The sequence below is a fragment of the Camellia sinensis genome, chromosome 7 (genome assembly GCF_055761805.1).
Source record: "Camellia sinensis isolate YWXY chromosome 7, ASM5576180v1, whole genome shotgun sequence".
Classification (NCBI taxonomy): Eukaryota; Viridiplantae; Streptophyta; class Magnoliopsida; order Ericales; family Theaceae; genus Camellia; species Camellia sinensis.
Window position 1 is genome coordinate 176,615,065 of NC_138967.1, and position 72,089 is coordinate 176,687,153.

The 72,089-nt window shown below is 36.0% G+C and overlaps 2 protein-coding genes, 1 long non-coding RNA gene and 1 other non-coding gene across 4 annotated transcripts; 2 read left to right on the forward strand and 2 right to left on the reverse strand.

Moving 5' to 3' along the window:
- Positions 1–16,163: 16,163 nt before the first annotated feature.
- On the reverse strand, positions 16,164–23,554 carry LOC145796308 (lysM domain-containing GPI-anchored protein 2-like). The gene is made up of 4 exons (XM_082881396.1): positions 23,534–23,554; positions 22,617–23,429; positions 16,346–16,465; positions 16,164–16,250 (listed from the first exon to the last, which is right to left on the reverse strand). Exons 1-4 carry the CDS (start codon positions 23,552–23,554, stop codon positions 16,164–16,166), a joined length of 1,041 nt encoding a protein of 346 aa, XP_082737522.1.
- Positions 23,555–25,969: 2,415 nt separating this feature from the next.
- LOC114260092 (uncharacterized) lies at positions 25,970–27,311 on the forward strand. The gene is made up of 2 exons (XR_014336465.1): positions 25,970–26,014; positions 26,996–27,311. It is a non-coding gene; the product is annotated as an uncharacterized LOC114260092 (transcript).
- A 7,754-nt stretch (positions 27,312–35,065) lies between these two features.
- Positions 35,066–39,097, forward strand: LOC114260091 (NAC domain-containing protein JA2L). The gene is made up of 3 exons (XM_028200147.2): positions 35,066–35,592; positions 36,542–36,810; positions 38,194–39,097. The coding sequence occupies exons 1-3, from the start codon at positions 35,412–35,414 to the stop codon at positions 38,737–38,739; spliced, it is 996 nt and encodes a 331-aa protein (XP_028055948.2). The 5' UTR covers positions 35,066–35,411; the 3' UTR covers positions 38,740–39,097.
- Positions 39,098–57,189: 18,092 nt separating this feature from the next.
- Positions 57,190–58,236, reverse strand: LOC145795471 (uncharacterized). The gene is made up of 2 exons (XR_014336464.1): positions 57,708–58,236; positions 57,190–57,441 (listed from the first exon to the last, which is right to left on the reverse strand). It is a non-coding gene; the product is annotated as an uncharacterized LOC145795471 (long non-coding RNA).
- Positions 58,237–72,089: the final 13,853 nt, after the last annotated feature.

Consider the following 72,089-nt stretch of genomic DNA (forward strand, 5'->3'; position numbering starts at 1 on the left):
CTTAGTAAGTTAAGTTGCTTTGTTTGTTGCGTCAGTTCACTACTTGACTTGGCAATTTTCAAATGCACAATTCCATTCAATCTCATTTTGTGCAAAATGATGCGATGCGACGCAAGAACATAAAATGCAACACTTTTTGAACAAAAACTGTTTCATTCCAACATGCTTCCTTTGTCACAACATTTTACAACAGGGGTACAAGTTTTACAGAAAATAAAACTGCCTAATAATGTGCAATGTGCTACAACTACTAGTAAAAAAGGCAAATAAAGTAGGAGCATCTGTGCTCTCAAGCGCGAGAAAAAGAGGCCCTCTTCGTCCTATTCTGCGGAACCGCCCATGCGTCATCCCTATCAGCACCACTATCTGAATCGGAGTGGTTGTCTTCGGAACCCTCCTCGGCATCACCTCCGCCCTCGGAATCGGACTCAAAGTCATCCTCTCTGTCGGCGGATGTCTCTGACTGAGGATGCGCGAACTCCTCCTCCTCGCTGGACCCCTTCTCCTCGCTGGACCCCTCCTCGATGATATGTGCTCTGCGTCCACCTCGTCTGCGAGACGACTCCCCTCTCCCAGCTCCTCGAGAAGGCTTAGATGGCCCAGCTCCTCGGAAAGGCCCAGATGGCCCGGCCTGTGGCTCAGTATATAGCGGAGGCATCTGAAAAGAAATAGTGCAATTCGAATGCATCAGCCAAAATATGTATATCAGATGCACAGATAAAAAAGCTACATGGAGTGGATGTATGCTGATATAGTACATGAATGTGGTGTGTGTCAGATATGCTCTACATATACAGTCATTCAATGCAGTGAAATGATCAAGTTCAGTATGTCATCAGAATTATGATAAAATACAAGAAAACTAAAGAGTACCGAGACACCCATGATGGACAGCTGCGCCTCTCTCCGCAAGACCATACCCTCGAGTGAGGCCACCAATCCGAGCATCCCCTCCATGTACTCTCTGGGTGGCTGCAGATACAAGCTCAAATCATCAATGAATAAATGAGTGTCTAAGTATCTGAGTGATAAATGAAAAGCAATGAAGCATACCGGTGGTGAGTCAGGATCACTGACATATCGATGATCAGGCATAGAAGGCTCTATCGGAATTGGGTAGGAAGTCTCGTATCGCCAACCCGTCAACTCAGTCAGAATGTCTGGCCATCCGACATGATGATAAGTCGGGGGAATCGGGAGGACCAGTCCAGCCCCACCCCTAGATGTACCAGCCCTACTGGTCGAAGGAATGTCTCTAGCTCAGGTGCGACTCGAGGATGGCATGCTAGTAGACCTCCTCGTGGGAGTACGGACACCTGCCAATGGAGGAATCAAATATGTATGACAGTAGGTCGCGTACTCCCCGTCCTCCAAGTGTAGCAATACATCGGTGCCCAACCTGGCGCCAGTGAAACCCTGGGAAGTGAGCCTATCAGCGGACCGCATGTCGACCGGAGGTGCTGCAGGGACACTCTGCTCGGGGTAGCCCATAGTTTGGCGAAAGAAGCGTTCCCCCAGGAACTAGGCCCTACCAACCGGCCCCTCGAACAAGATCCTATACTGGGAGGCGGCCCATCCTCCGGCAAACTGGAATCGGAGATCTCCACTCAAAGGCGTCCAGGGCTGCCATAAGATCTGCGGATAACCAATGCATAAGCCGATTAGAGATCGTAAATGTGCAAGATGAATCAAAGATGAACACATGAAGAATTGAGAGTTCTGGAATACCTCGGTCGCCCGCACAGTGTCGAAGAACTGCCGTAGGTAAGGGAGAGTCTCTCGGGCCCGCGGCCGGTACTGGCCCTCGAAAATGAGCGAGTAAGGGGTCATGAGAGGGGCCTCCACCTCGAGCTCTGGGGCTAGCGTTGGAAAGTACGCAAAAACCCATAACTGTGGAAAACAGGGCAAAAGCCATCAGAATACAGAATGCTGAGTGCAGAATCTAAATACAGAATGCTGAGTGCAGAATCTGAATACAGAATGCTGAGTGCAGAATATGAGTACAGAATGTAAAGTGTGTCGTGCGTGCAATGTACAGATAATGAAAAGTAGAAATATAAATCAAGAGGGCAGAAGGTACCTCCCAGGATCTCCAGTAGCCGCCGACTATGTTCCCCCATCCGCGGGAGGTCGCGCTCATGTAGCAATAGAGGGTAGCCAAGCTGGCGCCACCCCAGTCATACTGACTAACCTGCGAGAGCACTCAGTAGATATAGCCCAACGGTGTTCCCCCTATCGGCGAACAGAGTGGTCCCGAAGAGGAACATCAAAAACCCTTGGGGTACTGTGCAATCTGCTCAGGAGTCTCGGGCTCAGTATACCTGAACTATGTAGAAAACCAAGCGTATCGGACCCGGCCCGAAGATCAGTCGACCGGTAGGCGAGCTCCAAATAGATAAATCCAGGCAGCCTCCCACTCACCCATGTCCTCATCGTAGGGGATCGCCCAGCCTCCCATGTCGAGGCTTGTCAACACGGTGAAGTCAAATGAGGTCATAGTCATATCCCCGGCAGATAAGAAATGAAAGGAGTTGGTGGTGTCCCACCACCTCTCCACCAGGGCACCCATCAACGTCCTGCTAGCTGGATAGCGAGATATCCTGGTACAAAAGGGCCCGAACCCTACTAGATCAACCCAATCGCGGACGACCTCCGAGAGCTCCGCATACCAATCTCTCGCAGTAATGGAGCCATATCCCCGTGTAACGTAGGAGGACATCTGCATTCATAATGAACACATGTATTCAGTTTCAGAATGAAATGAATAAGCTGCGTGCAAATGAAAGATATGAGCTGTGTGCAAATCAAATCAAATTCAACAAATGTGGGCTACGTGTTCACAATTAAATTTGGGCTGTGTGTTCAGATTTTAGAAATTTAAAGTTTGGGCTGTGTGTTCAACTTTCAACAAATGTGGGCTGCGTGTTCACAATTAAATTTGGGCTGTGTGTTCAGATTTCAGAAATTTAAAGTTTGGTCTGCGTGTTCAACTTTCAACAAATGTGGGCTGCGTGTTCACAATTAAATTTGGGTTGTGTGTTCAAATTTCAGAAATTTAAAGTTTGGGCTGCGTGTTCAATTTTCAACAAATATGGGCTACGTGTTCACAATTAAAATTTGGGCTGTGTGTTCAGATTCCATAAATTAAAATTTGGGCTGCGTGTTCAACTTTCAACAAATGTGGGCTACGTGTTCACAATTAAATTTGGGCTGTGTGTTCAGATTTCAGAAATTTAAAGTTTGGGCTGCGTGTTCAACTTTCAACAAATGTGGGCTGCGTGTTCACAATTAAATTTGGACTGTGTGTTCAGATTTCAGAAATTTAAAGTTTGGGCTGCGTGTTCAACTTTCAACAAATCTGGGTTGCGTGTTCACAATTAAAATTTGGGCTGTGTGTTCAGATTTTAGAAATTCAAAGTTTAGGCTGCGTGTCCAACTTACAATCAAATATGAGCTGCGTGTTCAGAAATTTAAAGTTTGGGCTGCGTGTTCAACTTTCAACAAATGTGGGCTGCGTGCTCACAATTAAATTTGGGCTGTGTGTTCAGATTTCAGAAATTCAAAGTTTGGGCTGCGTGTCCAACTTTCAACAAATATGAGCTGCGTGTTCAGAAATTTAAAGTTTGGACTGCGTATTCAACTTTCAACAAATGTAGGCTGCGTGTTCAAAATGAGTTAAGGCAAGAAATGCGAATGTGTTCAGAACGAGCAATAAGCATACATAGCATGAAATGCACGGAAAATGTAGAATTAAGGCAAGAAATGTAAAAAAAGTGAAGTACGTACCTTTCGTGCCTGATGAGAGAGATGGGACTCCAGCTCCCGCAGTAGCAGGTCCACAGGAGCTCGAGGATCGAAGTCGGTAAAGTGATAAAAAACTGTCTGAGGAAGGACGTGTGCCGGAGGGTCATACCTCTCGAGAATGAATGGCCGAATCCTCGGCGGCAGAGACATGATATCTGGATTGCCTCCGGCATCTGGAGAACCTCCGCCATGGGGAAATTGACCTGCCATCTCAGGGAATCTGCAAAAATGAGCGAAATGAGCCAAAATTGGAAAAAGTCAACAAAAGTCAACTCTCGGGAAATGAAAAAGTCAACAAACGTCAACTCCCAAGAAAATCTTCCAAATATTGAGACAAACGTACCTGAAGTGGTGAAAATGAGAAAAGAAGCTCTGAAATCAAAATTTAATCGGTTCAAAGTGAAGAGAACTGAAAGTTTTCGCGAAATAACTTGGCGTGGGGCGTTGGAAAACGCGTATAGAGCGTAGATCTGAGAAAAAGAATGGTCTAGGAAGGAGGAGGAGGCAATTTCGGATCTGAAGTTGTGAGCAAAAAGTGTTTGGCTTTGTATATTTAAAGAGATGAAGGTGAAAAGTCAAAACTGCCCCTGATTTGGGCTAGGTGGTCGGCCGGCCACCTTTTCTGGTAGGCCGACCACCCCCTACACTCAAACCTGGTCGGTGGCCTCCAGTGGACTCCAAACCTAGTCGGTGGTGTTCCCAAGAGGGTCTCCAAGGTCTCTACAAATTTTGGTAGTCATCGGAGTCCCCGGCACCCGAGAAAGTACAAGAAAAGTGCACTTTTCGTCGCAAAATCCCTCCGCGGGAACTTCAACTCCAACTTTCGATGCGTGTTTCATCGTCACTTGTCAAGAGAAAAATGTATCATTTTTGAGCACGTTGTGACCCTTCCGGGAGGTAAACCGAAGGTCCCGATTGTGTCGCATTCGTCGAAACTTGCATTTCTTTGCTCGTTGTTTCGCATCAAACACGCATTCGAATTTGCACTTATCCTGCATTGTTATGCACGTCACTTGCATTCTCATGCATACCACTTGCATTGTTGTGCACGTTTCATCGATATTGTCATACCTCCATGCTTAACTTGCGTTGTCACGCGCGTGTCTCTCGCATTGCGATGCACTTTCCCATCGGCACCCTGTTTGTCTGCATTCGATGTAGCGTTGAACATGTGTTGCTAACTATGTTATGCTTGTTAAGTTTCTCTCTTTTGCAGGCACGATATTGTATGTATGGTTTATTTGAAGCTGGTGCAACCAGACGAATCGCACAGGTATTGTATCTTCTCCGTGTAAGACGTGGCGAGAATTGAATAATTCTCCGTATTCTTAAACTGCATGAAATGTAGTTGTTGCTTTGCATTCTTGCTTAAAACTGTTGCGTGTGTGCTTTATTACAGCTTGCTGCTTTGCATGATCATGAGTTACGTCCAGCTTTGTGCATATCATTTTGCATCTTGCCCCTTGCCCCTTGCCTGCGGGCACATCTGTGTTATCTTGCATGTTTGTCTAAGTCTTTGGCCTTGTCAAAAATGGGTTGTCTTTGGGCTTTGACATTCACTCCCGTCACGTATGACTTCCGAGTTCTGTCAAAGAGGGGCAACTGTAGATACCCCATTTTTGACCGACCTTAAGACTCAGACGTCACCAGTTGAGCGCTCGGTGATGTTGAATATTGTGCTCGTTCTGAGGTTTCAGAGTCTCGGCTGCGAACCTTGCCTCCGGACTTTGGGGCTCTTTTGTGCTTTGTCTTAGTTGCGAACCAGGTCCTGTTTTCTCTGTTTTCTCTTCCCGAAGGGAGGGAGGGTTCCCGTAGACCATCTCTCAATGGCCGTAGGCTACGTTTCGTGGTCGTAGGCCATTTTTCCCGTTTGGAGGCCAATTTTCGATTTTTGGAGCCGTCGGCCGTGCGCCTCGGTTCGGGATCGCTTAATTACCTCTGATTACTCCGGTTTTTGGCACACACCTTATTTCCTCCCTTTAGAGGGACACTGTGGCCCGGGAGACCACCTTCGTGGTCATACGCCATTTCCGGTGCCTAACAGCCTGTTTTCGGGGTCCTAGACTGCGCATTTTGGCCCCCGAACCCTCGTGTTGCATCCGTCTTGGTCCATTTTTGGTAGGGACCCTATTTTCATTGTTAGGGAGGTAGTAGTATGGTGGGAGGCCACATTTTTCCCTAAAAAACCAGTTTTCTCTTTTTCTCTCTCCAAAAGCCTATTTTTCTGACAGAAAGCTGGTTTTTCTCACTTTTGACCCACAATTTCTGGCTTTTCATACCACCATTGTGTTGTGCTCATCTGGGAGGCCACCAATATGGGTAGGCCGACCAGTAATTCATCTTGACATCCTTTTGAACCTTGCTAAAAAGCTGATTTTTCTCTCTCTTGGGTCACATTTTCTGGTTTTTCACTATACAGCTGTGTTGCACTCATCTGGAAGGCCACCTTTTTGGGGTGGCTGGCCAGAAATTCTTCTTGAACCTTTTGACCCCTGGTCGGCCGACCAGGGGGAGTGGCCGCCCGGCCATTTGAACTGGCTGGCCTGCTTCTTGCTTTTTGCCCTCTCTGAATGCATCACAGCTGTGCCAGCTGTGAGACAATTGGACCATCCTCCATACACATGTATGGAGGATATGTGAAGCCCTTTTGGGATATTTTAGAGCCTCTCCTCTATAAAGGGGAGGCTGATCTTCTATGGCAAGGGTTGAACAACTTTCAAGACTTACAACTCTCTCTCTCTCTCTCTCTCTCTCTCTCTCTACACTTGAGCCTCCAAACCCTAGTTTTCTTGGACCATTTGCACTACAACCCTTAGCACCACACCTCCTCCATCCATTCCAGCACTTTGGGACTGATTTGAAAGGGTTGAAGGTTCACCAACTTGGTCCAAAAGCTCCAGCTTTGCTGCTCTTCAAGGGTAATCACCTATTTCCCTTAAACTTGTATTTTTTTGCTCCATTGATTAGCCTTACTTTCAAGTATTTATGGGCTTTGTCATAAACTAGAAAGTGTCATATTTTGAGCTCCTCTTGAATATTGATTCAGGACACTTTTCTGTTTGAGGTCTCCTACACCCTTGTATGCTTTGTCCCTCTTTGTAGGGTTATTTTGCATCATATCATAGCCCTACTTGTGAGCATTTTCGAGATTTGTCATAAAATTGAAAAAGTTTCCTTTGGAGCTTATAAACATGTTTATTTAAGATACTTTCTCTGTTTGGGGTCATCTACCCCTTTTCATGCCATATTTCCTCATGTTTTGAGCTATGCATGTGAACACTTGCATTGGCCTTGATTTGGCCTTTTAGCCACTGAAATTCAGTGGATTTTCAGTGGCTTAGATGTGCCTTTGAGCTTCAAAATCATAGAGGGGTGACCCTCTCACCCCTCATTCTCTTTACTAGCTTTGTTGGCCTCCCAAAGGGACCCTCACTTGCATGTTGTGAAGTCACTTTTTGGGCTCAATTTGGTGAGTTTCAAGGCCTGCCTTAGCTCTGTCCGGAGCCTTTTTGGTCTTATTTTGTGTTCGTAATGCATGTGTAGAGCAATTCCATTCAAGGCCTTTTGAGGGGGCCTTTCATTATATACTTCATTGACCCATTTTAGGGCCAATTTGGTGAGTTTTAGGCTTGTCATATTTGATTTCTAGAGTTGGTTTTTCCATGCTAAATGTCCTTGTTGTATGTGTTGAGTAACCCCTTGCATGGCTCTCCAAAGAAGCTCATCATTTTTGCATGCATTTGATGCATTTCAGTGGTTATTTGGGGTTTATTTGGCATGAAATACTTCTATTTTTGGCTGGTTGGATGATCCCTCATATGCTTTATATAGCTGTAGAACAACTCATGGTTCACTAGCCTATGTTGCATGTTATTTTGGCCCTTCATGTTGGCACCTTTTGGCCATGCCTTGAACTGATAATGTGCTCATTTTGGACTACCCTAGCTCTGTTTTTGGGTCTTGTGGTTGAATGATGTTAGTTTTGCATGCTTGTAGTTCAATGCACTTGCCTATCTTCGAGTTTTAAGGTTCGTTGCATGCATGTACTGAGATATTTCCATGATTTGAGCCTATCATTCATCACATTTCAGAGCTTGTTTGAATTCCATGTTGCCATGTTTTCATCTCTTTAAATGCGTTTGAGAGTCGGGCTTGTATGCCTCATTTACCGACCATTGAATGAGCTCCATTCTGTTGTATTCCGAGCCATCATTTTAGGCCATTTCCCCACTGTTTCAGATCTGCCTAGGACCTATTTAGGGTTGGTTTTGCCTTTGGTGCATTGCTTTGGGTACCTCTAGTGTAACGCACTTCACTAGTTTCGGTACCCGGCCCCCCTAGCTTGCATTGTGTGCCATATTTGTATGTTTCGGGACCATATTTCATATTGTTTTAGAGCTATAATATAGGCTATTCCATGTCATGTTTCATCTTTGCCTTGCTTTGGTACAGTGGCATTTTATACCTTAGGTTCGGTCCTTGGTATTCGTGCATTTGTGCACGCATTTCGATTGTCTCATTTCCATCTAATGGCCACTGATGCGAGTATGGCTGAGGTCCACTCATGTTGGTATAAGTCTATCGTGCATTGTGTATGCCATTTCGGTCCATAGCATTGTGTATGTTGAGTTACATGCTAGAGCATTGTGTATGACATGTTACATCGAGCATTGTGTATGCCATTTCATAGCATTGCATATGTTAGGTTGTATGTTAGTCGCATTGTGTATGCCATCTCATTTGCATTGTGTTTGGGATAGGAGTTAGCCCAAGCACGGGAAACGAGGGACGTTTCGTACTCCGAGTGACGGAACGTGTCTCAATTCCCGGTCGCCGACACTCTGGATTACCCATGATGGAGTTTAGGTCTTGTTGTGTTTATATGTGCATTCATTTCACATCGAGTCGTGCAATTCGACTCCTCGGCCATCATGCATCGAGATGCGTGATTGGTGGCACGAGGATCGAGGACTACACTCCCTGAAGAGTAGTCATGCATACATATGTGAAAATACTTTGCTATGCCCCTTTCTTGCTCTCTGTTGCAGCAAATCAGAAATCAGCAGCTTTCTAAAGCCTTGCACAGCATTCCGGCATTAATTGCAAACAGAGGCGAATCGAGGCATCGCGATGGATTTCCGCACCAGGCAACTCAAGTATGCATCTTTCATCATTCGGAACAGAGCTGAGACGGTCCATAAGCTTGCATGCTAGTTTATCCGTTTTCCTAGTTAATTTGTTAATTAATTAGGGTTTTGTAATATTTAATTATTTATTCGGACTGTATTATTTATTCGGACCCTCCGAGCGAGAGCACAATTGTAATAAGTGTGCGTGCGTGTGATGTATGTCTTCCAACCCCACGTCTTTCTCCCTTTTATTTACCAGCGTATGATGGTTAGATTAGGGCATGTTTCAATTAGCATACTTATGCTTGCATGTTTGCATCATTCATCTGTCTTGCATGCACTGGGCTCGGCGCATCATACTAACTGCATTTGTATTTCAATTCTAAATTGAATACGTGTTAGTTGTACCATCATCACATGCCATCTTTAGAATAGCCAAGCCTATTGTAATTGCATTCCTGCATGTGTTGCATTAGGCATTTCTGTATAGTTAGGATCATGCATGGATTTCTAACATAGCTTCTGTTTTGGCTTTGAGTACTCCGTAAGTGTTTATGCTTTAGCATCCTTGCATGTATGTGAGTGACTGCCATGATAGTATGCTTACCATGAGGCTACGTGCTTATGTAGTATACCTGCCTGAATGCCTGTGGGTGAAGGTTGGGTTATTTGGATTGGAACAATTCATCAATTGTGAGTTTTAAGCCCACTTGAGAGTGGCAAATCATCTTGTTTTCTAAGCCCACCCGAGGGTGGAAAAATCTGTATTTTAAGCCTACTTACGAGTAGCAAACCATTTTCAAAACAAACATGAGATATGTTGTTCCAATTCAGACGATCCGGTCTATATTTGTATGCTGTGCGCATCACATAGTAAATCTAAGCTAATAACCGGAATAAGAACGTATAATGTTTTCAAAATTAGATATCATGGTCAGTAGAGGCCGATCTTTAATCGGGCGAGTGGGGGTACTCACGAAGTGACCTTCCCTAATCGTACCCAAGTTCCCGAGCCGAGGCAACTTTAGTGATGACGGACACGTTGCCTTAGGCAACGAGTCAGGGTTTCCTAAATTTTCCAAAATAAAATATTTAGGTGGCGACTCTGTATCTAGCAAAGCAGTTCATGTTTGGCACTTCTTTCAAAAAATCTGTTTTCAAAAATGATTTGTCGGATTTGGACTCTTTGATGATTCATCGGTCTTGCATTGCACTCCACAAGATTAGATACAGGACCGTGACTTTTGAGTCCGAACTGTAGTGAGGCCCAAGGGCGCGTCTACACTACCATTCTAAACTTGACAAATGGAACACTTTAGGAAACTATTATTACCTGAAGTATGAATTTTTCCAGTGCTCAGGTGCCAAGTCCTTGAAAAATTTATGTGCTCATTGTTTACCCTCCTCTTTTAATTTTGCAAGCTTTTCATGGAACCCTACCACAGTTGGCTCGTAAGCACAGTCACCCAAACTACTTACTAAGTGATCCCTGAATCCATTATCAATTCCTTTCATTCGGTCTCTTAAATTGCTCTTCAAGTGTTGTAAGTAATAACCGTGATGAGCTGATGGGAATACCTTTGGCATAGTTTCTAACAAACCAAGATTACGATCCGAAATAAAAGTAATCTGGCGCTTACCATCAACAACCTTCCCAAGTTCATGCAAGAACCACGACCAATTGGTCGTGGTCTCTGAATCAACAATCGCAAATGCAACAGGAAACAGACCTACAACACAACACCAATATACAACTATTCGCAATATTCGAAAGTGAATAGAAAATAATATAAACGAAACAGGTCATGTGAATGTTCATATCTACATTGCCCTATTACTATTGTTATTTTTGGATTCCAGTTCATAAACATCAATGACCTGAACATTCACATTAACAACCATTAATAATTCATTGTTAATTGTTGAGTCATTGATAATGTGAACATTCACAGTATTGTTCATTAATGGATCAACTGACAATAGTATACATTGATGTGAACATTCACATCAATGTATATTATGTGAATGTTCACATTACTGCCATTAGTAGACACAGATGTGAACATTCACATCAGTGCATACTAATGTCAATGTTCACATTATTTATAATTTGTCAATCACTTATTTGTCCAGACTATGCTGCTCAATGTGAATATTGACATGAATAGACAGCTAAAAAAAATACTAACCATTATTTCCGTCTTTCGCCGTTGCCGCAAGTAGCTGACCTTTGTACTTTCCTTTGAGGAATGTTCCATCCAGGAATAGTAAAGGCCGACAAGAATTGAACCCAGGAATACACGCAGCGAATGACACAAAGAAACGACAAAACTGTTGACTACTCGTATCATAGTCAATATTGACATAACTCCCCGGATTGTACCGCATCACAGCATCCGAATTCCACCGCAGCTGGTCAAACGATAATGAGTGATCTCCATAAATACCAGCCTTTGCTTTCTCCACACCCAACCATACGACATGGTAACTCACATCTAGCCCATAATCCCTCTTCAAAATAGTCACCACATCACACGGCCGAGTCAACTTGTCCCTCACAATTTCAGATATGGTACTCGACACCAAATCCGAACTAACTCGCGGATTCTTCGATGTTCGGACATCCGTACCACAACTATACACATCACTAAACCTCTTGATGTAGAACAAACCATTTGCTCGTTGTGCTCTACAATGTATAGCCCACAAGCAGCCTCTCTCCTCCCGCAGCGCACACATAGCAGTAACTCTTGTTGTCTCGTTCTTGACGTACGTAAACTGAAACCCACATTGGATGGCATACTTACATAAAACCTCACAAAATTCTTGTGCATCTCCAACAAACCGTTGTCCCACATGCGTAATACCATTTGCCCACGGGGCTGACAACAACACCTTCTCTTTATGGTGGCAAAATCTACGTAGTGCATCAATTTCTTCCTCAACCCCCACACGCAGCGATCCCGAGCTACTTGACTGCCCAATATCACTTTTCAACTCAACCACAACTTCTACATATTGTACCCCCTTTGATTTAGCAAGCAGTAACATGTTCTGAAATTCTTCCTCATTGTCCAAATCACACCTATTAATCACAGATAGTTTACAGAACAATGAAATAGAACCAGCAGACAACTCATCCCACTTTTCACACAAACACTCCACCAAACGAGAATAACACAATGCGCAGGCAACATTTATTACAGTTGTACTGCAACCATATGTACACACCAACATCATAAAGGTATCCATCTCCTGTAAAAACACAAAACCACAACAACGAACAGTAATCAAAATCGATATGAGCATTTACATTGCGCAGAAAATAGATGACTATGTGTACAGTTCAAGTGCTAATTCCATAATTCACATTAAGAGATGTGAACATTCACATTGATACATATACATATTCTTCGAATTATATCACCCGCGCAGAACCTCATAAAACAAACATCAAAGTAAAATGACACCATCAACAATCTTCACACAATATTAACAAGATGTCAACATTTACATTGACACATATACTCTGAATTATATCACACACACAGAGCCTCATTAAGCAAACATCAATTTAAAATGAGAACATCCACATTCTTCACATATTCTACATTAACAAAATATAAACATTCACATTGATACATATACTCTCAATTATATCATCCAAACAGAGTCTCATTATGGATACATCAAAGTAAAATGAGAACTAAATATTATTCACATAATCTGAATGAACTCCCCTCCACTGGACCACGTAAAATGCATATAATTGAAAAAATAGAGCATCCGATCCATATCAATCCAAAAACAGAGCATCTGATCCATCATACGAATGAACATGTATTCATAACCAAATTGATACTAACCTTAATCACGCAATCCTACAATCGTCCAGAAACTGGAAAAAAACTGATTTGAACTAGTTACAGTCCAGCAAATGTGACAACCGAACACCTTCCTCTTCATCGTCTTCACTAGAAAATCACAGAAGCAGCCTACAACAGCAAGAATGAAACCCTAGCACATCCAAGCCTTGGAACAAGTATGCAAAATAGAAACGTATCCCTTTGAAATGGAATGGTGATGAAAAACATAAAATAGAAACTGCCAAACTGAATCAGCGTGGAAACAGGCACGTAATATGTATTAACATTGTACATATATATATGGGGGCAAAATAGTCCAAGTAAACATAGTAAATTAGAAAAATAGACTTAATGGAATAAAAAGAAAAGTTTATGGGACTAATCAAGTTATAATATTCCTTTGTGGACCTAATGGATTACAACAACTCTAAAATAAATTTATCAATAAAAATTTCATTTGAAAATAATGAATTTTTTTTTTTGATATAAATAAAAAGATATTTAGTACTAGTGACCACCACCATTGTCCAAGTTAGGGGCAGAGGCACTAAGGGTCGGGGGGTCACGTGACCCACCTGACATTTCAATATATATATATTTTTTTTAAGTTTTAACTAAACTCTAACACATAGTCCCAAATTAAACATTAACATCTCACATCCTGACTTTTCAAAAAGAAAATTGGGGGTCCTAAACTCACTGCTGGAAATTAAGCTTTTAGCGGCGTTTAAAAAACACCGCTATAAGTATCAAAAACGTCGCTAATTCTTTTTGTGACGTTTAGTACCAAACGCCGACGACGCAGCCGTCGCTATAAGTTTATGGCGTTTGGAAAACGTCGCTGTATTATTATAGGCGGCGTTTTTAAAAACGCCGCCAAATGTCCTGCCCTAAAATACTGTCACGTCACCATGATTTTAGCGACGTTTTTAAAACGCCTTCATAGGCTTTTTTAATTTTAAAAATTCCAACCGTTATAGTGGCATTTTAAAAACGCCGTCTTATCTTTCTTTCTTTTTTCTTTTTTTTTTGGTTTTGAAATTGTGCTAATTTTATGTGATTGAACTAAAAGAACATTAATAATAAAACTAAATAACACTAATATGAAATAATAACACTCCCATTCAAATAACAAATATAGCATTAATTCACTTTCCCATTCAATTTAATATAGCATTAATTTCCCCTAAAATAACATATATAGCATTAATTTTCCCACAAAATAACATATCCAAAAATTGAATTCACAATTCTCAATCAAAAAATTACTACCTTATATACAAAGCCACAAAATAACATTACCCTCCTCTCTCTCTCACCACTCCCCCATTTAATACAAACAATAAGAAGTGAACCAAAACACCCACTGTCAGATCCAAGGAAAAAAAGAAAAAAATAAGAGAAATAAAAAAACCAAAGGATTTTAACACAAAAAATCCTGAAAAAATTGCTGGCCCTTTGGCAACTAATTCAGAAGTTGTGGTTGGATCCGATGACAATTTGGTAAACAACTTCTTCACTTGCTCAACAAGGTCCTCATGCTTCACAGCTCCAGAAGCAACAATTACCTAGAATATGACTTTTGGAGAGACAGAAGAAAAAATATCATTTTCTCAAATGTCGATCCTACTAATCAATTTACAAATCACTGGTCAGAATAGAGCACTATAGACCTAAATTTTAAATGAACCTCAAACAAACAAGAAGAAAGGAACATACAGTCTGCGGGCACATAATTGATAGTTTTTACCAAGAATGAATATCAACCTATGAAGTAAAATCATAGAATGGTTTATTTCATTCAAACAAGTGTCGAGAAGGAAAGATAGAATAAAATCAGTCAATCACTGTCACTAGCATTCAATATGAGCTATTGATGGCATTCAGTTAAAAGATTTTCTTTAGCAGTCACAATATTAATTCTTCAAATCTGTAGAGAGGGCAAGGTGGTAGCTGAGACGTCTCTTTGTAAATTGCTCCACTGGTGTAGTATAAAATATGTGCTATTTTTAGCAGACCATATTCTACATTGTCGGAGTGTTTTACGTTGTGTTGTGCTTCTTTAGTACTGCTACACCTAAATACTACATCAATGAAGTTGCTCTAATGTTCTTGTCATGCATCAACATGTCTTCTATGACCCTCAATCAAAGAAAAAAGGAAAAGTAACAGAAGGAACTCATGTAGTACCTTTAAGGCGTAACCACCCACACATTAACTCATGAGCAAGAATCGCACCTGTCAGTAATCTGTATAAAACGAAGATGTGTCCATAAGAGTTCATAACATTAACCAAGGTTTGCCACTTACAAGAGTGAAAAATGGAGAGAATTCATTTGTTACATTTTTCTCGCCTACAATAGCTTCATTAAGGGCTTGTCTTTTGACCAGAAGCATCGGAATTTGCTGGTCTAGTTGCATGTTCATTCCTTCATAGTAGTCTCTAATGGCATGGTAGAGTGGTTGGCAATCACCAGTATCCATGATAGAAGATTCCATGCACTCTAAACATGGACTCCGTCCATCTCCTAGAGATACGTATCTTACATTCCAAGACTTCAGAAGGGGAAGAAGTGGGGAACCAACATCAACAATAAAAATAAAAATAAAAATCATCATTTTGAAAAATAAAATAAAATAAAAAACAAATGCTAGCTTAGATTAGTACCTCCAAACGCTCACAACTGCAGCATCGGGCCGTGTTATCATACTCATGTGAAGGGCAATATTTCTGGGACCAAAATGGGTGGCACCTGTACTCTATCAAACCAGCTCCATTTGTTGCGATCTGAGAATATGTGAAAGTAAGATTATAAACATCAATATGAAGATTGCTAGCAGTTATGATCGACAGCAATACACAGTTGATAGTTTCAAGATAGATGGTCTAAACTAGATCTGTGTGATATGCATATTAACAATTTGTATATTCATTTTTTTCTCAAGTATTCCATAAAAGAAAACTTATGTGGTTTTGCAGGAGATACTAATTTGTAAGCTATCTTACCTCAAGTATTCCATGTCCAAAACTACTCTCCCTAAATGCACTCCACTCTGGTTGTCTGTCCCAACAAAATTTGCCTTTTGCAGGGCCAGGCGAGAAATTCAAATGGCATACCCCTCCAATTTCTGGTAAGTATTCTGTGGTGGACATTTGTCATCTGCATGATCAACATCAGTTGTTTCTATGTTTCCGCCATCTCCAACTGTTATGTAAATAGGACCACATGGGTCAAGTGTATAATTGTAGACTCTATTCAAACCAACCCAAGGCATGAGAATATGAAAAGAAATATGTGCACTGACCTGCCATATATGTATTGGGCCAAGAAAGCTGAGTCTAACAGGACACAACTTATGAATTTCAAGATCCAACAAGACCCTTGTAACGAGCATAGGAAATGATAAGTACAAAAATGATGGCACAAAATGCCCCTGCACAGATGACCACCTGGTGCCATCAAGGAAATGAGCATTTAAGTCAAAATTAAAACTAGCAGTTAACAAATATATTGCCAAATTTAACAGGTGAAATTCCAGGCATACCCATTTGAACATGTAGCCGTAATGATCATTCCATGTATATGGAATATTCATGCCAAATATTCCGGCCACCAAAGAATAGATGGATAAAGAAACAGTTCCTGAACTTAGAAAAAGCTCTAGCTGCAGCCATACAGTAAAAATATGAAAAATTTCTATTAGAATTCTTAGAAAAAGCTCAGCACGGTAACAAGCATAAAAAACAAATTACACGACAACACTTATTAACAAGCATAAAAATATGAAAAATTTCTATTAGAATTCTTAGAAAAAGTTCTTTATTCTTTTAATTTATTGACAGTACTTATTAAGTGTTTCCGTATTTTCTTTGTCTCGCTTTGTTGTTTTGTAATTTACCGACTCGCGATTCACTAGATTGGGATCACACAACACAGACTTAGGACCACACTACAATATTTGTGTCTTCTTTTCATTGTTTGCAGGTAACTTTATTTATTATTTTTACTTTTAAATAAAAATTATGAGTATTAATTTATAGTTATTTGTTAAGTTTTGATTTTGCAAAAGCAGAAAAAATTATTTGTTATTATTTATGATAGAATAAGAGATTTTGAAGTGCTAAAATTATGAATTTTGATTGGTGGTGATTTATGTTAAAATTAAGAATTTTGGTTTGTTGTTGTTTGTGTAAAAATTAGGGATTTAATTTGTGCTAAAATTAAAAATATTAATTTGTGCTAATATTAATTTTTTGTGTTCAATATTAGCTCGAAAAATTATTATTATATTATTGTTATTGGTTAAAAAAAAATTAAATTATAATTAATAAGTGTCCCTATATTAAATTTCTGATTACTGGTCCAAGTACATTTCTATTAGCCAGTACACATACAAGCCCCACAACACCGTGTGGCGAAAATAAGACTTGTTTGGCTGGGGAAGTTTCCTTCAATTTGTGGGCGGGGACGAAACAAGATAGGGTGGGGGAGGGGGAGCATGGTGTATACATTAAAAAAAATATTTAATTTTAATACATTACTGATAAAAGATAATTTCTTAGGTAAGATTTGTGAAAAAATAATAATTTAGGGCAAAAATAAATCTAACAAATTTATTTTTCGTATAAATTCTTTTCTAAAGTTTTGAATTATTAATAAAACTATTTTGTTTGTAGACAATATATAGTACATAAAAAGTATACATTTGTCTTTGATATTTTTTTTTAAACAAAAAAACTAAAAAATTGGTGGGATACACCTCTTCTGTTGATAAAAATGACTAAATTATATTAATGCTATGAAATAGCATGAGAGAGTTGAAAATTACATCACTATACATTATGAAAAATTAATGAAATAGATAGTCAATAAACAAAAATGCTTCCGACCTCCATTTTAGTGACCCCCACGGACCGCTAGCTGACGTGGATGGGGTCATGTGAATGAAAGTCCACACAACCATCTCATCCTTCATCTCTCTTTTTTCTTTCTCATCTAGGGTTGAGCAAGGAATCCGTGAAATCCGTAATTCGATCCAGTCCAGTCCAATCCAATAGGTTTGGATTAGTTTTTTGAATCCGTGGTTTGGTTCCGGATTGAAAAATTAAAAATCCGTAGTTCACGGATTGGTTCTGGATTGAACCCCACAGTTCCGGATTGGAACCGATCCGGACCGTATACAAATAGTGTATATTTTTATTATACACCATCCTGCATAGTATCTTCTCTTATTTCATACAAAATTTAAATCCAAGCCTAAACTTGCATAGTATCTTCTTTTATTATTTTTGTTTGCTAGTTTTTAGTGTTAATTTGTAATGGTCTAAATATTTATGGTGGAACTAATTTTCTTATGATTGTTTAAATTCTAAAACAGTTTGTCGCTATTATGAAGGCTCCGTTTGGCAAGAGCTAAACGGGGCTTTTTTGGCTATTTTAGCCACAAAAGACAAAATAGGCTATTTTAGCCACAAAAAACAAAATATCACATCCAACCCATAATCATTACATTCTTCTCTCACAAAAAAAGTCAAAAAAGCCAAAAAGCCAAAAAGCCCTTCCCAAACCAAACTTTTTAGCCCAGGCTAAAATAGCCAAAAAAGCCAAAAAGCCAAAAAGCCAATCCACTTTCCAAACGGAGGCGAAAAGATATGTTGCTATTGTGAAACTAATATGGTACTATATTTATATTTTTATGAAATTAAAGTCTTATATATATTTTTTTGTTATTTAATTATGCAAATCCGTGGTCCTAAACCGATCCAATCCGTGTTTAAATGGATTGGTTCGGATTGGCTCCATGATTTAAATGGATTGGATTGGTTCTAATTTTTCAGGATCCGTAGATAACGGATTGGTATTGGTTTTACTCCAATCCGGTCTAATCCGGACCATGCTCACCCCTATTCTCATCTGTGCAAACCATTCAACCCTCCTCTCTTTCTTCTCTCTTCACTATTGCTCCGGCCACCACCGCCGTCACCGAAGTATCGTGACGACGACAAGGAGATCCGACCACCACCATTCGTCATCGGGTTGCCGTGTTGCCGTTCGTTAGTAGAGAGAAAGAGAGAAGAGCTTTGTGTTTGCTGGGTTTGGTGTCGACATTGGAAAAAGGAGTTGGGGAGGGAAATCAACGGTCGGCATCGGCGGTGGATAGAAGAGAAAGAGAGAGACAAAGACAGAGAGAGAGAAAAGGAAAAAGAGTTTTTAGAGAGTGAAGGTACGGAGGGTATATGTCATATGATATAGAGAGAGTAGAGAGAAAGTAGTGAGATAGAGAGAGAGAGATCAGAAAAGTTTCGGGGTGGGGAATGCTGGAGTTTTCAATCCCTGGTTGAAAGCCTTGACGGATTACCAGCCTACATTCATTCTTCATAACTAACAACTCAATTTCATCATATTTATATGATATAAATGACATGCGTATCACCAAATTCAATCAAATGTTCATTAGAATTCTTGCCATTTCTAAACCTTCATTGCGGATTTACAATGTATTGAAATGGGTTTTTGAAATTTCAAGAACAACTCTTCTTTCCCTTCTCATTTTGGGTTTTTAAAAAGTTAGTCTTGGATTGGAATAGAATGGAAAGAAAGCAAAAAAAAAAAAAAAAAAAAAAAAAAAAAAAAAAAACATATATGTTGAAGGAAATAGATTTTGGGTTTGGGTTTGATTTTGGATTTGGTTTGTGGTGGTTATGGAGCTCCTCCTTTTTCTTTTTTTTTCTTTTTTTTTTTTTTGCAGTTTACAAATCTAGCAGAGAGGAGGCTGGGAAGAGAAGAGAGAGAGAGATGGAGGAGGAGAGAGAAAGGGAGAGAGAAGGTGAAGGAAACAGAGCACAACACTGTTTGGTTTGAGTTTTTTGGACTAAGTTTTTTAATTTTTATGTTTTTTTGTTTTTAGTGAATATTTTTAAAATTTTAAATATTTTTTTACTTTTTTAGATGCACCTTATTTAGATCTATCTAAAAAGTAAAAAATTTGTGAAAAAATATTTAAAAAAAATAATAAATATATAAAAATACAAAAAATGTACTGAATTTTTATTTTTATTTTTTGTATTTTTGGTATTTAGTGAATTTTTAAAAGGTTTCTTTTATAAAATTTTTACTTTTTAGGTATATTTATGTTAGATATGTCTAAAAAGTAAAAAAAAATTGCTTAAAATATTAAAAAAATTCAGTAAAAATAAAAAATATACGAAAAATAAAAAAATAGAATTTTCTGAAAAGAGTTTTTGAAAAACTCTAACCAAGCATTCTGATTTTTTTATTTTATTTCAGAACGCGTGTGTTCACGCTTTGCATATTGCAATAGTCCAAACCAACTCTAATCCACAAGCCACATCACTGGGAGCGGTGGGGGTGAAGTTATTGAGGGTGTTTGGTGGGGCTTTTTTGAGCCAATTTATAGTTTCTGACTTTTAAAAAGTTATTTTAGACTGTTTGGTTAAATTTATTTCAAACAGTTTCTGATTCTAACAACTTATTTTAAGTCAAAAAAACTGATTCTAAGAAGCTGCTCACCCCTTGCTTCTGATTATCAACTTCTGTTGTGGATATGTTAATTCACGGTTATACTCTTAAATTTTTTTGTTTTTTATTTTTTTTAAAATAGAAAAAGACCCAAATGGACTATAAAATATTATTATTATTTTTTATGAGAAATGTAGACAAATAGTGAATAATAAAAAATAAAAATTAATTGAAAAAGCTACTTCACAGCTTATATAACAAACACTACCCAGCAACTTAAATCTATAATCTAACAGTTATACCAAATAAATTAACAGCTTTTGATTAAAGTCATAATGTATAATCTGTTAAGTTATAATTTATAATCTGTTTTAACAGTTACACCAAACAGTACCATTGTGGGGGTCTGTAGCGGGGCTGGTTAATAAAATCATTTTCAAAAAACTAGGAGGTAATCTTAATATACATTCTATAGATATCATAAAATATGGAGGTACCAGTGTAATTTTCGAGAACTTGCTGCCCGGGGGAATGAGTGTGGACAAGTCGTCTCTATGGTTGCTTTGGCTGTAATGTTCATAGTTTACATACTCATAGCATAGGTTGTCTACCGCCATCTCCAACGTTGCATTAAATTTATTATTAAATTTAAATTTGTTAATTTTTTTTTTATTCAAAGAGTTTTATCATATCTATATTATATTGAGAATATAAAAAATATTTCACCAAATTGAATAGTGGCAGAGGGAGTGAAGGCTCAGGAGAATTAGGTGCCCCTCTAGATTTTGAGATTTTTTTTTTTTTAAATTTTATAAACATAAAGAAAATATTTTAAATAAAAAAAATACAAAAATATTATTAGAGCGAAATATCAATGAAATTTTAAAAATTATGAGAATAATAATGGTTATTTTAATTGAAAATAAAGAGACTACTGTAAACTATATTTTCTATACTGTAAACTATATTATCTATAAAATTTTTTGAATGTAACGGTGATGTCATTATTATTGACATGCAAGTATAAGTAATCTCACTATAAAGATATGAAATTTATAAGATTGTTAGTTACATTTGATATGTAAGATTCACTCTCTATATGTTTATATACTATTAATTGGTGATATCACATATCAATGATAACGTGGTATTACCATTATATTGAATTTTTAATTAAATTTTATATAAAAAAATATTATCATTATATAATTTATCTTAAGGCTTATATCTATATATTTTTTATATTGTTCATGATACACTAATTACAAATAACATTATTTTTTTGATGTTTCTCAAAATCAATTATAAAAACTTGAGTGTAATATTTTTATAAAAATTTTCAACATTATAATTAATAAGTACTCCACAAATTCAATTTTTTGGCTCTGCTATTAAAACTGAAGATGACGGACACCTTTCAATATTTGACACCTTTCAATATTTTACTGTGCATAGCTATGGAGGAATTCGCCAACTGGACGACCGGCCTAATGTCCACCCGGTCATCCTCTTAGTTGAAAAATTCCAGGCCAGATCACAGACGAAGAACCCCAGACCAGATCATCTATCAATCTTCTGATCTTGCTGTTTCCTCCATTGACCGTGTAGAGATCATTGCATGAATATCACGAGATTCATCTCATTTTATTATATTTAGCTTTGCTTTCTCTACTCTACTTTTTTTTTTTTCTTTTGTTTCTCAATTCTTCTAAACCCTTGTCTTTGTGAGAAATGAGTACTCGAAATTTGGAGAAAATGGCCTCGATTGATGCCCAGTTGAGGCTTTTGGCTCCTGGGAAGGTCTCTGAAGATGACAAATTCGTAGAGTATGATGCTCTGTTGTTGGATCGATTTCTCGATTTAGTGTGTTAGCTTTATGTTAGTGGTTTATACTTTATGTATAGTGCAATGTTAGTGCTTTAGATTTTCATCATTACAATTTGTAAATCGTCTCCTATATAAGGAGCCCCTAACCATATGAATACATACAATCTATTCTACCTCTCTATACATTATTCAAACATGGTATCAGAGCTAGGTTAAGAATCTAGTAATTTCGCTTCACCGGCGGGCGGCAACCTCGCCTTGGCCGCCCGCCGGACCTCAACCTAGTCCGCTGGAATTTTCTACACATAGCTTCGAGTTCTTCGCCATCAACGGCGGCAACATACTCCCTGAAAGAGAGACAGACAGGACGATCTTGAGCCATGGCACCACATTCTCTTCACAGACAGGTGCCGACACGGCAATACACCCACCGAAGCAACTTGTTCCCGACACGCCAGCAACTGTTCTTACAGACCTCTCTCTCTCGGAGGCAACCCAGCAACACCCACTCGAGCTTGCTCTCGGAATGACTTGAACATGAGAAGGTAACTCCAGCTCCAACTGTGCAGACTAGACTTTGAAGCATTATTCCCAGAACCTGAACAAGTGGAGGAGTCCAGCATTGTGAGGATTGTTTGGTTATTGTAACCAGCATAGGCACAAGTAGTACAACTTGATGCGTTTCCAAGGGTTAAATTTCCTGAACCTTCACATTGCATAGGAGGGCATATTCCCCAGAGGGATGATTTAGCTTGGGATGGTTCACATTGTAATGTCCAGTTTGCTGCATCACACTTGCACATCACACAATTTCCAGCAGTGAAGACGTAAGTGCCATTAGCGACAAGTAAAGGGTAGTCCAATGAGCCATTGCGCACCATTGATGCACAAGCTTTAAGGGGAACATCAAAAGGAGTAGCGGCTTTAAGTTGGTCAGAAGAGGTTAAGTTATTGAGTTTGAGCAGGGTGTCGGCAGAGGTATTGAACTGCTGTGCAATCTCAGCCACCGAGCTCCCAGCTTGCACCACGTGTCCATAATGAACGACTCTCTGACCCTCCACTTCATCACAGCTACACGGCAGTGGGATCCACAGCTCCTGCCCTATCTCAATCAGATTGGGGTCCGATATATTATTGACGGCCTGAATCTCCGGGTAAGTCACCAATCCCGAGAACACCTCCGCCGCGATGTGGTAGAGTCCGTCTCCGGCCACCACCTTGTAAATCGGGCGCCGGTTGAGGGGGATTCCGGTGCCGTTGTTGGTGCAGTGGCAGGTGAAGGGGATTTTGATCAACTGTTTGGCGGACACGGTCTGCTCACCCTACTATCAATTTTCACGGTAACGGCTCGGGCATTTAATTGTAACGGAAGCTCCGGAACCACCTGCAATGGCCTAGTCGGCTACATCTCACCCAACGCCACCACTCTGTCCAACATCACAACCATGTTCGGCATCCCCCACTTCCGCTACCTCCTCGGCGCCAACCTCTTCCTCTCTCTCTTTCGGCACCTCACAGACCCATGCATCACACCCTCTTCCTCTCTCTCTTTCGGCACCTCACAGAACCATACTCAGGCACACTGCCACAGCCCACACAGCATACACAGACACACGGCAGCAACCTATTCCTCATTGAGCACACAGACACTCATCACACGCCTGCACATGGCCGACACACACTCAAGAGACCCACTCTCTCTCTCTCTTTCTTTTTCTTTTTCATTCCTTTGCTCTTTGCTGTTCCCACTCACGACCAAGCCAACCTGTAAATCTCCACCATTCTTTTTTTTTTCTTTTTTATTCTTTCCACTCAACTTTCTTTTTTTTTTTTTTTTATTATTTTCCTTCAAAAGACTTTTGGCCAAGACATATCTGAGCCATTCCACCATCTTTTTTTCTTTTTCATTCTTTCCACTCAACTTTTTTTTTTATTATTATTTTACTTCCTCTTTTGAAACAAACCCAACTTGCTTTGTCCCCCTTCTTTTCCTTTCTTTTATTTTATTAAAAAAAAAAAAAAAAAAAAAAAAAAAAAAAAAACAACAAAACAGACGAAGCGGACTGCAGACCAAACTCATTTTATTCATCTCGGGGCTCACCCCGATCACCATTTTACATTCAAAAAAAAAAAAAAAAACAAAACAAAAAAAAAAAACAAAACAAAAAAAAAAAAAAAAAAAAAAAAAAAAAAAAAACACAACAACACAAACCACACCCACAGCGGGATTTTTTTTTCTTCTCTACTCTACTGCAGGTCTCTTCTTCTTGCTTTTCTCTTGGGTGTCCCTTCCCGGTGTTGCCTCCATGTTTCCCACTCCACTGGGCATGATCAGTACTCCCTGCTCCTCCACTGCAGCATATGGCGGCCCTCCAAATCGGAACATCACAGTGGCCTTCCGCTTCAGCTCCTTGTTTTCTGCCCTTAGCACGCTCATCTCTGCTCGCGCATCCTTATACATGCGTTGGAGCAGAGCCAGCTGGGAGTTTAACTGCTGCACTTCATTTGTCCTACTCTGTAGCCGGTGCGACAGATTTGTGACCGCCGTCATGGACTCCACACATGCCTTCAACGTATATTGATTGGCCTCCACATCCGACTGCACCGCCATTTTTTGCTCCACAGACCGCATCGGAAAGTTCAGCGGAGCAAACCCAGCAGTGTTTGGTTGAGGTTCACTGGCCACCGCACCAGTTTTCTCTCTTGTTGACTCGTTGAGGTCTGGAAAGAGAGTGAGCAGCCCACGGGACGACGAAGCCATTTTTTCTGGGCACCAGAGTGTTATAGAAAGTGTTACAGATTATCTTCTCAGCAAAACCTTCTCAGCAAACCAAAGAGTTTTTCAGAGGATTTTCGCCAATTGTTTGTCTTCGCCTCTGCCTCAGCTCTGTCTTGGTTAAATAGCCGAGGCAGCCACGCGCATCGCGCGCCTCTTCTCGCCGACCAACTGGCACGCCTTTTCATGGCACGCCTTTTGATGCATTCGGGCACGCCTTTTGATGGCACGCCTTTTGAGGGTGCGGGCACACCTTTTGAGGGCACGACTTTTGAGGGCTCGATATCTACATCCATGTATATCTTTTGGGCAGCCTATATACACACTCATACAGTGTCTTCTACACCGGTCAGCTTTATCAATCCCTTTGTTTCAACCTCAAATAGGTTTCTATCTTCACACCTATTTGAGTTTGAGGGGGGGTTATACACAGTATCATGTTCAAGTCACCTCATGGCGCACTCCCTAAGTCGCCCCCTTGGTGCACCACCACAACTTTCTACAACGGTCCGACATGACCCCGTAAACTGTCTTCTACAACGGTCCGACATGACCCCGTAAACTGTCCTGCTACAACGGTCCGACATGACCCCATAAACTGTCTTTTACATCGGTCCGACATGACCCCGTAAACTGTCCTGCTCCAACGGTCCGACATGACCCCATAAACTGTCTTCTACATCGGTCTGACACGACCACACAGTGTCTTCTACAACGGTCCGACATGACCCCGTAAACTGTCTGCTACAACGGTCCGACATGACCCCGTAAACTGTCTGCTACAACGGTCCGACACGACCATACCGTGTCTCCTATCCTGTTTTTATTTATCAGTTTACTTTCCTGTTTTGTTACTCTCTTCAAACTCAAGTTGGTTAGTTCCTATCCTCCTTGAGTTTGAGGGGGGCTGTTAGTGTGTTAGCTTAGTGTGTTAGCTTTATGTTAGTGGTTTATACTTTATGTATAGTGCAATGTTAGTGCTTTAGATTTTCATCATTACAATTTGTAAATCGTCTCCTATATAAGGAGCCCCTAACCATATGAATACATACAATCTATTCTACCTCTCTATACATTATTCAAACACTCGATATTCTTCAGCATTTACATGGAGAGGAAATTAGAGAGACGGTAATCAATTTTAATTTTTTCAATTTTTTTTTTTAAATATCTGTGTTTTGTTTTGCTCTGTGATTTAGTTCATTGTGTAAATTCAATCAGAAATATTGCTAAATCTACTGTGTTCCCCATTTGATTTTCCTTTTCTTTCTTTTTTAATTTTCATGTTTAAGTGTGTATTGCTGCTCTCTAAGTTTGCATTTTTTTTTTCCCTTTTGGGTTTCAAAGATATTTTTTAATTTATGCTAAAAAATTATCCCCTCGTGTTTTTTCCTAGTCAAATTTTATAGATTTTCATTAATTTTGAGAACCTTTCATGACCTCTTTGGGTTTTCTTGAGTACATTTACATTCTGCTAAATTGCTTACTTAATTTCCAATGAGATCCACTTTCTGTTTAACATAAAGAGGCAAACCCCATTCTGGATTTCTTGTCTGAAACTGTACTCTCTCTCTCTCTCTCTCTCTCTCTCTCTCTCTCTCTCTCTCTAATTTCAATAAAATGTATACTTAATTACTTGTCGGCTAGTTTTGATGTATCACCTTTGCATTTGGTTGAAAATAGGCATATTCATTTTTTAATTTCTTGTCTGAAATTGCATGTTTTGGTTCAATTTGATTATCTATCTCACTACCTGCTGCTTTGTTAGAAAACTGGTAGAGTATATAACTCAACCTATTTACTTATTGATGCTGGGGATTCTATTGTCATTGGTAAATTTTTCTCTCACATGCTTAACTGAGCCAACTTGGCTGAGGAGGTTCAGATAGCTTACAGACTAAGGATTAAGTTGAAGAAAGGCGAGTTTTGCTGACGAGGCATCTGCAACAACTGAATCAGACATTGAGGAGACCCTTAAAAGACTTGTGGTGCAATTGAAAAAATCACTTGAAGAAGTTTTTGATGCTTTCAAGAACCAGACTGTGGATTTATATTGTTATTTGGTCAGTAGTTGTTTTGACTGAAATTGTGTTCTTCTTTTATCCTTTTCAGGATTCGGAATTGTTTAGCCTAGTTGTATGCCAAAGACATAACGCTTGATGATAATTATGAGCTTGATGAGGCTCTGCAGAGAGAGGTACTTTGCTTCAGAAATGGCAAAGGAATTGAGGGAAACAGAAATGGAGGGAAACTGATTTTTCGAACTGCACTTACCGGTCGATCGAAGTTTTTTGATAGCCAAAAATTCACCGTTGGAGAGCTGGATATCAGATAGAGAAATTCCTCAAATTTTTACTCAGATTTAGTAAAATATTTGATACACTGTTGGAGATGCGCTAACGAGGATTGAATGCTTTTTCTTTTGATTGCATTGAGAAATCTAGATGGAATTTCATACCCAGTAGATAGGTAGTAATACATTTGAAATGAAATTTTAAATTTTGAAATAAGACTCATTATAGTATAGGTATTAAATCAGTTAATTAAAAAAGTTTGTAAAATTTATTTATTAGTATTCCGTGTTTGCATCATGGTGAGGGTTCAACTTCTTTCCTTACACTACAACATATAACAGTTTTAGAGATCAAATTTTTTCATCTCTAAAAATATAAATTTTGTTGAAAAAAATATTTAAGAATTAATTTCAGTTGGTGCGAGAATAATCGTTAAAAGGTTGTCTTCAAAAGTTAAGAATTGAGCTTTTAGAGATAAAATTTAAAAAATGCTGCTAATAAATACACTTTTAGGTACAAAATAACTCAAAAGGTTAGTAATTCATCACATCCATCACTAAATGTCTAATTTTGTCGCTAAAAATAAAATAATAACACTTTTGATGATAAAAATATTTTGTTCCTAAAAAGAGATTTTGTCCATAAATTTTTATTTCTAAAATTTTAATTTCTTGTAGTGATGAATGCTGAAACTACCGCCTAAACAATGTGACATAATAATAATAATAATAATAATAATAATAAGAGTGTATCTAATGATTTTCCACTTCAAAGAATATGCTAAAATTATCAAAAAGAATGTCACATAGTAAGAATATTAAGAGAGTATCTAATGATTTTCCACTTCTAAGAATGCTCTAAAAAAAATATAGTAAATACAAATAAGGGCTGATTAGTCTCAATTTTTTTTTGAGAAATTACAGATCAAGTGTGATTTTCAAAATAATTACATACTCATAATAAAGTTTATAACTTTAATAGTTAAAATTTATGAAGTATATCATGAATGAATGCAATTTTTTTTTTTTTCAACCAATACACTGACTGGTTATTTAGGGCCTGTTTGGTAACGTTTACGTTTTCAATTTATATTTGCAAAAATTTTATAAACTCGTTTTTGTTTATTTAAAAAAAAAACATAAACTACAAATGCGTTTGCTTTAGACAAAATATTTTAAAAAATTTAAAATATAAAAAAAAGTGAGAAATGACAAGTGGTGGCGGGTGGTGGGTGGTGACGAGTGGTGGCGGCGAAAGACGGTGGTGAAAAATGATGGCTGGTGGTGGTGGCGGAAGACGGTGGTGGAAAATGGTGGCAGGTGGTGGGTGATGGTGGCAGAAGACAGTGGTGGAAAATGGTGGCAATTGGCGGGTGGGTGGGTGGTGGTGGCGGAAGACGGTGGTGGAAAGTGGTGGCAAGTGGCAGGTGGTGGTAAGCGGGCGGGTGGGTGACAGTAGCGGGTGGTGGGTGAGTAGGTGACAGTGGCGGGTGGTGGCGGGTGGTGGTGGTGGTGGTGGCGGTTGGTGGCGGTTGGTGGCGGGTGGTGGGTGGTGGTGGTGGCAGGTGGGTGGTGGGTGGTGGTGGTGGGTGGGTGGCTGGTGGTGGTGGTGGTAGGTGGGTGGTGGGTGGTGGTGGTGGGTGGGTAGCGGGTGGTGGGTGGTGGTGGTGGTAGGTGGGTGGTGGGTGGTGGTGGTGGGTGGGTGGCGGGTGGTGGGTGGTGGTGGTGGTGGTGGCAGGTGGATGGTGGGTGGTGGTGGCGGGTGAGTGGCGAGTGATGGTGATGGTGGTGGTGGATGGTGGTGGTGGATGGGTGGTGGGTGATGTGGTGGTGGTGGCGGCGGCGGGTGGGTGATAGGTGGGTGGTAGGTGGTAATGGTGGTGGTGGTGATGGCAGTGGGTGGTGGGTGGTGGTGGTGGTGGCGGCGGGTGGTGGTGGCTGGTGAGTGGCGGGTGATGGTGATGGTGGTGGTGGTGGTGGTGGGTGGGTGGTGGGTGATGGTGGTGGTGGTAGTGACGGCGGGTAGGTGGCAGGTGGGTGGTGGGTGGTAATGGTGGTGGTGGTGATGGCAGTGGGTGGTGGTGGTGGTGGTGGCGGGTGGTGAGTGGTGGTGGCGGATGGGTGGTGAGTGATAGTGGTGGTGGTGGTGGTGGTGGTGGCGACGGCAGGTGGGTGGTAATGGTAGTGGTAGTGGTGGCAGTGGTTGGTAGGTGGTGGGTGGCGGGTGGGTGGTGGTGGCGGGGGGTGGGTGGTGGTAGCGGGTGGGTGGTGGTGGTGGTGGTGGTGGTGGTGGCAGGGGGTGAGTGGTGGTGGCGAGTGGATGGTGGTGGCGGGCGGTAGTGGTAGGTGGGTGGTGAGTGGTGGTGGTGGGGGGTGGGTGGTGGTGGTGGAAGACAGTGGTGGAAAATAGTGACAGGTGGTGGCTAATGTTGGGTGGTAAAAAAAAAGAAAATTTAAAAACTCAAAACGGAAACACATTTTTTGAGTTTACATTTTTTGGTAAAATTTATAAACTGAAACTACTGATTTATAAATCAAAAATTTACCAAGCAAGTTTTTATTTAAATTTTTTAAATTTTTATAAATATATACTAAAAGTATAAGTGTTACCAAACACCACCTTAGCAATTATGGTTTTTAGGGGTATCTAATTAACCAACGTGTTAAACAGTTAAAAGCACAACTCATTATAAGGTTGACAGTGACTCTTCCATTCAAATTATGATAGTCAAGTCCTGCTTTTTGCAATTGTCAAATTAGATGAAAATTTTGGAGACAATTCACACTAATTTCACCACTAATTATAATTACAAGGTTTGATTTATAATCTCATTACGTTGTCCTGTTATTTGTAACAATGGAGGGAGGCCTAGCATACATGTAGTCACCTAAACCCAATAAGTCCAATTAAAAAGAAGAAAATTCACTTAAATAAATTAAAATTTTAGATACAAAAATTTAGAGATAAAGTTACGTTTTAAGGACAAAATATTTTAATTGTTAAAAATGTCATTGTTGTTTTTTAGTGACAAAATTAGATTTTTAGTAACGAATTATTATCTTTCTAAGATCAAAATTTTCATTTTAAAAAGTAAATTTTTTTTACAAGAAATTGTTGTCCCTATATGTGCATTTGTTAAAGATTTTTTAAATTTTTATATACTGTAATAATTATTATATGCCATTAATTTTTTCTTTTTTTGTCGGTGTATAACCATGATATTATTTGCCATTATTATTTTTAGACGATGAGTCAATTATTAATACCTACATCAACAAAAAAAAAATGGTACAATCTGAAAAGAACAGTGTTTCATGTCTCAAATCTCAAATGGGGTAGGCTAGCTAGTGGGTTTGGCATAAATAAGAATGTGAACTGTCAAATGAGAAAAGAAATAAAAACAAAATACACAAAAGAGATATTCTAAAATTAGGTGAATATTTTCATAAATATCTGAAATTCGATGGATTTGGACTGGGCAAACCAATTGACTCCATGTTTAAATTATTGTACCTTTTTTTTTTTTTTTTTTTTGAGCTGGATTTAAATTATTGTACTTGAAATCACTTTATGCGTCCTATGGTCTAAGTTGTATTTCATGATTTAGGGTTGGTTTGGGAAGTGGGTTAGTTTTTTGGCTTTTTAATTTTTTTGACTATTTTAATCTGGGTTAAAAAGTTTGGTTTGGGAAGGACTTTTTGACTTTTTAACTTTTTTGACTTTTTTTGTGAGAGAAGAGTGTAATAATTATGGGTTGAATGTGATATTTTATTTTTTATGAGTAAAATAACCTATTTTATTTTTTGTGACTAAAATAACTAAAAAAGTCCCTAACCTAACTTGTCAAACGGGGGCTTAATTGCCTTGGAATCATTTAGAAAAAGTGATCTAAAAGATAACATAAAAAGAACTCACCATTTGATGTAGGCCTTTCATTTCAAAGGCAATAAAAAAGTACCCCCAAAAAAATTAATAATAAAGTTTGTGAATCTAAAAGCCACTATAAATTATTTTTTATTTAAAAAAAAGGTAAAAAGCTAGTTAGATTAATATCTGTCAATGGTGGCAAAAGAATTTTAAGCTAAGTCCCTCCAAAATGATTATGACTTTAATCCTAAAACAATTTAGTTATTTTAAACAATTTGTTAGAGAAGTAAAATAAGGAATGTCTTTTTGTATGCTATCAAATTAATAATACCATAGTAATAAAAAAAAAAATTATTTTACTAGTTTAAATGGGTTTAATATATAAAATTTCGTAAATGCCACTAGTATATAGCTGAATGTTTGCAAAAAAAATGGACAAGGGAAAAAACTTATATAGTTTGGCTGATTGATATAGGGCAAAGGGGCAAAAAAGTCTTTCAAATATTAATCCCATTGAACTCCTTTTCCAATCCCATATCTCACCCAGCCAAGCTAATTTGACTGTCAAATGGGTTGCTAAATCGATTGAAATATCAATTCGATTGTTCATTTCACAATCAAACAAATCATGAGTGAGGCACACCTCAACTCTAGTGTTACTTTTTATTCTTTCATTAATTAAAATGGTATATTTTTTTATTTTACTTAGCTCAACGTTACTTTTTATTCTTTCATTAATTAAAATGGTATATTTTTTTATTTTACTTAGCTCAACGTTACTTTTTATTTTACATATTTATTCAAATAAATTAGTTTCAAAAACTTCTCAACACTCTCTAAATGAACATGACTTGCAAAAATCTAGTTAAAATAACTATTATACTTATTAACTCGTTAAAGTGAATAAAATACTATAAAATTAATTATAATAGCTAATTAATTTTTTTTTAAAGAGTTTCTTGAAGATATTTTTCAATAGCCATATCCCAAAGCTATGGAATATAATTTTTAATTAATTTTTTTTTTCTTTTTGGAGGTGGGAATGGTATTTGTAATTGTCAAAAACTCGTCTACACAGTTGTAAAGATTAATGATGCATAACTTTAATTTAAGAGCTCTAAATAGAGTTCTAGTGAGGTAAAAGAGAGAGAGAGAGAGCAGAGAGAGATAGAGAGACGAGTGTAGAGTCCAACCTTCACATGAATATTCTTCATATTATTAGAATTGTATTAGAATTCTTAAATTAGAACTCTCAAATATTATTGTGTTGTGAAAAAAAAAAAAAAAACATTCGATATGGCCATTCTGACCCACCAAACCAAACATTTCAACATCCCATCCCAAATTCGTCTCTCTCAACTCACAGGGTTCCACGTTCACAAAATTACAAAAGAAGCCCAATACAAAAGAGGCCCCAATCAAAGAATAAATAAAGAAGTTTTGGGGAGGACCATCTACTTGACCGCGTAGCATTCTATGGGTAAAAACAATGTAAAACACTTCAGAAAAACACGAAAAGCAAGTGCAAAAGATTAGAATATAATAATACTAAAAAAGCGGTAACGTGTCAACGCATGGTTCCGCCGTCATCTTTTTGTTGCTTTATTTACCTCTCGCCATCTCTTTTTTTTTTTTTTTTTTTTTTTTTTTTTTTTTTAGGACAAATTATATATACCTCTCCGAGTTTGACTAAATTACAAATATCTTTTGAGGTTTGAGAAATTATAAATTTTTCTCTCAATGCTATATTTACATAACAAATTATAAGATAATTTGTTATGAAATTTAAATCTTAAAGAGCAAATTATTAAGAAAATACAAACCTTTGGAGGCGGGATGTAATTTTTAAAATCTCAAAAAAGTATTTATAATTTAACAAAACCTCAAGGGAGATATATGTAATTTACCATTCTTTTTAAATATTCGCCAACTACGACCGCTTCTCCTGAGAGCAGTCCACATATATGAACAATGCTACAGACTCCCAGTGACGTGGCGCGGCCTCATTGGCTGAGAACAAAAAAAACAAAAGAAAAACAATTTTTTTTCCGCCCAATCAGGGCCCTACACACACGACTCCCAGCACCGCCACTGGGGTTCGGAGGCATTTTCCCACATATATATACAGTTAAAGGGGCATTTTTTTATTAAAAAAATAATAATTAAATAAGTCTGCTAGTTACTAGTATCAAGATTCAAGTGTTAATTTGACTGAAACATAATTAGAAGATACATAAAGAAAATGATATAATAAAGTTATATATTAATTGTCCAATTTTTTTACCAATTCCGCAAAATTGTTTGCCTCGCAATGACAATACTTAATCTTGTTTTTCACTTAATTTTTTCACAAAGAATATATAGTCAACAATGATATTTTGATTTTGTGAATAATGATATTTTTACTATTCAAAAGGTTTGCAATCAGTCTATCATCTACTTTTAGTTCAATGTTTTTAAAATTAAGGTTAAGAGTTATGTTTAAATTAGGGTGGTGTAAAATACCATTCAATCTGTTACAATCGCACTGATCCATATCAATTTGGACTGCTCTAATCGCTGACCGCAGTTTAAACTTTAAAATTTATAATCTGTCAACCAAACTGTTCCTACATATATATTTTTTAACTTCTAATGAAATATCAACGTAAAAATGAGTGTCAGAGAAATTTAAGATATAAAATTTATTACAAATTAATGGTTATATAGATGAAACATATCATGTAAAATTACTTTGTGTTATATATCTAAAAAATATTATACAAATTAGTGTTATATATTATGCAAATGTATGATAATTAGTTAGAATATTCTTCAATTCGCTAAAATCCGTCCAAATCACAATTTGTCAATCTGTTAATCCAGTAACCTGTTGTTCGATTTGTAATTTTACTCTTAAACAGTCCGAACGGCACAACGCATACCTCTAGTTCAAATGGTTTCATAAATTCTAAGAGATAGCTTATTATTCAATAAGGCCTCGTTTGGGAACAGACTAATTTAGTAACTTTTTAGCTATTTGGCTAAAATATGAGGTAAAAAAAACTAGTATATTTAGGATGACTTTTTGACTTTTTACGAAAAGATGTGCAAAAAGTAGAGAGAAAAGAGAATCTTTGACTTTTTTGTATGAGTTCTTGACTTTTTGACTAATTTAATAACTTTTTGACTTTTAACTTAAAAAGAAAGTTGCTAAACAAGGCCTAAATCACATGATGGAATTCTACATAGTCAAATATTCTAAAGAAAAATGTTTAAGACCACTAATTTAAGAGCACTAGGAGAGCACTAATTGGTAGGTTCCATTTATTGATGTGATGTTTTGGTCTTAAGTTTTTTTTTTTTTTTTTTTTTTTTTTTTTTTTAAATTTTCACATCATTAGTGATCAATTAGTACTCCCAAATTAGTGGGATGAATCATTGTTATATTCTAAACCCTTGAGATTTGGAACCTTAGAATTAGTCAATATGACCTAGCTGACCCAAATATTCAATTATCTAAAATAATAATAATAATAATAATAATAATAATAATAATAATAATAATAACAATAACAAATTATTAGGAATGCTTTGCCAATATGTCTGTGAAAGCTTGTGGTTCCTGATCAAGCCACAACCATTAGCCCAAATGACTTAAGATGGAAGCAATTCAATCTATTCAAATAAATGACTCATTTTAGAGAAATAAAGATACGGTCATAATAAACTATTAAAATATAAATTAAATTTTATTGAAAATACTTTTAAAATTTTATTTATTTTTGATAGTTTTTAATCTTGTAAATCCACTCTATACAGACTAAAAATCAACATATTTTAATACAAAATAGTAATAATAATAATAATAATAATAATAATAATAATGAATAAAAAAATTAACTTACAAAAATACTAGCACTAGCACAAAAGCTGCCAAAAGAATCGATATGATAACGTCGCCCGTTTGATAGCATTGAAGCTCTTTATACGTGGCACATTTTTAGCGGTGATAAACTAGAAGGTCCCACTTCTCAACAGTAAGGCGACGAGGAACACACTTATCTATCCGTGAAGAAAAATAATCACGTAGGTTTATCCCATATTCTATCTGATATGTGTTTATAATTCTATTGATTATATATTTATATTTTTTGTATGTATTATATAAAATAAAAAATAAAATTAAAAAACACACAATCTAATTAAATTTTTTAAAATACAGGATAATTTCTCCTCCGTCACACCTCGCGTGTATAAATAACCTCTCTTCCTCTCTACAATTAAAAAACCCAAAAATAGAAATTTTAGAAAATTCGCAATTCTCTCTTTTCTTTGAATTCCCTCTCAAAATCTTTCACTTTCTCTCTCTAGAAATCGTAGTGAAAATGGGAGTTTCCGATACGAACCCGCTTACCCAGCTGAGTTTGCCGCCGGGTTTCCGGTTTTACCCGACGGACGAAGAGCTTCTGGTTCAGTACTTATGCCGAAAAGTCGCTGGGCACCACTTCTCTCTTCAGATCATTGCAGATATCGATTTGTATAAGTTCGACCCGTGGGTTTTGCCCAGTAAGATTCTCATCCTATACCATTCAAAATTGTTTTCAATGTTTTTTTTATTATTATTTTTATTTAAATCTTTAGATTATCCCGAATAGTTATTGGGTATATTCTTCACACAATTACTCCTATTTAATTATCGAAACTACACTGCAAAAGTAATTTTTCGTAAATTTTCTAATTCCGACATTTGTGGTATGCCCCGGACACCCACACCTTTTAAATCAATTTTTTTTTTTTAAATAGTTAATTTCGGTTTTGCATCTAAAAAATTATTTTTTTTATATCTAAATGATTAATTTCATCCATTTATTTTTTTTAAATTCTTATTTTAATTCATGTTATCTATTTACATAATATTGTTGAAATCAATAACGGTTAAAAACCTTAATTTAATGATCAAAAATTTATTTCAAATTTTAAATTATTTAAACTATAATTTTTTCAAAATAGTAAATAAAATGAGTGCTTAAGGGCATGTTTGATTGGGTGGATTAGAGCATGAGATTGGAATTATTCATCCGTGAACCCAATTATCCTATGTTTGTTTTAACATTTTGCGTTAGGATAATTAATCCAATAAATTTGTAGGATTATTAGTAATTAGGTAGGGGTGGGATTATTAATCCAATGGATATTAATCCAATTGGATAGTGAATACCACACTAATTTAATAGGATTATTAATACTTCACTATTAGTTTTGTGAATCAAACATGACCTAAGAGTATAATTAAGTTGTTTAAATTTAAAATGACATTTTTATCCAACTAATTATGTTTCATCGATTATTGATTTATAAAATTTTCTCCAATTAGATTGCATATACTCAAATCAAAAATTTTATAGACAATTTGATGAAATTGAAAATTTAGATAGGAAAAATTGTGAGAATTTAATAGATAAAATAATTTTTTTTCAATTGTTTTGAATATGGGTTTTGGTGGTTGGGTTTGTAGGTAAGGCCATGTTTGGAGAGAAAGAATGGTACTTTTTCAGTCCCAGAGATAGGAAGTACCCAAACGGGTCGAGGCCAAATCGGGTAGCCGGGTCGGGGTATTGGAAGGCTACTGGAACTGATAAGGTGATAACTACAGAGGGACGAAGGGTTGGAATCAAGAAAGCTCTGGTTTTCTATGTGGGTAAAGCTCCCAAAGGAACAAAGTCGAATTGGATCATGCATGAGTATAGACTCTATGAGCAAACAGCCAAACATGGAAGCAAAAAGGTAAGAGTATGTAGATTATTTTAATGTAGTTTCTTAGATTTGAACATAAGATTCACAAGTCCAATCATTCGATCTTGTGGAGAAAAAAATAATAATAATGGTATAAAAATAGCTCCCAACAAGGGATTACGGGGTTTCGAACCCAAGCGAAATTTATCGCTGAAATTTTGATAAACCAGAATTTTTGAGATAAAATTTATTAATTAGTTAATTACATTGGTAATGTTTAATCATGTTATTTATTAAATTTTACTTCTCAATTTTTTAATTTTTTACTTTAGTGTGCGATATTGTTGCTATCTGTGCTGTTCCAAAACAATAACGAGAAGATGAATATTTTTGAAACTTAAATGGGTGGTTTGGGGTTTGTTTTCGTTTTTGTTTTTTGAATTAGTTTGTGATCTGTTTATTTAATAATTTTTTAATTTTTTTTTATAAAAATATGTTAAAAAAATAGAAAGATGATAGATAAGTAAATAAGTTACCTATTTAAAATGAAAATAATAGTTATATACAAATATACAATTTATATTGAATTTTGATCTAGAATGATGTAGGAGCCTTTGAAACCTACTATTATTTTAAAAATAAAGATTCGTAAATATGATTTATACTTGGGAAACACCACGGTGTACATCTGTATACCATATATACTTTGTAATTAAAATGCAAAATTATATAATTTTAATTTTTTGAGTTATAGTTAAAAAATGTCATGATTAAATGTAACATGAGTCGTAGTTAAAAAACTCTCGAGCCATAATTAAAATGATATCATAACTAAAGAAGAAAATTGATCGTAACTAAAGAAAAAAAATAACATAAGTACGGTATATATGGTACATCATTTTTAAAGAGGTGAATATTAAAATTTCCTTTATGCTTTTTAAATTAATATTGTCATATTATTTTGGTACAAAATATTGTATAGCTTTTTTTGCATTTTAAGATTATTTTTCAAATCAAATCCACAAATGGTCCTATGCATTTTATTAGCTTTAATGTCTAAAGTATTGAGTCTTATTTCATTTTGATTTTAAAAATGAAAAATTCTATTATATACCTCCCTTGAAAGTGGTGTATCATATATACTTTTAATTATTTATTTTTCTTGTTTAGTTATGATATTATTTTGATTATGTTTTATATAATATTTAGTTATGATTCAAAAAATATAAAATTATATCATTTTTTTTAATTATAAGATACGTATATTACACACTTTTTAAATAGGGTATATCATAATTTTTCCTTTAAAAATACATACGTTATGCTATTTTAGTCTATAATATTTTAATTTTGTTATTTTGCAAAATTTTGAAATATTCTTTCTTCCATGATTAATTTTGAGTAGTGTTTTTTTTTTTTTTTTTGGTATCACAGTTAGATGATTGGGTCCTGTGTCGGATCTACAAGAAGAACTCGAGCGCCCAAAAACCCATTTTCGATGATCCAACCAAAGAACAGAGCCACGGTTCCTCCTCCTCCGCTTCCTCTCAATTCGACGATATGTTAACAGACTCATCATTACCAGAAATCAATCACCACTTCTTCACATTACCCAAACCCAACTCCTTCATACCCACCCGACCCGACGACAAAATCAACATTCAGAGCCTCTCTTCGGCCAATTTCGACTGGGCAACTCTCGCCGGACCCACCACCACCTTGCCGGAATTAGTTCCAGGAAACCAATCTCCGGCGAAAATTATGAATACCCACAACAATACCTATAATGACGTGTGTGTCCCTTCCTTTGGGAGCTCTGTAGATGAAGAGGTTCAGAGCGGACGCGGAACTCAGCGAGTTGAGAACTCGGGGTTATTTCAGCAGAGCTCGAATGGGTTCGCTCAGGATTTTGCTAACTCGGTCGACCCGTCTGGAATTCGGTACCCGTTTCAGCCTGGACTGTTTGGGTTTCGGCAGTGAAAGAATGGAGGGCATTTGTGTAGATTTATGGAATTCTTTGGGCTAACATTTTGGCTTTGGAGAGGTGGGTGTGGAGAGGAATTTAGTGGATGCTTTTAAAAAGATTGGGCTGTAGCCTGTATTTCATTATGAATTTGAAAAGAAAAATAAAAAAGTTGAGATAAATGTGAATGAAATGTAAATTAATTTTTTTTCTTTTCAAATTTATGATCCAAATATAACGTTATGAAAAGGGTGTTAGAGATTTGTTACGGGTTGAAGTTTAATTCATTTTGTACTAAGTAGGGTACATATTAAGTTATAATTAAGAGTAAATTTATCTCGATGGAAATAAAATAGTTGGTGATATTTAATTTAATTTGAGTTGAAATTGTTGTCTTTTTAGATGAATTTATTGATAATTTGATGAAATTGAGATGCAATGAACATTGTCTGATAAAGTCTTTTTAGATGAATTTATTAATAATTTGATAAAATTGAGATGCAATGAACATTGTGTGATAAAAGTGAACTGAGATTATCGATTGTTGATGAATTTATATGAAATTTTTGCATAAAATTCTTTATTTAAAACAAATAATTTTTTTTGAAAAATGTAAGTGCAAAAAAAATTACTAATAATTTTTATTTAAATTCGTTTTAAATACAAAATAGATCTCAATTAGAAATTTCAATAAATTTACTCTTGCCAAATGTTGTAAATGTTCCCTATTCCTCACTTTCAATCCTTAATAATAAACATGTAACATCTGAAGAAGAAGAAAGGAAAAAATAAAAAAATAGGGAGGGGGGGGGGGGGGGGGGGGAAATTGCTGTAGCTGAGTAGTTTTTCACCTGTATAGTCAAACTCTTCATCAAAATTACTAGAAGCAATGGCCATCCAAGAAGCACTTTTGTAGCTAAGAATTGTGGTTACATTGATGTGATTATCCATAGCAATGTGAAAGAGGTGTATCAAAGCTTAAATCGTATAGGCAACATTTTAATTTACAAAAGTAATTCAAGATTTTTGGGTTATGGTTAAATCCTTTGGGTTTTGTGGCTGTCAGTATCAATGTCTTGATGAAGTGGCTCATCTTATGCTATATGTTGATTGATGATGCTATACATTTCATCTTTGATATCAATTCTAATTGCAATTCCTTTAGCCAAGGCATTTGATGTAGTAGTTGTGTAACACTTTTTACAGTATGAGATTTATAATTCAACTCTTATAAATAGGAGTCGATACTCGTTGTGGTGATATTTATTTCTCTCCTATTATAGGGGTTTGTGGTGGCGTTTATTTCTTCACCATTATGGAAATTATTGGGCTTGGACTTAAACTTAGTAAATGATTCTTAGGTAGGATTTATTAACTTTGCAACTATTGGGAGTTAGTAGTACATTTGATATTGTAATATTTTTCATATTTATAATTACTCTGCCATCAATTGACAATTTTTTTTTTCTATTACTAATAAAAATTCTTTCCCTTGAAAAATAATTAAATAAATAACTAAAAAGAAAAAATATGTGTGCCATATGCACCTTAATTTTTGTAATATTTGATTATAACCTATTATGGTGTTAATTATAATCTGGTTATGACTATTGTGATGTTAGTTATAACTGATTATGGTGTTAATTATAATATTATTTTAGTTATAATTCAAAAGATTTTTAATTGTATCTTATGTGATGTTTGGTTAGAACTTAATTATTTTTATTTTTATTTTGTCGTTTTAACTAAATGATTTTTTATTTTTATTTTTATGAGAAAACACAAGGCTTAATACATTGCGCACTCGATAATAAGTTATCTAATAAAGTATATTAGAGTTCAAAATAGATCTCAAAAAGGATAAAGAAAACCTCAATACAAAGAGGATATGAGTCTATACATAGGAGAAAAACAAACATCCACCTAACGAGAAGGAAACCTCCATGAAAAAAGAAAATCTCAACATAAAAAAATATTATTACAATAAAAAAGCAAAACGATCACCAACAAATAAAAGATATCAATTAATTTATGATATTTATGATAAATAATACCGCAAATGACAGGAAAAAGCGGAAAACATTATCCTTACTAAAATGAACTGAACAAATTCCAAGAGGAAATTATAAAAAATACTAATTTATGTAACACCCAAAAAAAAAAAAAAAAACAAAAAAGAATTGATGTCAAATTCTTAAATTTGGGAAGAATAGAAGTCGGATACCGAATAATATTCTTCTTGCAAGTCAAAGGGTCTGCGGTTCAGGGGGTGTTTGGTGGGAGTTATAGAAGTAATTTATAATCTATTTTAATAAGAGAGTTTCTATTGAATTATTTGATACAGTTTTTACTTATAATTTATTAGGTAAAAATAATTTAAATAAATTAAAAAAAATTAATTTTTCAAAAATTAAATAAAAAATACTTTTAACTTTTATTTTTTAATTATTAATTTTTAACTTAAAATAATTAATACCAAACACACCTTACAAAGATGTGCATTGACTGACTTTGATTATTTTGTTTATCTATTTTGCACGTGACGAAAACTTAGGCACAGCCGTCATTTCCTCAGCGTAATGCGTGCGTGGTGTTCATTCCGTGCTCAACGGTTACGCTTCACAAAAGTAGTCAACTGTTTGAAAATTATCCGAATTTGGAAAGTTTGAATATTAGTGGTTTTTTTTTTTTTTTTTTTTTTTTTTTTTTTTTTTTTTAAACGAGGCTTGAACACTAGTTAAAAAATTACTAAAAAGTTCAAAGGTGAAAGAATTATATAAAAAAATTAATTTTTTTTATTTATTTTTTACAAGATTTTTTTTATAAAAAATTAAAAAATTATTCAAAACATATTAATTTTTTTAATTCATATTTTAATTTAAAAATTTAAAAATTATTAAAATAATATATTTTCAAAACAACACTAAATATAACAAAAAAAAATTGTACCTAGCCTTGGTAAACTTGAAACTTGTCATAAATCATTTTCATTATATTAACAAATAATTTACTATAATAAATTAAGATTTTAAAAATAAAAATATAACGAAATATTTTAATAGCTAAAACTATGAATTTAGACATTTAGTAATGAATTATAATTCTTTTGACCAAAATTTGTTAGTTTTTTTCTTTTTCAAGAAATTATTTTGTTTCTAAAATTACATTTATTAATGGTATTTTTTAAATTTTGTCATTAAATTTTTTTTTTTGACTTTTTGGCATGAACTTTTCGTGACAATTGAAAATTGGGCTTTTTAATATTTTTTGTAATAAATTTTTTACTTTTGAGGATGAAAATGTTTGATTCTTACATATGTTGTAGTGATTTTAAAACACTCATTAATTAAATTAGAAAATTAAAATAACAATAATGAATATTATTGTTATAATCATATTTAAGTACCACATTTGGATACCATCTCACATGGTGCCTTCAAAATATTATCGTTTTTTAAGATAAAATGCAATGCGGATTAAATGATGCCATTATTGTAATATGTGTCATGTCAGATAATATTTAATTATAGCAAGACTTTGTTAGCACAAATGAAGAGATCCTAATTTTTTTTAAACTGTTAATCTCTAGTATTTTATTTTTAGGTTTTTAGTTTAGGATTCCTAATATTAAAAGATTTTATAAGATAAAATGCATACAATATTTTCATAATAGTTAGGATTCCTTAACATTTTTACAGAGAAATTTCAAAAATTTTACAAAGAAATTTGAAATTTCTTTGTAAAGAGTTGAATTTTTTTTAATAATATTATTGAAAGACCTTAACTAATAAGAAAAAATATATTGGACCTCTCCTACTACCAAAGTTGAATAGAGATATTTCACTAATTTGTTTTTTTTTTTTGCCTTTTCAAATCCTACTTATCTAAAAGGTTCTTAAAAAAAAATTTTTTTTAAAAAATCCCTAAAAATTAAAAAAATGAAGTCAAGAAAGACAACTTTTGTTACCACCATCCTTATACTAATCAACTTTACTGTTAGAATTCAAATTCTTTATAGTCTATTTGACTTTTAATCTTAAAATGGAAAACAGCTTTTGTTTTTTGTGAAAAAGAAAGATGAAAATCAGCACGTTTTGTAGGTTGATCATCCACGCAAGGTTGTATGCTTTTTTCTCGTAGTTATCCATTTGTTGGATTCAAAAATTTCCTCTTTATAGTCTCTCCCCAATTTAAATTCAATCCAATTTATCTATTTATCAATAAATAACAAAATTTAAAAAATTAATTTTAAATTTGAATTTTGACAATGAGATAATACTAAGAGGATGAGACATAGAATTGGAGTACAAATGGAAGCAAAGTATCCCAAGTTTGTTTTTGTTTTGTTTTGTTTTGTTTTGACGAGATCTATAGGTAGCTAAGTTCAATTGCATCATTAAACTATACTTCATCCTTTTTTAAGTACGAAAAGATCACCATGCATATCTCATATTTAAAAGGGCAAGGGATGGGATGTCATGGCTCGAATCCATGATTTTGCAGCATGCTCGTAGAACAAAATTTAATTCATTGATTTCATTTTTTGTTTATTTTTTCATTTTTTTAATTGAAACGATTTTAAATAAAGGGTTTTGCTAACCAAGAATATAATACCAAAATATTTATAACTACAGTACACTTTTTATATATCCCAAAATAATTTTACATAATTATATATATATATATATATATATTTTGTACATCTACCAATATTAACAACATAGATCAACATTTTCCTAAAATAAAAAAAACACTCAAGTAGCGTTTGGTAATGTTTACGTTTTTTGTTTATTTTTAGAAAAACATAAACTACAAAAGCGTTTGGATTGAACAAAATGCAAAATGTTTGAAATTTTTTAAAAACATAAACTAAAAAATATGTTTGTTCAAGCCTAAAATATTTATATTTATTTTTTATTATTTATGACGATGGGATCATACACATTATAATTGAAAAAATCTAATTAAAAAAATTAATTGAAAAAAAAACTAGTTGGAAAAAAAATAATTAAAAAAAATTAATTTTAAAAAAATTAATTGAAAAAAAAAATATTTAAAAAAAAAAAATTTGATACTCAAATTTTTAAATTTCTATTTAAAAACTAACGTAGACTTATTTTTTGAGTTTACATTTTTTTTCTCAAATTTAAAAATTAAGACAACCATTTATAAACTAAAAAAAATTATCAAATAAATTTTTATAATAGTTTTAAAATTTTTATAAATATAAAAAAATGAAATGATTAGTAAACAACCCTTAACTAAAGAGTCCTAGACGGCCCTTCCAAACACAAAAGAAAAAAAACAAGCCCAAAATTCATGATAAACAAACTTTCAAAAGGCCCACGATTCCAATTTTGCCATCATAAACTGGGCTTCGCATAGTATGGCGGGCTGGAGCTTTGAAGTTGAGGTCCATCTGCAACTTTGTAAGTATTTATTCACCAACCCTCTTTCATGGCTTATTCAAACATTGGAAAAGTTAGGGCCAATATTGGGCTTAGATATTATAGAATTAGAGAAATTGTTACTGCCACGGGATACTCCTGGAGCCCCACAACCACACAAATGGCCATAGCCGTTGGTAGACCCAACACTACCAAATAGCGGTAGGTCTCACCAACGGCTATAACTATCTCTAATTGGAAAAACACTTAAAATATCATGTGACCTTATTTTGTAAGTACCAAATATATATCAGTATTAATTTGAAACATGTATATTCGGCTACTAGGATGAAATAGTGTACACAAATTATTATTGTCAATTTTCTTGAGCATTCTAAGTTGGTTGCAAAAAAGATTTACATTCAAAAATTAAAGTCTGCTATATATCACCTGTAGTATTTTCTCAGACTGTTTCACCTCTTATGTAGCTCCTTACGTGGCATAGTAGGGTCAAATTTTTTTTTTTTTTGGGTTAGATAGTGTGGGAGTCCGAAATGGGTTTTTCCCATATCGGTCTGAGAGGCATTCACAACGCACTTTATATATTAACTAACTCCTCCTAACTAGCATGAGACCTTTTCTAGAGAAAAGTAAAATTGTGAGGCTCTGACCAAAGGAGACAATATTGTGCTATTCGAGTTGAGTTGGCTACTTCATTTGGTGCTGTCTATGGAAACTCCCTCTGATGTGAGTCCCTTGGCGTTCGGAGCTAGTCAACTGAGGACTTATGTGAGAGCTCGAAATGGTTTTGTCTTACATCGGTCTGAAAGGTATCCACAACCCACATTATAAGTTGACTAACTCTTCCTGGGGACTTATGTGGGAGGCCAAAAAAGGTTTGTCCTACATCGGTTTGAAAGTCATCCACAACCTGTTTTACAAGTTGACTAATTCCTCCTAGCTAGCATGAGGGGCCTTTTTTAAATAAAAGAAAAACCGTGAGGCTCTGGCCAAACCAAACAATATTGTGCTAGTCAGGTTGGGTTGGCTACTTCAGATATGAATCTAATGGTTCCCAAATACATGAATAGAATTTGCTTTTATGGATCATATATTTTGCTAGATACATATATATGTACAAATGACATTTATTACGTGGATTCATAAATAAGGTGAAAAAATTGTAAAATTCATCACGAGATTTTCCTGATACTCTTGAAAATATAACACAATTACAGAGTTTATTAGGTATTTTAAATTATAGACGAAATTTTATAAAAAAATCTTTCAAAAATAGAAATTCATTGGTTAACTAAATTAAGAAAAAATGTTATTTTTGAATGGACAGCAGAAGATACTACTTTAATTAAACAAATTAAAGAAAATGTTAAAACTCTACCGGATGTTTTATCTTCTTAAAACAAGTGATAAATTAATTTTAAAAACAGATGCCTCAGAAGCATACTGGGGATGTGTTCTTAAAGCAATACCAAGTAACTTATGGCATGCTAAAGAGATACCTTTATCAGAAAATGGGATTAGACAAAAAAAAAAAAAAATCCAATACCCATAAAATTACAAAAAGAAGAAAGAATTTATGGATATAATTTTGGAACATTTTAACCAAATAAACAGAAATATATTATTTTTGAAAAAGAATTACTTGCAATAAAACCGCCAATAAAAAGTTTTCATATTTATTTAGCCTTAGAAATTTTATTGTACGCGTTGATAATAAAGCAGTAAGAGATTTCTTGATCAATAAAAAACCTATTGAGCAAGGAAGAAGATTAGTTTGGTACAACAAAATTTATGAATATACTTTTGAGGTAGAACATCTTAAAGGTAATAACAATTTTCTTGCAGATTTCTTAGTAGAAATTGTTTCAAAAAATTAAATTACTAAACAAGTAATTTTAATTTTTGCAGAAGACCTCTAGACCAAGAGGAAAAAATGGACAAGGGTAAACAACTCGTTTAAAGAGATTGGGTGACAATTGCTAAAAAAGCAATTCCCAGACAAGAAAAAGTTTATGTTGTGTTTGCAGGAAGATAACCTAGAATTTACACAGAATGGAATGATTGCAAAACGCAAGTTTGGGGATTTTCAAGAGCAAGTTATAAATCATATAATAGCATGACCAAAGCTAAAAAAGTTTTTTACAGTGCACTAGCTATGCCTGTTTATCAAAAGAATTTTTGTCAAATGAGAACTAACCTAGTTCCAACTAATATTCATGCATCTAAACTAGATGAATCTGAAATAAAAGACTTGTTTAACCCTGGTATATCCAGAGAAATTTATACCGAACTCAATGAAGTTTGAAAAATTCACATTGTAGACAACAAAGTGAAATTTTGAAAACACATGAGAGTTCTGGCCTAAAAAATGAAAGGAGCTTTCTACTATTTTTATTATGGAATTATGATGGAGTTATGGAGTTAGAGATGAAGTAGGAAACAAAAGGGTGGAGAGAATTTACATACATTCATTTGTTGGCTTAAAGGCCAAATTATAGATTACATGTTGTATATACAAACAAAAACCACAAGTCATCCTAACATTATTACCTATATACTTTGTCGACAATTACCATAGTAATACGGCCAAAACTTTGCAAGTTTCTACAAAGTCTACAAGCCTATAAATAGGCTTTTACCAAGTTTCCACACAAAATTACAAAGACAATAAATGAAAACTTACAATTATTTGCTATGTTCTACAGTTTCTACAATAATATACACTGTCTACCCTGCTCGGTGTTCAAAGGGATAGATTGAAACAGATAAGATTTGGCTGATCTTTTCTGTCTTGTAGCGTCGACTGAAAGGATTTGTCTGACCACTTTCTGCCTAATAATGCAAGTTACTCTACGTGTCCTAGATAAGGTTGGAGTCGATCAGGAGATAGTTGCATGTGATAGTGGGGTCCACTATGCTTCCATCATATTGACGAGATTGTGATATTCTTCATCAGTCTCTGATGGAGGGGAATCAAGAACCTGGCTGTATTGCTCATTCCGAAAATGTTCTACATCATCCGCGGTCATGGCTAGTTCCAACGGAAGATCCAAATTATTTCTCTTTTTGAGATTTAATAACATATCAAGAGCCTCATTAATTTGTGTAGGAGACCTTTGATATGCTATGGAAAAATGGGTTACAAATAGTATTCTACCATCTGTGACCATGAATGGCAATTTTGCTGAGCCATAAATATTGGACGCTGCCTGTGAAACAGATATTAGACTGTCTATCCAATATTCTATCAAAGAAAGTTTTTGAATATTTTCAAATCGCTCTCTCCAGTGATCTTCATCCAAATAATCATCTTCAAATTCAAAATCTTTAGTTTCTTTAAGATACCAAATCTGGTATGGTTAAAATAAATGTTCTCATTCTCACCAACCAATAGTGCTGGAGATCCAGAAATTAAAATATTTACTCCATCAGAAGCCTTTTACTACCCATGAGAGCATAGCTTTTATGATTATTGGATATTCTATCCATTAGATTGGATCTAAAATTTGGAAAATAACTTGATTAGTTATTTCCCAATCTATGCTTCAAAAAACCACATGCCATGGTTTGCCATGATGGTTATTTTGGGAATTCCATCTTTAAAATTTAATTTATCATAAGATCGCTTTAAGATTTGTCCCATCTTATCACGATGATCCTCAACTTAATTTTTTATTAACATAAAAATTCTTTGGCTTTTCAAAAAGACAAATTCTTTTTATTTGTTCAAAAATTAGATTAGAAAACTCATCTGATATGAGATCTGATAACTGAAGAAAATTGTTTATTTTTTCAAAATGAAAATCTTCATTCCAGTTCATTTGTTTAAGGATATTGAAATAAAGATATTGCAAATCTTTTAATTTAGCTATTTGCTCAGCCGAAGCTACAAATTTCTCCGGCCCCAGCCCAGATCCCCGGCGGGGAACCCCTCACACCCTCTGGCCCCGCCCCCAACAGGGATCAGGTTTCCTCATCCCCAGAAAATCCTCGTAACTCTCTCTCTCTCTGTTTAGCTTTCTCTTTCAATAACAAATCATCATCAACAACAACATCATCGATCATCAACATCATTTTCATCAACAAAAACATCATCAACGGTAACATCATCAAAAAAAAAAAAAAATAGAGACAGATCTGGCGGGAGGGAGGAAATTGATGGTGGCGGTGGCGGGATCTGCTTAGATCTACCGTGGCAGAGGGAAGAGGAGGTGAAAGGTGACGGAGTATGAAGGTTTGACGGTGGCCTGGCAGAGGAGGAGCCGACGGAGGACGAGGCCGCAAGAGGCGACGGAGGAGGAGAAGGAAGAGGTGATGGAGGAGGAGGCGGCAGTGGCCTGGAAGAGAAGGAGGTGGTGGTGGCCTGGAGGAGCCGACTACGTCTATGGAGAGAAGAGAGAGTGTGAGAAAAGAGAAAAGAGAAGAGAGAGAGAGAGAGAGAGAGAAAGAGAGAGTATGTAAGAGAGAGACAGATCAGAGAAAGGAGCGGTTGTTCCTTAGTCAACCAAACCCTAAATATATATATATATATATATATCACCGGGGATGAAATATGTATCACCGTCCCCAGCCCGAATGTCACCGGAGATTTATTTTTAAATACCATCCCCGGCCCGTCGGGCCACTCTTATTGCAGACGGGGGGTCGGGTCCCCGTCGGGCCAGGTTCAAATTGCCATTCCTAGAAATAACCTCAAATCGTCAACATTTACCTTGTTTGAATCTCTAAGTCTCATTTTTGGACCTTTTGCCATCCTGAGCTGAGTTTGAACCAAAAAAATAAGGGAGGGCATGAATGCCCAGTCGTGCCTCAGTGAAGGCCGGTCGTGGCTATAAATGGCCGGCTGGGCCTTGGTGGCGAGAAACACTGTGCTGGGCGGGAGCCTGCCAACTGTCTTTTTTTGAAGATATTTGAGAGCTCCGCCTTCTTCTTTCTTCCATGGCAAGCAACCTTTGAGTTAAACTACCTCCCTTGTGTCATCTCCATACACCATACACAACCTTGTCTCACCATCTTAGAGCCATGGTTGATCTTTGAGAAGCCTAATTCAAGCTTGAGGGTGTGTTGATACTTAGTTTGGATCACAAGCAAGAGCTAACTGCTTTGAGAGGTATAAGCTTATTCTTCCCTCTTGCTTTCAACTCTTCCATTTGCTATCTAGTTCTTATCATTTTGTATTGTTTTGATCCTATTTTAAGTGTTTAAGGTTTGGGTTTGAAGAGCTATCAAAAGAGTAGAGAGAGTTTGCTCTTTTTACATCTTTACCTATAGCTCAAACCCTTACTTTTCCACTCTTTTCTTTTGAAATACACTGATTCTTAGAGTTAAAAAAGGGATAAAATCATGCTTTGAGGTTTTAAAAGTAAAGGGGTTAGCCACCCCTCCTTGTTCTTGCTTACTAGCCTTGATTCTTTTCTTTGTTGTTTAGCTTTTTAGGCTTTTTTCATGCATTTTTAGCCACTATTTTTCATCTGTTTGCGGTTGTTCTAAGTTATTTAAATAATTCATGCTTTGTTTAGTTTAGTTGTTGTCTCATGAATTGGCATATATAACTTGTTGCATGTTGTTCCAAGCTTTCCTTCACTTACTTTTCATGTTAAGAGTCTCACTCTAACAAATCATCTAATCATTTATCTCTTTCATTCTTAAGAATGATTTCAACCGATTGAGGTTGCTCAAAACATGTAACAGAGACTTCTACTTAATGGCTTAATCTTTTCGGAGATTCATTGTCAAACGGTATAGTCCCTCTCTTATGTTTTAGAAGAATCTTTCATTTGATGTTACTTCTTGTTTAGTGGACTTTAACATCACCATGGACAAATGGACTCATGAATGACAATGACTAAACAAATTGGTTTAAAATTGGATCAACGCACATAAAGAAAATGGCTTAAATTGTTTAGATTTGGTCGAACGTAATGCCAAGTTTATCGAGTCAATGAGTAATCATGCGCTAATTCTTGGCGTTTTGATGATTCTTGAAGCGTCTCTACCACCCTCTTTGAGTTCATTCCATGATAAGAGGGAGGGGTGGTCATATTCATTGCATTTCATTGATTTTTGTCTAAAATTATATCCGAGATCATCAAGCAATCAATTTGCTAATTGATGGCTTTGAAATCAATTTCAACCTTCTCTCGAGGCTTTCCCATGATAGAGAAGGATGAAAGGGACAAACAGAGCTTGAACAACTCTATCTGCACTTGTTTCACTTCAGAACACAAAACAGAGAGTTGCACAAAATTGAGGCACGGCCGGGCTTCATTAAGGGCCGGCCGACCCTCAAAGTTTGTTCAGCAGTGTATTTTTGCAGAAAATAGAGAGAAGTGGCTAAGGTAAAACAGGGCAAGCTTGGGGCAGACAAAACTGTTGTTGAGCACCATACATGTGCATGCATGCAATTCTTGCTCATCCTCACTTCTATTATGATTATTGCAATTAATTAATTTAATATTGCTTATTGTAATTTATCTCATCATTAACGTGTTGTAATTATTATTGTCCTTTTATAATTGTTGTAATTAATTAGTCTAGGGAGTTAGTTTATTTATCTTGGGTAACAATCTTGGTTATTCGTTGTAATAGCATAGATTAGCTAGTTAATTAGCTTAGCCTATTCTACTCATTCGCTTCGACTTCGTAATAATTAGTCTAATTCGGATTTTCGGACATTGATTCGCACCCTTCTGCGTGAGGGATCAAATGTTGTAATGATGTGTATGTCTTTCAAACCCACATCTTTCTCCCTTTTATTTATTTGCTTATGATGGGTAGTATAGAACATTAATTTTCAAATTAGCATCTTTATGTTTTGCATCCATTTGTCTTGCATGCATATAAGGTTTGGCTCATCATGCTAACCCGATATCAAATAGTCTAAATTCATTTCTTGAATATGTGCTCTATTGCATGTCTTGAATGAAATCATATGTCACGCTCATAGCTGACCCTATAAAATACATAATGTGTGTGTTGCATTAGCCATAATCGAATAAGTTAGGAACATGCATCTTTCGCTAACTCGTTTACCTTTTTGGCTTGGAGTACTAGGTCACTACTACAAAAACAGATAAAGATCACACTTTTTTTGTGTGATGTTTGTTATTTACTCACACCTTTTAAGTTTTATTAAAGTGTGATCTTTGAGAGTGTGATTAAAAGGGGTCATTTTTAATCACAAATTTTAAGTGTGATTAATAACATTTAGATCACACCTTTTAAGTGTGATTAAAAACATTTAGATCACACATTTTAAGTGTGATTAATAATATTTAGATCACATCTTTTAAGTGTGATTAAAAACATTTAGATCACATCTTTTAAGTGTGATTAAAAACTAATAAAACCTGTGATAATAAACTTTAGATCACATCTTTTAAGTGTGATTAATAACATTTAAAACCTGTGATAATAAACTTTAGATCACATCTTTTAAGTGTGATTAATAACATTTATATCACATCTTTTAAGTGTGATTAAAAACATTTAGATCACATCTTTTAAGTATGATTAAAAACTAATAAAACATGTGATAATAAACTTTAGATCACATCTTTTAAGTGTGATTAATAACATTTACATCACATCTTTTAAGTGTGATTAATTACTAAAAAGATTCGACATATTTGAAGAATAATCAATATTATTTTTGTACGCACATTTCAAAAATGTAATACACACTATATACTATACTTTGAATCACAACCACATGTTCAATGGAATAACGTCATATAACCACATATTCAATAGAATAACGTTATATATTTCATAAATGAAAATTCAATATGTTCAAAAGTATATACAAAGGAATTAAATAAAAAATTTTAAACTGTGCTTACTTATATTAAAAAATAAAAAAAAAAACTTGAAAAACTAAGTCCATGAATTCTTTGACCATATTTTGCATCTCTCCAAGAAATTTTTAACCTGAAAAATAAAAATACAAATTAATTCAGAAACCACTAGAATCATATGAATAAACTAACTATTTGTAGAGATTGTTTTAGTTTTACAAAAGATAAAGTCCCACTAATCACACCCCTTCAAATGTCTTAACATTAAATACCTCTACCATGACATGAAGCATGTAAAAACAAAATGTCACTTTACCCATAGAAATTGCAAGTTCAACATAAATTTTACTATAACCAACAACTTAATTTAAGAGGCTCTATCCATCTCAAATATTTAATGTTCTACAAAAGAAATACAATTGAATGTTGATTGTGCAAATACTTTGAGTACATTTCAAATATCTGTGGTGTGTTGAATGTCCGTGTCCCATATAAAAACACTTAACAATTAGGCAACCCTAGCCTGCAGCCCTTCATAAATATGCCAAAATTTTGAAAATGCATTCTTTCATTAAAATTTATCATTCAATGAACATGAGTTACCTATACTGGTAAGAAGAATAAAAAGCAGTACAAGGTTCAGGTTTTTTTTCCTGGAACAGCACTAAATTCCCCTGTTACAAACAAATATCACCATTAGCCAATCAAATCGACAAATCGAAAACTGAGAACAACACAGACCAAATAAGGGTATAGTTTCAAAATTAAAACAAGTTATTTTGATAAACCAAAGTCATCAATGAGTCTCTTTTTAGGCTTTAGAACAAATAATTGGAGTGCTATAAATTTTCAAACTGTCTTCTACACTCAAGAAAATGGGAAAAAATATAAAAATAAAAATCATTAAACAACACACAATAAAATCATCAAAACTAAAGAGCTTGAACTGCTAATCTATAAGAAAGTTACGATTTTCATGCATTTGAATCACATTTTGTGTAGATCAAGCATTCATGAGCAATAAAGATTCTATAAAAATGAAGAAATTACAGAGACGAAGCATCTCTATTGACATATCAAAAAAGCTCCATGAAATTTTTATATATTCAATAATCGCAATATTTACTTCAAAAACAAAAACAAAAACAAAAGGAAATGAAAAAAATAAAAATAAAAATAAAAATAAAAATAAAGCATTTGAAAGCAAACAATCAAACATATGCAACCTGTATAGCTAATATCTCGAAGTTAAAAAGGAAAAATGAAACTGGGTACTTTCAATATATATATACAGTGATGAAGAAAAAGATTGGAAGTTGTGTGGTGAGACTAAAGTCGAACAGAGCACTACAGTCATCAGTTGCTCTAATAATTTTAACAGAAAATTGAACAACCCAAACACATAAAACTGCCAATAGTTCAACCCAAAAAAGCAAAATAACATCAGCTCTACTTGTTGTCCTCAAGAAATAGCTAATTCTCACCTCTTGAACTACCCGAAAAGCTTCCTAGTATGAAACACTAACACCAACAATCTCCTAATCTCAATTAACAAATCATATCAATTCAATCAGACATGCTGTCAAGAGTGAAAGTATGTTCCATTTCGTAAAGAGTAAAACTATGCTCCTGAGTCTTGACAATGCTTAAAAAAATGACAGCATAAGACAATGCTCCTGAGTCTTGACATACTTAAAAAAATGACAGCATATAATCATGCACTCTACATAGCAAACCGCAATAACAAACATTGAATTGTAAACCAACACAATATTTTACAAAAGGAGCAAGTTTTTGCAACAGAAGGTATATAACTCCTCTGTGAAATAACATAATTCAGCACAGGGATTCTACTTTGATACTTAATAATCATTGTCCATTTGACTGCTAATTAGATATTAAAAGAAATACATATGAATAAATACACCTTGCATCTTGGATTGAGTCTAACATTTGATAAGCATCTAACTAGACTAAGTTTGATGTTGTCAATACTTTAGAGGTGCTAAAATTTTGTTCTAAATTAAATATGCCCACTTAAAAGTCATAAAACTTTATAACATAAAAATAAATAAGTAGTAAGCAGTAAAAGACCTGAGTGGCAGGTTCTTGACTCATACCTCTGCAGTCGTCCCAACGGTTGCAAACCTCATCCTCCCATTATCAGGATCCCTATGAACCTGAACAAAATTTTACAAATAATGCTACTTTGAGATAAAAGGCTAGTGAAACAAATCCTAGGCACAGAGAAAATAACTATGAGCTGTCAATGACTTCACAAACCACGCCGATGGTATAAGGAGTATCAACTTGGCACAAAGCTCTTTCAATAGCAGCTATAAAGTTAGGTTGTATAGCTCTTAGAGGAAGGGTAGCCTCTGGAAACAGAATAACTCCTGGAAAAAAAATTATAATATATATATATATATACATATTAACAAAAATAAAGAAAAGGAATTAAAGTAATGAAGATAAGATTGAGACAAAAGAAGCCACTTAAATTGTTCCTAAGCCATGCGCATATGACACTAGGTCAATAAGCTACACCAAGACCTGTAAATCACTGTCCCTCAGCTCTATGGTATTTCATGCTACTTGGTTAAGCTAAATCTTGAATTCATGAACTCGTAGGGCCATACATGAGTCACAAACCTCTGGCTCTTTCAAATGATTAGATGCAGAGCTATGGCTCTTTCAAATGTCAAAAGATCAAATAATGATGAGTGGTTCCTTAATTCTTGGAGGCTTCCAAGAAGTATCCTCACATATTGAGGTGTTTCTGTGTTGTGTGGGTTGAGTGGCTGTGAGTGTATATTGAGTGGTTCATTGTTCAGGGTTGTGAGTTCTCTAAACTAAGGATCGAGTGATGAGAGTTCATATGGAGTGTTTTATTTCTATTAATGTCTGTTCTTTTGTAGGATTTGTTGGATGTGAAGAATTTAGGTTCACTAAAAATGTGGGTTGAGTGTTATGAGACCATATATATGTGGGTTTTTACTAACACTTTTGTCTATATTAAGTGGAATCTGTTTTGCAGGTGCAAGGAGATACAGAGCATGAGTATTGTGAGGTTACTAAATGTGGGTTGAGTGGTGTGAGTAAAAAATTGTGTGGAGCCTTCCCATTTACCTGTTTATTGATGAGTGAGCTCAACTAATTCCTCTCTAATCAGTTATATTATATCAAAGATAAGAGACCACTATCATGCCATCAACTAATTCCTCTCTAATCTTGTTCCTTCTTCCTATTTATTTTGTTAAATACGTACTTGTGCATTTCTCTCAGATGCAAGGACATACAAATGATTTCAAATAAAAGTAAGGAATTGATATTAATGGAGAGTACTCACCTCCGAATTTCAGCAAGATCACCAGTGAGCTCATAACTAAGAGAGTAATAGAAGTAGAGTCTCGCAGCCAGAACATCAATGGTTTGCCTATTTAAGTTTTTCAAACGGGTAATACTTGCTGAGGAACAACTTTAGCCTGGAGAGCAGCAGCAATAAGCAATAATGTGATTTAACAAACATTATCAATCGAGTAAAGAATAACACAACACTTGACGTGAGCATAATTTGCCAGCTTTTCCAATATTCTTACAATCTACCAGCATTAACAAGACCACTCTTTGTAGAACCGTAGAAAGGAATACAGCCGACAACCAATATATATAAGCTTCTGGTGCCTTGAGCTGAATTTGCCATATCTAATTGTTTTTTTTTTTTTTTGATGAATAAGTCATAAATTAAACAACAAAAAAAACTACAAGGGGTATACCCCAAGAGCTAACCAACTATACAGGGACACAGCAACCAACAAAAAAAAAAAAAAAAAAAAAAAGAAGAACACACTAGAAAAAGAACCATCATGTTCAAACAACACATAAGCAAGAAGCAAATGAGGGGCAAGAACAAGGCAAACAAAAACCCTTAGAACAACATAACCTAGGCACAACTTAACCACTAAAAAGATCCAAAATAACAAAAACCAGAACAAAACCCAAAAAAGGCAACAGCAAAGAACACAGCAACACCAGCAGGAACCAGCAACCAGGCAACACCAAAGGTAACAGAAAAGAACCAGCATACAAACAGCCAACTCTTCAACACAGTGACATATACAACCAGCAGCAAAAACAAGAGCTTCAACAATCAACAATTGGGACAAGATCCATCAAAATGGATTACTTGCTCCAGGTCATCATTCTGTTAAATGATCCTAAGAGAGCCAAGCAATCAACATATTAATAGGACAATTCAACAATAGATAACTGCAAGACTCACATAAAACTGGCTAATATCAATCAACCCACAGACAACACTCAACTCACACCAAGCAGTCAACTACTGAAAGAGAAAAAACTATACAACAACATACGCCTCAATCACTCAACCTTCAAATAAAAAATTCCCCTAAAATAGACCAGCTGAAAACCTGCAAATAAACAGTAGAAAGTCAAGTCTAGGTTCTCACCAAACTCAACCCATAGAATCACAATAAACCCTCCTCGCTCACAGTCCTAGTATGGGAACAGTTAGCATCTGTCAAATTACATTTTCTATGTTTCATCAACTAGGCATATTCCATACAAGAATTGAGCCCTAATGGCAAGGATCTATTACTGCATCAATACCATAACTTGTCCAAACCAGATTACTTACTGAGATCAATTTTTTTACTACTCAATCCAATTTGCTTATCATCATCCCCTTCCAGTTCAGTCTTCTAATCATCATAACCAAAATTTCTAACCCACTAAGTCAAACTCATCATCTATTAAGGCTATTTTGGGAAGTTGCAATTTTAGCCACAAAAAAAAAAAAGAAGAGCTTTTCGTAAATACCCAAAAACTACTAAGAGAGTCAATTCCCAAAACAACCATAAATCCTTATTCAAAACTCTTAATTCATATCTGTAACAAAACCAACTTGACCCAATTGCTTAATCGGGCACCCCCCTCCCCCCCCCCCCCGAAGATCATGAAAGTAGAGAGATGGCACTCACAATTTCTCACGGAGCTGTGGGGTGTCCTTGGGGGTTCCAAGGGTATTGACAAGCCTATAAAATATTTATTTTTTATTATTTGAAGAAGAAACAAGACATCACATCATTTACAGATTCTTTGGCTTTGATGTTGTAACTATTTATCCTTCACTACAATGATCACATATAATGTAACATGCCAAGTGAAACATCTAGTGCAACCACTTCATTCCAGATTACAAGCATAAATTTGGCATTTCTCTGTTTAGTCTGTTTGGAGATATCAAATCAGCATTCGATTAAAAAAAATATAAACCATGCATCCCAGTAAGAATACTGATTAGAATAACTTATAATGTTTTAAGTGCAGCCAATTCACCAATGTAATCTGGGATTGGACCAGTAATTAGGCAATTTACTAAATATGATAAAAGTAATTACAAATGTAAATAAGTCCTCACAACTCGGTTATGTTTTTCAGCTGGGATATGGTAGAAGGAATGGGGCCATCCATGGATGTGCCTTGCATGTGCCTGAAATAGATTATTTAACAATTATTTGAGATGTCCTTAGGTAAAATTAAAAAATTAAGAGAAAGCTTGTTAGAATTCCATAGGCAGGGAAAAGATTGCTAATGCATGGAACTACTAATGATACTCACAGTGTTTTAATTTTTGTCCATTTCCCAATCAGATCAGGTATCTTCCCAGATAGTACACTCCCATCTATCCTACTGCAATTAGTTGAAGAAGTTTTAGATTTACTAAAATTCAAGACTAATAAATGTCAAAATAATTACCACTTACAAATCTGTCAAGTTCTTCAATTTGCTGAATGTGTCTGAAATTGTTCCAGTAAAATTGTTGGCAGAAAGAAAGCTGTAGAAAACTATCCATTATAAATTCCCTTGAAACAACATGAGAACGATAGCACCAGTAGTGGCAATGTTAACATCATTTTGTCGCACTCAACTCAACATACAAAGATACCCAAAAGACAATGTTCAATGCATGTAAGAGATGTTTGACACTGCAATCTCAGACAAAGACTACCATATATATTGGGACAATTATAAACATACATAAAATTCATACAAAAAACTTGATAAGAATGATATGGCAATGCCATTATTATAAATAAATCCATCTTCAATGGTGTTTTGTTTTGAAGTGAAAGGTCTACAATGAGTCACATCATTATATATGAATTTTTTGTTTGTATAGCATTACTCTATATATTGATAGACACAATGATTGAATGTTGGACAAGGCAAGAAATGCATCAACAATAATCACGATGCTTTTAAATTCAAAATAGCCATGCTCTCTTTCAATGTAGCTTAAAAAGATCACAATTTTTTTTATAATAAAAATAAAAAAAAAAAAAAAAAAGCCTTATGGAAACAGTACTGGGAAGTTAAAAAAGCAAGTTCTCATGGCACTTCTCATCCAATATTTCAAGGTCACAGCTGGACAGGATCATGCATACGAAACCCTTCCTGATCACACAGCTATTTTTCAACACATTAATACTCTATCTCCAACCAGAAAAGCATTTTAGATAAGAAGCTTTGGCAATGATAGCACCACCATGTAATTCGGTATATTCAAGTGTATACTTTAGAAGAAAGTATTAAGTTTAAAACAAAAAGAAAGAACTTTCTTACAGCCTTCTCATGCAACTCAAATTTCCAAGGTTTTGATGAAGAGGTCCTCCGAGCTGATTATCTTCCAAGACCCTGTATAAGATAGTTCACGTTAAAATCAAGGTCAGGCTTCATTTATTAGTCCAGTAGACAGAACAGTATCCATGACTTACAGCTCCTCAAGAGTAGTAATGTCTCTGATTTGATTTCCTTTGGAATTGAACCATTAATGCGGTTTCCTAAAAGGGACCTTGCCTTTTGTTTATGATCAAACTCCCTTTTGACAAGTAACAAAGCAATTACCCACTTCTTGAGTGCATAACTTAAATTAGTTAATAACGTTCTATAAAGCTTTATTGGATCTTGACAATTCTATTTTTGAAGAAGTTTCCACAGCCATCTGTGTTTTCTTTTTTGTTTCAAAAATAAAATTAAAAAGAAAAATCTGCACCTGAATCTCAAATGAGAAAGGAAGCCCATTGGCAAAGTTTGAAGAATAGTCTATGGTTGAAGGAGAAGCACGACATTATTGAGCTGGTACTTTCTTGAAGACAGCTCGGTTGTATTGGACTATTTGACAATTTTATACAGGAATACAGGAATTATTATAGAGCTATTTGATTGGGTTTATATGTATATGTGCCATATTGGAAATTATCAGGAACAAGTTTGTCATCTTTTCACATTGGAATTGTTAAGGCAATATTATGCTTCAAATTTTCTTTCTGAGGCGTAAAAGAAAGCAATATAAATGCTTTGCCTTTTTATGTTTTAGCAAATTTCTAAGATGAAAGATGTCCTGTTGTCTTCCATTCTTTAGTTAAAGGATATCATTAGAATAAGGTTAAAAAATTTCAGCAAAACTTGGAAGTTCCAAGCTTCCATTTTGTCTACCTTATACCACTGCCAGTGTAAGCCAAGTGGTTACCTGGTTTGGCCACTTAACCTTGATTTCTGGGGAAAGATGAAAAAATTGTCGGTGTTTGTCAGGTCATACACTAAGGTTCTTAGTATGTGGGTCATGTTTCTGGTTAAAAATTATGAAACAACAGTGTAATTTTTAAATTGTGTGCTCACCAAACTAAATGAAACTGTTGCCTTTTTTTTTCTTCACAAAATTAACATAAACTATCATTACATATAGCACCTTTCATCTGTATACAATGGAATATAGTTCTACATTCTAAATTACTGCAACACTGCTGTCACAACTGTGTTTGTCTTTCAAGATTTCCCTGTGTGCTGTGTTTCACTTTCATTCTATATGATGGTTTGTGCATTTATGATTCCTATTGCCGGAAGATGATTCGTAATAGAACCCAATTTCTTTAGATTCAACAAATTTGTATTTAAAAAAAAATGTGTTCAACCCAAGAACCTAATTTCACATTCAGGTTTTAATTTTTCCAATTCAGATTCAGATATTTTCCCCAACTCGCATTCAAGAAATTTAAAAACAAAAAAATAATAATAATAATTTCACAACCTGAAACACAATTCTAATTTTTTATTTGCTCAATCAAAACCCTAATTTTTCCATGTGTGTGTGTGTGTGTATGTGTGTGTGTGTGTGAGAGAGAGAGAGAGAGAGAGAGAGAGAGAGAGAGAGAGAGAGACCTTAAACAGAGTGGTAGCATAAATAATGTAGTTCCTCATCCTTCCCTAAGTGGTTATACAAATCTCATTCTTAATCGGCGTCTTTGGCCACGGTTTCTCTACCCTCTGATACTGATCCATCTAAACACAAAAAACCCAAAATCAAAAACACAACAAGAAAACAACAAAAGGGTACACAAAAATTAGATCTGAAGAAGGGAATAGGAAGAGGGGTAACCGTGATGAGTGTTGAGTGAGTTTGGAACGGGTAAAAGGTAATGGAAGTCTCTGAAAACTAGCTCTCGCCTTTTGCTAGTCTCCATGGTAGCTCTGGATCGATGAATTGGGGGAGAGAAGAGCCATGGCCGTTGTGGGTTATAGAGAGAGAAATTGGAGGAGAAAGTGAGAGAGAGTGAGAATATGATTTAAGGGTTTAAAATGGAAGTGTGGTGGAGGAGCAGAGATTTAGGATTTGAAATGGAAGAGTGTGGTGGAGTAGAGAGTAGTAGTAACTTCTGCAGATCACTGAGCTTTTAGCATTAGTGTAGAGAGAGACAACTACGCCAATTCGAAGATTATTTCATTTTACATTTGGTGCCAGAGTATTTTACTTTTGGCGCCTATTTTTATTTTGGTCATATTATTCACGACAGGAATTTCATGTCGTAAAAAGTAAAATATTTTTAACAGTTAGTACATGTGCATCATGAAAAGTATATTTTTTAATGATTGACTTTTTGTGTGCCGTAAAAAGTGTAATATTTTTAACGACTGACTTTTTGTGCACCGTAAAATGTTTAATATTTTTAACAACTGGTATGCGTGTTGTATCAATCAGTTAAAAAAAATAATAACAAAATGAACAAACAATAAGAACAATGATAAATAATCTGCCAATTACACTGTGAATCTCCCTCGCACCATATTTTCCAGAACAAGTGTAAGTGTTGGTGCAATGTCTGTGTAAATGCAAATCTATATATATACATACAGCCTAATATATATAATCTAGGGTTTTAATAAATCGTGTCTCTGTGACGATATTTTTCGTATATTTGCAAATACCTGGTTTCAACATATTAGAGGAGGAACAACAAAAAAATTATTTTCATTGCAGAGACATGTATTCGGATTCAACACAACGAGTGAACATTTTTCAGCTGATAAAAGTCAATGGCAAGAGGAAATAGTGGAATGACAGAAGAGAATGTTACCTGGATAAAACAGAGAGAGAGAGAGAGAGAGAGAGAGAGAGAGAGAGTGCGAGCTGTGCAATGGCGAACGGCTAGGGCTCGTTTGCCCTTTCGGCTGCTCCTCCGCCGCTCACCGTCGATCGAGAGAGGGGGCGTAAGAAGAGATTAGGGATTTTTGGGTTTGAGATTGGGGATTTTTTGTTTGGAGGGGGTGATGAGCGCGAATGGGAAAAAAAAGGTGGGGAAGGGAGCGGGAATGAAAAACAAAAAAGGGCGGGAATAAAAAATAAATTTTTTTTTTGGTCAGAAATGAAATTTAAATAATAAAATAATGTCATTTAATTTTTTTTTTTTTTGGAGACGGGGTTGCCGTTGTCAAAAAAATTTATTTTTTGTTAAAATATATATTTTTTGTAGTTAATAAATTTTTTTTTTTTGTAGATGAGAGGGAATGGCAGTAGTGGAGAAGGTAGTAGATAAGAGATGGTGGTGGCGGTGGCGGTGGTAGCGGCAGCGAAGGAGATTAGTGGTGAAGTTGTGGTAGTGGTAGAGTAGATGAAGTGGCAAGGGTGAAGGAGAGGTAATGGTAGTAGTAGTGGCAGTAGTGGTGAAAGTGGTGGTGGCGGCGGTGGCGGCGGTGGCGAAGGAGATTAGTGGTGAAGTTGTGGTAGTGGTAGAGTAGATGAAGTGGCAAGGGTGAATGAGAGGTAATGGTAGTAGTAGTGGCAGTAGTGGTGAAGGTGGTGGATAAGAGATGATGGTGGTGGTGGTGGTGGTGGTGGTGGTGGCGGTGGTGGCGAAGGAGATTAGTGGTGAAGTTGTGGTAGTGGTAGAGTAGATGAAGTGGTAAGGGTGAAGGAGAGGTGATGGTAGTAGTAGTGGCAGTAGTGGTAGTGGTGGCAATGGTAGTAGTAATGGTAGTCGTAGAGGTGAAGTGGCGACAGTGATAGTAATGGTGGTAGTGGAATGACGTTTGCAGTAGTGGTGGAGGTGGTAAAGGAGATGGGTGGTGAGAGAGAGAGAAATGAGTGAGAGACACATAGAGGAGAGAAAGAGAGAGAGAGAGAGAGAGAAAGACAGAGTGATGAGCGAAAGAGAGACAAAGTGGTCGCTAAAAGTGCATTTTCTTGTAGTGGATAGATAAATCGAGAGGGAGCTCAGTAAATAGAGAAGACAGAAGGGAGAGAGTGCGCAATGCGAACATAGTGGCAGAGAGAGAGAAAGAGAAAGAGAAGAGAGAGAGGGACAAAAAGATAAAGAGATAGAGAGAGAGAAAAAGAGACAGAGAGAGAAGAGAGATGAACGAGAGAGAGAGAGATAGAGAGAAGAGAGATGAGCGAGAGAGACATAGAGAGAAGAGAGATGATCGAGAGAGACAGAGAGAGATGAAAGAGACAGAGAGAAGAGAGATGAGCGAAAGAGACAGGGAGAGAAAAGAGATGAGAGAAGAGATAGATGAGTGAGAGACACAGAGAGAGAGAGAGAGACAGATAGACAGAAAGAAAAGAGTGATGAGTGAGAGAGAGAAAGAAAAGAGAGAGAGGAAGATGAAAAAATGGGTGAAAAGATATAGAGAAACAAAGAGAGAGAGAGAAAAAAAGAGCAAAAAGAGATAAATGAGAGAGAGACAGAGAGAGATGAGCGAGAGAGATAAAGAGAAGAGAGATTGAGAAGAGAGACAGAGAGAGAAGAGAGATAAGAGAGATAGACAGAAGAGAGATAGACGAGAGACACAGAGAGAAAGAGAGAGAGACAGACAGACAGACAGAGAAGAGTGATGAGTGAGAGAGAGAAAAATAAGAGAGACAGAGACACAGAGAGAAAGAGAGAGACAGACAGACAAAGAAGAGTAATGAGTGAGTGAGAGAGAGAAGAAAGACAGAGACAGAGAGATAGGAAGATGAAAAAATGGGTGAAAAAGTTCCGTGTCTAAAGCCTTCTTTTCTAGTAGTGAGTCGTCTCTATCATTCATGGGTAGAATAGAGGCGCGGATTTGGGAATTGTATATTTTATATAAAAATCAAATTGAAATATTTTATGCAATCACAACTATTTAGGGAGTGTGATTAAATATATATATAATTACACTTATTTAAAAAGTGTGACTAAAAAGTAGTAATGTATATATAATCACACTTTAATTAAAATGTGTGATTAAAAAATATATATATAATCACACTTATTTAAAAAGTGTGATTAAAAAGTAGTAGTGTATATATAATCACACTTTGATTAGAAGGTGTGATTAAAAAATATATAAATAATCACACTTTAATTAGAATGTGTGGTTAAAAAATATATATATAATCACACCTATTTAAAAAGTGTGATTAAAAAGTAGTAGTGTATATATAATCACACTTTAATTAGAAGGTGTGATTAAAAAATATATAAATAATCACACTTTAATTAGAATGTGTGGTTAAAAAATATATATATAATCACACCTATTTAAAAAGTGTGATTAAAAAGTAGTAGTGTATATATAATCACACTTTAATTAGAAGGTGTGATTAAAAAATATATAAATAATCACACTTTAATTAGAATGTGTGGTTAAAAAATATATACATAATCACACCTATTTAAAAAGTGTGATTAAAAGTAGTAGTGTATATATAATCACACTTTAATTAGAAAGTGTGATTAAAAAAAATATAAATAATCACACTTTAACTAGAATGTGTGATTAAAAAATATATATATAATCACACTTGTTTAAAAAGTGCGATTAAAAAGTAGTTGTGTATATATAATCACACTTTAATTAGAAAGTGTGATTAAATATATATATATATATATATAATCACACTTAATTGAAAAGTGACATAAAAAATAAATATTATCACATTCAATCAAATTAAGTGTGATTAAAATATCAATCTAATTTTTTTTATCACACTTCCAATAAAAGTGAGATCTTTTTTTTTGTCAAAGTGTGATCTTTAACTATTTTTGTAGTAGTGGGTGAGCTTTTTATTGCTTTAGCATCTTGCATCGAATGTTTGTGTTCCCATGTCCAAAGAATAAATACCATGAGGCTAATTGCTTAAATGATATATAAACTGTTTGAATGCCTGTAGATGAAGGCTAGGTGCCTGAATTGGGATGGTTTGATTAAATGTTCCATTTTAAGCCCACTTTTTCAAGTAACAAAACCACAAAACAATTTTGAAACAAAGCCTAAGATCAAGTGTTCCAATTCTTGCAAACTAGTCTATACCTTGTATGCGCATCACATAGTAATATAGCTAATAAATCTGAACAAGAGCATATAATGTAAATAAGAAACACATCATAATTAGTAAAGATCGATCTTTGATCGGGCGAGTAGGGTGCTCAATTCATGACCTTCTCCTCTCGTACCTAAGTTCCCGAGCCGAGACACTTTGGTGATGATGGACTAATAGCCTTTGGCACGAGTCTCGGGTTTCCTAAATTTTTCAAAAATATATAGATGGCGACTCTGAAATATGGCAAAGCAGTCTATTTCTGGCATTTGATTCAAACATCGATTTTCTAAAAAGAATTGCCAGATTTGGACTCTTTTTGTGTTTTCGCTGTTTCACATTGTACTTATGAAATTAGATTCAGAACTACAAGTGGAGTCCGAACTGTAGGGCTATTCGTCTTCCGAAAGGGGACGCGAAAAGTCAAGCTACAGTTTCTAGCGACTCCGTTGGGGACTTTAGAGAACTTGACTTGAAACTCATGATGTGACTTTTTATTTACACTTATATGTTTCTTTGCATTTGCATTTGCATTGGTGCGCTTAAAGTCACTGTGTTTGCTGATTGCTATTCCTGGACTGTTTGCCAGAGGCTCGCCCGAAAGGCTTGCCAAAAGGCTGACCGGTCGTGGGCTCTGCCATGTTAGGAACACAACCCTTGGATATGGACTATCGCTGTACTGTTTGATCATCCTTTTACTTCTCGGTGTTAGGTGTGAGAGGTATATTAGGTAATCTTGTCAAGGTATCCTTTTGACCATTCGACCTAGTTGCATATAGTGAAGCTATATTGACTATTCTAATTTAGGATAGGATGCCACCCATGTGTAGGATGTCGTAAAACTCGTTGTGTGAAATAGTGCAGCCTAGATCATGCCAAAAATTTAGGACAGGGTAACCCTACCCCCTCATAAGGGTGTTTTGGTTCTTTTACTTGATATGTGCTTTTTCAGTGAGACTGTATAGGAAGGTTCATATCAATGAGGTTTGAAAACAGAGTTTAGTGGGGATTACAGTTCAGTTATGTGTCTTAACTGTTGTGGATTGGGGGTTGAAGTGCTGTCCAATTTTGATTTTGTTTTTCTCTCTTTCTTTTTGCTAGATAGTTTACCATCATAGCTTTAGAAAGACCCAATATTCCCCAAGTTATGTGGACTCGCTTCGGCAGGCTGTGTAAAGCTTGAGACCTTGTTGGTGGTCAGCCCGTGCTAGTCTCGCTTCGTCCAGTCACTCGACGGAGAAGGACCAGACAATCAGTAGATTTAGTACAAAGCACTCCACAAACACCTATATGTTCTCAGTCAATCAATTCACCAGCATCTAGTTCACCTGGGTTAGCAATGGCGCAAAACATCACACCAAACGCAGAGGAATTCAATGCCATGATGATTGCCGTCCAAAGAACTATGGATACTGTAAACCAAAGGATGGCCACATAAGATGAAGTCATTGTCGATCTGCGGCGTACATCTGGGGCATCAACATCAACTGTGCACCCGATCCCTACTGCTCAGCCAAACCCGGATCTACCCTCACCAGTAGAAAATCTACCAGTCCCAGATCCTCAGGGCATGTTTCCCCCAAATCCAGCTTATCGTCCTCCGATTTAACCTCTTCCAAGGATTTTTCTTTTCGATATCAATGAAATTGATCCAGCCTTAGTCAAAATTGCCAGATTGGAGAAAGCTTTGAAGAAATCCCTGGGCTTCAAATCTATTCCAGATATCAAAGATGGGTACACTGAGGCTTCAATTAGATTATCGGAGAAATATAAGATGTCCCACATCGACAGATTTGATGGGAGTAGGGATCCAATCGTGCATGTCCCATTGATTTCAGATGTATTAAGGTCCATATGTTTGTCTCGAGCACAGAAGCTTTCGTTGTATGTAAGGACCCTGTCTGATGTGGCGGCCATCTAGTATGCTAAATTGGAAGACTCTACAAAATGAAATTAGGAGCTATCTGAGACATTTGTCAATCAGTACTCATATAACACTTAGATAGAAGCTAGTGGCTACTATCTAGAACCCCAAAGAATCATTCATTGATTTTGTTGCTCGGTGGAGAGCCAAGGCAACCCAAATGACAAATAAGTCTGCTGAAAGAGAACAAGTCCGACTAATGGTCCAAAACCTAGAGCCAAACATGCTGCAGAGAATGATAGTGGCACTATTGTCTACGTTTGTTTCCTTACATGAGTTGGGGGTCCAGATTGAGAGTGCATTCAAAAAGGGTATCATCCACAGAATAAGCGAACCCGTAAGGTCGTTCTCTCAAAATACCAATGCTAGCAGTAGTACTATTACGCGGCCTACAGATGTCAGCATTATCGTCACAACGGCCAAAATGGCTGATCTTTTTGCTATTGCTACAACCTCACAACCTTCACAAAGTACCGGTCCACCCCGAACCATAGAGTCTTTACCCCCTTCCATATGAGCCCAACTCAAGCCCTCAAGTTATTGATGGAAAAGACGCATCTCAAGCCTCTCGATCCTCATCCACTTCCAGACCCATTGCCACCCAAACATGACCCTACCCAGTATTGTATCTTCCATCAATAACATGGCCATTCCACAGGCATGTGCTACCACCTACGTCATGAGATTCAAGATCTCATCGACAACAAAGTTATCACCTCACCTGCAAAACCAAACATAACAACCAACCCACTTCCTGCACATAACCAAGTCCCCTCGTCCAGAAACATTAACCACATCCATACACTACTGCCCACCTTCAACTCCAGCATATACATTATCTCATCCTACTTGCCAAAATCGGAGGTGGTCATTCCAGAAGGCACAGACACATGCATGATAGATTTAACACCACAAACCCTACCCAAGCCCGTGGCAATAGAAATACACACCCCACCCAGGCCTGTAGCAGTAGAAATGGAGAAAGAAAAAAATGCACTGAAGACTGGGTCGTCTAATACCAGTGTCATAGAGAATGGGGTCTCACTTGCGGAGGATTATGATCTTAACGTATACATTGTGGCCATCGATTAGCCAAAGCCAGTGGTCATATTGCCAGATTTTCTTAGCATTAATGCTATTAGGGAAGACCAAATAGCACAAAATCAGAATGAGTGGCCCGAGCAAGGCTTGCATGACTTAGCAAACCTAAATAAGGATCTGGCAGAATTAGAAGAGGATCTGGCAGAATTAGAAGAGGATTTGGAGGATCTTTACTTCTTTGAGAAAGAAGACAAAAGTTGTGTACAGATGAGATGGTGGGACTCGAGCCAACTACAAACTAGAAATGGGTGGTTGAGTGAGGAAAAGTCCGATATAGAGGAACAAACAAGAGAGACCAGGGGAGAAGAAGAAGTTACTATTAAGGGTAAGACTGAGGCTGCACCCCTTACTGAGAAAGAACATGCACTGGAATAGTTTAAAAAGGAAAGGATAGAAGAACTCCAAGCGAAGATAGCTCTGGAACAAGGCAAAGGAAAAGGGAAAGAAGAAGCTGAGTCCACAATCGGCAGTGTTCAAAACAGTAAGAAAACATAATGGGATCCCAAAGACCGAAAGAGGATGTTGAGGAAACTCAGAAAGTACCGGGATGTTGAAACCTGAGCTGTGGTGGAAAAAGAATGGTATGATGATGGAGCGCTTGATGTTAATATGCTCCAGATTAAACCTGATACAAGCCCAACCACGACAGGTCTTTGTATGTAACCTTGGAGAGTCGAAAAAAGTGAATTCCGGTGGTATTAGTGTAACCTTTGTATGTAGCCTCGGTTAATAATCAACATGTGTCCAGTCAAAATTGTATATGTAATTGGTTTAAGGCCGATTGATTTTACACCTACGACCCAAGCTGTCTAGGCTTATGATAACACAAGCCGGGATGTCATGGGAACGTTCAACAGCAATATCCTGATCAGCCCATCCGAACATGAGGTAGAATTCCATGTCATGGATGTTCTGGCCACATTCAACTTACTACTAGGAAGGCCCTGGCTCCATCAAATGAAGACTGTGTCATCAATAGTTCATCAGTTAGTAAAGTATCCCTTCAAATGCGAGATTGCCACTGTGTATGGTAACTCTGCGATCCATCCTCCCCAAGGAACCACTACAACACTACTGGAGATCATACATGGAGAAGAGGACGTGTTCTTTTTCGGCTTCTCTCTGGCAGAAGCCTGGTTGGTTCAAACCATCATGACAGAGGGCGATTGAGATTATGTGAGTGCGTAATCTATATACATAATGAACAAACAAGGGCATATGCTCGGGTCAGGACTAGGCCGAAGTGGCAGGCAAGAAGGTATTGTTGCTAAGAAGCTGAGTCATAACCTCCATGCTTTCAAGTTGGGATATAAACCTACCACCGCAGATTGGCAAAGGAAATGGTAGGAGTTAAGAGAAAGGCTGAAGGCAAAGAGGATTGGGAAGCAGTATGAGTTAGTCCACAAACCTATACGGGGAACCTTGAACGGATGCTTTGTCCGCCAACGGGAAGATTTCCCATTCTGTGGATTCCTAGAGCCTTGGTATAACTGAGAAACAAAGACTAGGTCTCTGGGGTTCGAGATCTTTTTCGGGCACCAGTTACCGGAAGAGGAGAATGAATAAGCAGATCTAAGCACTAGTACGGATTAAGGAAGAACTGCAAACCTGGACATTAAAAATGAGGAACTGTTAGGAAAAACACTGGCTGACTTACTAATGAGTTCCACTGCTGGAGCTGAGACCACCAACTTGGGGGATAGTTTTATTATCTCAATGATCAGGGATACCCCAGCAGTAGATGTATCTAAGGCTCCACGCCTGGTCTAGAAGTTCGAGCAATGCGTTATTAACAGTTCTGAATCGGATAGTGAATCCGGATATGATTCCACTGAGTCTGTGGAGTCAGAGTCAGAGTCAAATTCGAGTTCCTCTGAGTTTGGTACTTCTGGTAGTGGTAACCCGAATACCAAAGTCCTGTCCAAGTCGTCTTTTAGTTTTTCTTTGAGTCCACTGTAACCGAGGATCCAGACTTTTTGAATGGGAATGCTATAAATGTTGCCTACTTCTCTGTGCTTTTGGTTTGTTGTATTGATCTTAATTTTCAAAATTTTGACATAAATGAAGAGGAAGAAATTCCTCAGGTTTTGAAAAATTTGGTTAATTGTGAGGAGGAGAGGCGTGTTAAGCCCTGTACAGATGAAATCGTATCAATTAACGTGGGTACTGAGGAAGATCCTCGCTTGGTCCAGATCGGGTCACGTTGTCTTCGGAGGAACACAAGCATTTAATCACTTTATTAAAAAAATTTTAAGATGTTTTCGCGTGGTCCTATGAAGACATGCCTAGAATCGATCCTGAGATTGTACAGCACCAGATCTCTCTTGACCCTAAGGCCCAGCCAGTTAAGCAAAAGCTACATAGAGTTCGCCCAGGTTGGGCTTTGAAGATTAAGGAAGAAGTTACCAAACAGATTGAGGCAGGGTTCTTGCTTGTATCTGAATATCTGACGTGGTTAGCCAATATTGTTCCAGTTTCGAAAAAATGATGGCAGAATCAAAGTTTGTGTCAACTTCAGGGATTTGAATAAGGCTAGTCCAAATGATGATTTTCCCCTACCGCATATTGATGAGTTGGTAGACTTCACCGCGGGCCATGGATTGCCCTTGTTCATGGACGGATTTTCCGGGTATAACCAGATTTTGATAGCACCTGAGGACAGGGAGACGACCGCTTTCACCACTCCGTGGGAAACCTATTCAGTGTGTTTGGTTTGAGTTTTCTGAATTAAGTTTTTTGAAAACTGAGTTTTTTGGTTTTCGTTTTTTTTTTGTTTTTAGTGAATATTTTTAAAATTTTAAACATTTTTTTTTAGTTTTTTAGATGCACCTTACTTAGATGTATCTAAAAAGTAAAAAAAATTGTGAAAAAATATTTTAAAAAATTAATAAATACATAAAAATACAAAAAATTTACTGAATTCTTGTATTTTTTTTTGTATTTTTGGTATTTAGTGAATTTTTAAAAGATTTTTTTTATAATTTTTTTACTTTGTAGGTGTATTTATGTTAGGTGTGTCTAAAAAGTAAAAAAATTGCTTAAAATATTAAAAAATTCAGTAAAAACAAAAAAAACACGGAAAATAAGAAAGTAGAATTTTCTAAAATGTGTTTTTTGAAAAATGAAAACAAGCAAGCTGATTGTTACCGTGTCATGCCGTTTGGGCTGAAGAATGCTGAGGCCACTTATCAGAAGGCTGCAACTACTATTTTGCACGATATGATCCACAAAGAGGTTAAGGTGTACGTGAACAATATGATTGTCAAGTCCAAAGATCAAGAGGGCCACTTTACTGCCTTGGAGAAATTCTTTCAGTGGATCAGAAAGTATAGATTGAGGTTGAACCCGCAAAAATGCACTTTCAGTGTAACAATAGGAAAAATGCTGGGATTCTTAATCACGCAAAGAGGAATTGAGGTAGATCCTTCCAAAATCAAGGTCATCTTAGAAATGCCACCACCAAGGACTGAAAAGGAGGTGCGCAACTTTCTGGGTAAAGTGCAATTCATAAGGCGGTTTATTTGAAAATTAACCTTGAGTTGTGAACCACTATTTGGTCTCCTGAAGAAAGGAAAGAAGTTCCAATGGGACAATTGCTATCAGTTCACTTTTGAATAGGCCAAGCAGTACCTCCAGAATCCGCTTGTGTTATCGCCACCAGAACCAGGAAAACCGCTGATCTTGTACCTGTCAGTGACAAACTCAACCATGGGGTCTATGTTAGCTCAAGAGTCAGAGGCCAAAGTGGAGAAAGCCGTTTATTATTCGAGCAAGAAAATGCTGGATTACGAAACTCGTAACACTCTGCTTGAGAAATCTTGTTTAGCCTTGGTTTGGGCTATCCGGAAGTTGAGGCACTACCTGTTAGCTCACTTCGTAATCCTAGTTTTGAGATTAGATGCCATCAAATATCTCTTTGAGAAACCAGCACTTACGGGTAGGCTAGCCCGTTGGTTGCTTCTTCTCTCCGAATTTGATCTTACATATGTTACACGCAAGTTTGTTAAAGGGAGAGCTATAGTGGAATTTTTGGCTAATCACCCAATAGAGGAGGATGAAGCGATGGAGTGCCTTTTCCTAGATGAAGATATTCTACAAATAGAAGAGAGAACGTGGATGATGTACTTTGACGGAGCAGCCAATCAATATGGTTATGGGATTGGTGTGTTGTTGATGGCACCTGATGACTTCTATATACCTTTAGCCTTCAAACTCTTGTTCAAAGTATCCAACAACGAAGCAGAGTATGAGCCGTGTATCACTGGTTTAGAAGTCGCCTTGGAACTAGGGGCAAAAATATTGGATGTTATTGGGGATTCAAACTTGGTTGTGTCTCAAGCCAATGGAGATTGGCGGGTTAAAGAGGAGAAAATGAAGGTTTATCATTGGGTCTTGGACATGTTGATTCTGAGGTTTAAAAAGTTAACGTTTACCCATCTTCTAAGAGAGAACAACCGATTCACTGTTGCCCTAGCAACTCTATCTTCTGTGG

What these genes read in the sequence shown, in the direction of transcription:
- LOC145796308 (XM_082881396.1), bottom strand. Translation starts at nt 23,554, where the DNA reads ATGGTTGTGATGTTGGACAGA. An exon ending in CATTCCGAGAGCAAGCTCGA is followed by an intron (nt 16,466 to 22,616) that starts GTGGGTGTTGCT and finishes GTATGGCTGCAG; the next exon opens with CTAGAGCTTTTTCTAAGTTC. An exon ending in ACGGCTACATGTTCAAATGG is followed by an intron (nt 16,251 to 16,345) that starts GTATGCCTGGAA and finishes TGATGGCACCAG; the next exon opens with GTGGTCATCTGTGCAGGGGC.
- LOC114260091 (XM_028200147.2), top strand. Translation starts at nt 35,412, where the DNA reads ATGGGAGTTTCCGATACGAACCCGCTTACCCAGCTGAGTTTGCCGCCG. An exon ending in CGACCCGTGGGTTTTGCCCA is followed by an intron (nt 35,593 to 36,541) that starts GTAAGATTCTCA and finishes TTGGGTTTGTAG; the next exon opens with GTAAGGCCATGTTTGGAGAG. An exon ending in CCAAACATGGAAGCAAAAAG is followed by an intron (nt 36,811 to 38,193) that starts GTAAGAGTATGT and finishes TTGGTATCACAG; the next exon opens with TTAGATGATTGGGTCCTGTG.